This window comes from Bidens hawaiensis, unplaced genomic scaffold, assembly GCF_021521415.1.
Source record: "Bidens hawaiensis isolate Kalapana, Puna unplaced genomic scaffold, B.hawaiensis_p1.1 tig00018162_1, whole genome shotgun sequence".
In the NCBI taxonomy this organism is placed as follows: domain Eukaryota; kingdom Viridiplantae; phylum Streptophyta; class Magnoliopsida; order Asterales; family Asteraceae; genus Bidens; species Bidens hawaiensis.
Window position 1 is genome coordinate 265,395 of NW_027492750.1, and position 71,923 is coordinate 337,317.

General features: G+C 35.8%; 6 protein-coding genes and 1 pseudogene across 8 annotated transcripts; 4 read left to right on the forward strand and 3 right to left on the reverse strand.

Annotated features, from left to right (window-relative positions):
* The first annotated feature begins 2,638 nt into the window (after window positions 1–2,638).
* Window positions 2,639–9,701, forward strand: LOC143555582 (mitochondrial pyruvate carrier 1-like). 2 transcript variants are annotated; one of them, XM_077045106.1, is made up of 4 exons: window positions 2,641–2,796; window positions 2,875–2,929; window positions 3,497–3,632; window positions 9,502–9,701. In XM_077045106.1, the coding sequence occupies exons 1-4, from the start codon at window positions 2,704–2,706 to the stop codon at window positions 9,536–9,538; spliced, it is 321 nt and encodes a 106-aa protein (XP_076901221.1). In that variant the 5' UTR covers window positions 2,641–2,703; the 3' UTR covers window positions 9,539–9,701. The 2 variants fall into 2 exon arrangements, with proteins under 2 accessions (XP_076901222.1, XP_076901221.1); XM_077045107.1 differs by lacking the exon at window positions 9,502–9,701 and having other exon boundaries at window positions 2,639–2,796; window positions 3,497–3,636.
* Window positions 9,702–15,803: 6,102 nt separating this feature from the next.
* Window positions 15,804–16,532, forward strand: LOC143555595 (uncharacterized). Its single transcript, XM_077045117.1, has one exon. The coding sequence runs from the start codon at window positions 15,804–15,806 to the stop codon at window positions 16,530–16,532; it is 729 nt and encodes a 242-aa protein (XP_076901232.1).
* A 4,195-nt stretch (window positions 16,533–20,727) lies between these two features.
* On the reverse strand, window positions 20,728–23,071 carry LOC143555596 (zinc finger BED domain-containing protein RICESLEEPER 2-like; annotated as a pseudogene).
* A 1,565-nt stretch (window positions 23,072–24,636) lies between these two features.
* LOC143555583 (transcription factor GTE10-like) lies at window positions 24,637–30,720 on the forward strand. 2 transcript variants are annotated; one of them, XM_077045108.1, is made up of 10 exons: window positions 24,637–26,077; window positions 26,164–26,212; window positions 26,284–26,445; window positions 26,547–26,596; window positions 27,208–27,268; window positions 28,385–28,465; window positions 28,540–28,655; window positions 29,471–29,537; window positions 29,632–29,762; window positions 30,377–30,720. In XM_077045108.1, exons 1-10 carry the CDS (start codon window positions 24,944–24,946, stop codon window positions 30,647–30,649), a joined length of 2,124 nt encoding a protein of 707 aa, XP_076901223.1. In that variant the 5' UTR covers window positions 24,637–24,943; the 3' UTR covers window positions 30,650–30,720. The 2 variants fall into 2 exon arrangements, with proteins under 2 accessions (XP_076901223.1, XP_076901224.1); XM_077045109.1 differs by having other exon boundaries at window positions 26,284–26,439.
* A 1,152-nt stretch (window positions 30,721–31,872) lies between these two features.
* On the reverse strand, window positions 31,873–37,475 carry LOC143555597 (uncharacterized). The gene is made up of 8 exons (XM_077045118.1): window positions 36,978–37,475; window positions 35,589–35,756; window positions 34,617–34,715; window positions 33,790–33,891; window positions 33,601–33,702; window positions 33,409–33,510; window positions 32,833–33,156; window positions 31,873–32,124 (listed from the first exon to the last, which is right to left on the reverse strand). The coding sequence occupies exons 1-8, from the start codon at window positions 37,473–37,475 to the stop codon at window positions 31,873–31,875; spliced, it is 1,647 nt and encodes a 548-aa protein (XP_076901233.1).
* A 3,410-nt stretch (window positions 37,476–40,885) lies between these two features.
* Window positions 40,886–42,445, forward strand: LOC143555584 (vignain-like). The gene is made up of 4 exons (XM_077045110.1): window positions 40,886–41,342; window positions 41,648–41,886; window positions 41,987–42,127; window positions 42,209–42,445. Exons 1-4 carry the CDS (start codon window positions 40,886–40,888, stop codon window positions 42,443–42,445), a joined length of 1,074 nt encoding a protein of 357 aa, XP_076901225.1.
* An 8,427-nt stretch (window positions 42,446–50,872) lies between these two features.
* On the reverse strand, window positions 50,873–52,309 carry LOC143555586 (BTB/POZ and TAZ domain-containing protein 1-like). The gene is made up of 4 exons (XM_077045111.1): window positions 52,121–52,309; window positions 51,898–52,022; window positions 51,491–51,794; window positions 50,873–51,385 (listed from the first exon to the last, which is right to left on the reverse strand). Exons 1-4 carry the CDS (start codon window positions 52,247–52,249, stop codon window positions 50,873–50,875), a joined length of 1,071 nt encoding a protein of 356 aa, XP_076901226.1. The 5' UTR covers window positions 52,250–52,309.
* Between the last annotated feature and the right edge of the window lie 19,614 nt (window positions 52,310–71,923).

The following is a 71,923-nucleotide window of genomic DNA, read 5'->3' on the forward strand; positions in this document are numbered from 1 at the left end:
GGCCTAAAATCGACGTTTTAGGGGTCCGATTTGGGCAGTAAGGTTTCGGGTCCGGTTAACCCGTCAAATCCTAACCATTTTCAGTAATATTAGCTTTGCGGGATTAGTTCTTACCTTACCAACTCAGATCTATCAACAAATCTCGGGTCTCGGCTTCGAATCTTGATCGGTTAGAATGTGTGTGTTTTGAGTGTGTATGGAGTGTGTGTTGGGGAGTTGGTGAGAAATGAGATATTTTGGGATTTTGGGGGTATTTATATCCCTAAAATCCCATTCTCATTTAACCCATCTCAATAAACCCAAGTCCACAACCCACATCCATTACCCAACACTAGCCCGACCCATACCAACTCCTATTATATTATTTATTTCCTGATAACCCGAGTAAACTTTCCATCTATAATAAGTAATATAACTAATATTACCTTAGAAATTTCGGGATGTTACAATGCACTTCGGATAATGTTTAGTTATTTTATTTATTTTCATAACATTATATATATTAATTAATAATTGTTAAATATATATTCTAAAAAATTATATAAATGACAGGATCGTTAAGGCCCGCGAGTCGGCTTGAGCTCGATAAATGAAGCTTGGGCTTGTTTATTAAACGAGCTTTTTTTAGGCTTGAGCTTGGGCTCTGGCTTGACTAAGCTAGGCTCGAACAAATTTTTTAACGAGCCGATCTCGAATGACTCGCCTTAGGCCTGTAAACGAACCGAACGTTCGGTGAACTATTCGTGAACTGTTCGGCGGGAAGTCGTTTATTTTCGTTTATTTAATAAACGAACGAACATGAACACATGTTCCGTTCATTCATTTATGTTCATGAACGTTCGTTTATGTTCGTTTATTTATGTTTATGTTTATTTATGTTCGTTTATGTATTAATAGAAAATAACTAAATATTATCTAGGTTTTCTGCTTAAAGGTTTTCTATTTGTTAATTTGTGTTCATTTAAGTGTTTTCATTTAAATTCTTTTATGTCTGTTTGTGTTCATTTACATTTGTTCAAGTATGCTCGTTTATCTTTGTTTAGTTATGTTTGTTTAGATTTTAAACAAACGAACACAAATGTTCTTTTTTAAATAAACAAACATGAACATAAATATTTGTTCAATTAAGTGTCTGTGTTCTTTTAAAGTTAAATGAACGAACAAGAACATGCCATTTTTCGCGTTCATTCGATTCGTTTACAGGTTTTCATTATTTACATTGATGAATACATCGGTCTCAATATCTAAGCTCTGCTGATTTTATTTGTGTTCGTGAACACATTAATTTCCTTAATAAACGAACACAAACACAAAATCTCGTTCGGTAAGTGTTCATGAACCGTTTATGAACACATTATTTTCTTAACGAATGAACATGAAAAAGGCCTTATTCGTGTTCGTTCGGTTCGTTTAGAGCCCTAACTCACCTAGTTGGGTATACCCACACCACTGGACCAATGATAAATCTCCATGACTCGTATACACAGAGTCAATGCTATTCTGGACCATATGTATTTGACTTGTCTAGGTACTGTATTTGTAGAAACAAAATTTATTACATATATTTAGCCGGATGAAAAATTGTGAATCCCAGTCAGTGGTCTTCCAGCTTTCCTGCCCTGCCATTACTTTAGTCGGCAGCCGACGGTAAGCATTTATTTATAATTATTATTCTCCGGTCATATTTCACCTGTATTATTGTAATTATTCGATGATCAATTGATTTGGAAGTTAGGGCACGTTATCATCAATCCTTTTTGTTATTTTACTCCGACTGTAACTTGTTCCTATACGATTCATTGACTAGGGCTGTGTTCATGTTTTTACTCTTGAAATTGTTTTACAGGGTGATGATCTGCTGCTGTAGTATTTTGCTAGGGTTTAATCTGCATCCAATTAATTAATTGCACTATTTTAGGATTGTATTAACTTTAATTTTTTTTTTTTTACAATTGGAGATGCTAGTCAAGAGTTCAAAAGGATATGTAAGCTGTGAATGATTTAATTCAATATATGAAACTAGGAAGGAAGTATATATGTTGTTTTTATTTTGAATGCTTTAACTAGTTTATTATATGGTGATTAGTATCACATATGTGGCTCATGGTAAGAATCTCATTGTATGTCAAGTATTTAACATGGCACCTTATATTCTTTAACAACTACTTTCATATTCAATCATAAGTGATTGGAACTCAGTGTTTCTATAATATAATGTAGGGTTAAATTGCGCGCTGCTACTTGAATAATAAAATAGAATAGAAGTCACAAAAGATCATTTACTTAAGTTGTACTCTATGTGTCTTTTATGCTCTTTTTTAATGGCAAATGATGTGTATATTTAAGTATACATTTTTGTTTTTTTATATCAGCGACTTTTTGGTCATATTCAAATGCATTTTATTTAATTTTCCTGCCTGTTTTTTATGTAGACTTCTTGAAAAAGTTTAAACTTTTAACCTTTCATAATTTCATATCATCTTATTTCAGCAACTGCTGCATTATGTTGCATATAGCTGTAGACTTTTAGTCATGTTAGTGGCCATTTTTTTTTCTATTTTTGCAATTTTCGATATCTTTTTGATGTTACCGTATGCTCGTATCTAAAGCTTTGTCACATGCATTAGAACTAATGAACTATTTATAATTTGTTTTAAATTGATTGTTTCAGAGTTGCTTTAAGTTTTAAAAGCAAGACAGTATATGGCTTCTTTTCGAGCATTCTTGAACAGTCCTGTCGGGCCTAAAACTACTCATTTCTGGGGTCCTGTAGCCAACTGGGGATTTGTTGTTGCAGTACGTTCATTACTACATCATTAATAGTATTATCACAGAATTTTCTATTATTATTTTTTGATTGGTTAAATATGACAGGGGCTAGTGGACATGCAGAAACCTCCGGAGATGATATCTGGCAACATGACTGCAGGTTCAGTTGACTTATATTATATTTTTATTTGGTCAAACGTGTAAAACAAAAGAATTTTAAAAGAAAACAAGTCAAAGGGTCAAACAGGTTGAAGTTGTTGGTCAAATTGACTGAATGAACCGAAACCAGACCAGCGTGTATTATTTCTAATGCATCAAACATTCTAAATCATTTGATTGAAAATTATGGGTTACTATTGAAAAGTTTTCTTAATCATTTTTGACAACACTTATCAGCCATTAACAAAATTAATTGGCCAAAAAGTCCAGGCATGTAAAGATTAAATGAATGTGGTTTTAAAGATTAGGATTTTTTATTTATCTACAAGGGTATAAAGTTGTTAAAATAAGGTGAAAACAAAAAGGGTCAACTTGGTCAAACGAGTTGAAAGTAAGTTAGGTTACTATGAAACAATATAAGTTTCTTAATCTTATTTGACACACAACTTACCCATAAAATAATATTTTTCGAAAAAAGTGACATGTTTTAACCTGTTATTCAGCGTGCACGACAAGCCTATTTAGTAAGATAACTAATTACCAAACCACCCTCAAATTTTTGGTGCAGCAATGTGTGTGTATTCTGGATTATTCATGAGGTTTGCATGGATGGTGCAGCCTCGTAATTATCTACTTTTAGGATGCCATGCTTCAAACGAAACGGTTCAGTTGTATCAACTTTCACGTTGGGCAAAACATCAAGGGTAAGCTACTTAAGATGAAAAACAACTTATTGTATTTTTTAAAATATTTTTGTGTATAGTGAAATTAAAATGCTTGAGCACTCTTTAAAATGCCTTTCCAGTGTAGGGATGAGATAGGTACCGATCCTGAAAATTGCAAATTTTTGGTATCTATTGGTACCGAACATTTCGGTTCGGTACCGGTATTTAAGGTAAACTTCGGAAAATACTGGTACCGAAAACTTAAAACTTTGGTACCGATTCGGTATCGACGGTACCAAATCAGTACCGATTTCGGTACCGGTACCAATCGGTACCAATACCGAATTTGCTCATCCCTATTTTAGTGTATTAAAAACAGTTTGGTTTTGGTTTTGATTCGAACTGACTCAGTTTGAACCGAACTAAACCAAAGGGAGTAAACAAGCTGAGCTGGAGCTTCCCTTTTGCTTGAGGCTGGCTCCTTTAATTTAAAAAAGCTCAAGTTAGAGCATTCACATTGGAATCCCTATATTATCTCCAACCATATAATTTAAGAATTAGTTTAGGTTTTTTTAATCAAATTTTGCACTCCATCCGATCCCCTAAAATATGGAATAGATATATGGATCGCATAGTGATTCCATATATCTATGGATTATTATTCACTTCATATAGTCATTCCATATATTTTCTGTTAGTGGAAGAAATAGGAAGCATAATATAAAAAGAATAAATTAGTATTATTTAATTGAATAGAGATCGGATGTAAGGGGTTTTTTTTTTTTTAAATATGAACATATTGTATGGATTAAGATGTTTTTTAGTTAAATTATATGGATGAAAATAAGGATTCCAATGTTAAATATTTAGTTTTTATCTATATACATATATAATTGTTTTCTATATATTTATAATTATAATTTGGTATACAACAACAACAACCGTACCCAGTAAATCCCACAACTAGCAAAAGCTATTGGTAGGGTCTGGGGAGGGTGTGATGTAGGCAGACCTTACCTCTATCCATGAGGATAGAGAGGCTGCTTCCAAAAAGACCCTCGGCTCCAAAGCATGCAACATATAAACACACAAGTACCAATAACAAAACTTATAGTGATAAAGTGGCACAATCAAATACCAACACATATGAAATCATAGTGTCCAAATAGACATACCAACGCAAGAACAAATATAAGTCAAATCTGCCTAAAATGTAGAAGAGTCTAAGCCCATAGGCTAGAACTAAGATACAAAAAAGACTTTCTCTAAAAGTCCTTAACCTTAATTCTACGTCTCCATGAACACCTATCATGGACCATGTCCTCAGAGAGGTGTAACTCTAGCAAATCCTGCCTAATCCGCTCCTCCCACGTCAATTTGGGTCTGCCTCTACTTCTCCTTCCTTCTACATTGAGGGTTTCCACTACTCTAACTGGCGCTGTTTCTTGTCTTCTCTTCACATGCCCATACCATCTTAATCTACCCTCCTTTATTTTTTCACCTATACTAACAATTCCTAGTCGTTCCCTAAAAACCTCATTTCTTATTCGGTCCAACCTTGTGTGCCCACACATCCACCTCAGCATCCTCATCTCCGCAACCTCCATCTTACGTGCTTGTGTTTTCTTGATGGCCCAACAATCTGTTCCATATAACAAAGCAGGCCTAATAGCAATCCTATAAAATTTCCCTTTTAATTTAGTTGGGAACCTCCTATCACACAAAACCCCGGTAGCTGCTCTCCACCTACACCAACCCGCCTGAATGCGGTGTGTTACGTCACTATCTATCTCCCCATTTCTTTGTACATAGGATCCTAGATATTTGAACTTAGTAGCTTGTGGAACCACTTGACCTCCGATGGTGATCTGAGAGTCCCTGTCGTCTCCAGCCCCACTGAAATCACAATGTAGATACTCGGTCTTCGAGCGACTAATTCTTAGTCCTTTGTCCTCTAGAGCTGCACGTCATTCTTCTAACCTCACATTGAGGCTATGTTTAGTTTCAGCAACTAACACAATATCATCTGCAAAAAGCATACACCACGGGACCGTCCCTTGAATCGACTTTGACAACTCATCCATGACGATTGCAAAAAGAAAAGGGCTCAAGGCTGACCCTTGGTGGAGTCCTACTTCCACGGGGAAGAAATCAGTATCCCCTACTGGCGCCCTAACAGTAGTCTTTGTCTGATCATACATATCTCTAATTATGTCTATGTACCTCCCAGGAACCCCTCTGCTCTCTAGACTATCCCAGATCAGTCTACGTGGTACATTATCATATGCCTTTTCAAGATCAATGAAGACCATATGTAGATCCCGCTTCTTCTCCCTATACTTTTCCATCAATCTCCTTAAGATGTGAATTGCTTCCGTGGTTGATCTCCCTGGCATGAAACCAAATTGGTTTACCGTAACTTGGGTTTCTCTTCTAATTCTTGTCTCGATTACTCTTTCCCATAATTTCATAGTATGACTTAGTAACTTAATCCCTTTATAATTCCCACAACATTGGGCGTCTCCTTTGTTCTTGTATACTGGCACTATGAAACTACTTCACTGATCTGGCATTTCTCCCGATTTGAAGATAAGGTTGAACAGAGTAGTTAGCCATTGAACTCCTTCATCTCCCAAACATTTCCACACCTCAATTGGTACATTGTCTATACCCACTGTCTCAGCCCTTCCCATCTTCCTACCTAAGAGCTGTCCTCACTTAACCATGTGTGATATTTCGGCAGTAACAATTATTTCGTTGTCTCCTTTGAGTAGTGTTATTGATGTTTTGTTGTTGGTAAGTTCTCTCCCCATTGAACAGATTGTGGAAATATGTTTGCCATCTCAACTTAATGTCAACATCCTTGTATAAAATTCGTCCATTCTCTCCTTTTATAAACTTCACTGTTCCTAGGTCATGTCGCCTCCGCTCCCTGGCTTTGGCAATCTTAAACATAGCATGTTCCCCCTCCTTTGTTTCTAAACTTTCATACATTCGCTTATAGGCCGTGTTCTTTGCTTCCGTCACCGCCTTCTTTGCCTCCCTCTTGGCCTTTTCGTATCCCTCCCTCAACCGTAGTCTCTCTTCCTCGTCCGTGCCCTTTAGGAGATCCCTAAAACTCTCTTGCTTATCCCTTATTTTGGTCTGCACCTCATCACTCCACCACCAGGACTCCTTATGCCCGCTTGACCTGCCAGTCGTAACCCCTAGGGTCTCTTTCGCCACTTGAGTAATAGTAGTCGCCATAGCTTCCCACATCTGGTTTGCGTCATCCCCTAGTTGAGTTGACGTTACTGAAACGATCTTATCTTTGAACTCTCCAATTTTTACGCCCTTTAAATTCCCCCATCGGATCCTAGGTAGACATTTCCTCCCCCCTATAATTAGTTTTTGTCTGAAAGTTATATCTGCCACCAGTAAATGGTGTTGAGCCGCTGCCGTCTCCCGTGGTATAACCTTGCAGTCCTGCTACCATCTTCGACCTTCTCGTCTTGTTAAGAGGTAGTCGATTTGCGTGTGATGTCCCCCGCTACTGAAAGTTATCATATGAGAGTCTCTCTTCCTAAAGAACGAGTTTAAAATGCTCAGGTCATGGGCCACCGAAAATTCTAAGAGATCCCTACCAGGGTCATTTCTAACCCCAAAGCCAAAACCTCCATGAACCGACTGAAAGCCATCACTCTCTTCACCAATGTGGCCATTAAAATCACCTCCTATAAAAATCTTATCTTCTCTAGGTATCGCCCTCACTACTATGTCTAGACGATCCCAAAACTCAGTCTTCTCCCGGTCCCCCAATCCAACATGTGGTGTGTACGCGCAGACCACTGCCACTACTTCCTCACCTAAAACTAGTTTCAACACCATAACTCTATCGTTGTATCTAATCACCTCCACCCAAAGCCACTAGAAATCCTACTCCATTTTTTGCTCCATCTGACCCCGAATACAATAACTTATACCCATTGCGCTCATCTCCTCTTTGCCTCTTCCACGTAGTCTCTTGAAGGCACGCTATCTGTACTCTACGCCTTTTAAGTGCATCTACTACCTCTAACAATTTACCATTAAGAGTACCTACATTCCAAGAGGCTATTCGCAAACTATACCCCCTTTCTTTTACCTTGGCTGTACCTCTAAGGTCTATGGTTGCAACTAGTCACAAGATAACTTAAGATCACACAAGTAGTCAATAATTTGATAAGGCAACTAATGTAAAACACACATTGAACAACACAATATACACGATGGTTACTAATCAACAATTGTTGAATAACGAGATCACACAACAATCATACACTAACTAGCGATATGTGATGAGCAACACCTGCCCACAATGACAATGACCAACAAGATGTAATCCGTGATGGTGCTAAAAAACACCCAATGGTCAACGCAAATATATGTATCACTGTAGCAACAACAATAATAATAATAATAATAGCAATAGGGTAATTGTTATTATTATTGGTAAAATATATTATTATAATAATAATTATTATTAGAGCATTAGTGAAACCAGAGAGAAAGCACGCACCTGGTTGGTCGGAAACAGCGTGCTGCCGTAGTTGTCGGAAAACGGTGGTTGCCGGGAAAGGTCATATTTGTTTCCACTTGAAAGTACTCCCGCAACACAGCCCCTTGACCAGCTGCTAGGGAGGGGGGGGGGGGGAAGGTTGTGGTTCGTGTGTTTCAGCTGAGCCGGAAAGAAAGTGGTTCCGGCGATTGTACTTTTTATGAAATGTTTCCTTTAGCGGGACCGGCGGAACTGAAAAGCTTTCGTAGGGGAAAGCGGATTGAGGGGGGTTTGGTAGTTTCCGCCGGCCGGCGATTGGGGGTGGCAAGTAGGATTTTTGTAGAGAGGGAAGTAGGAGGATGCGGTGAGATAGAGATGGAGAGGTGGTTATGAAAGAAGCTTACCAGTTTTAATGGTGTGGTGGAGTTGCCGGCCGGCAGTGGTGGGAACGGCGATGGTGGAGGGGTGCTCCGGCCGGTGATGGCGGGGTTACCGTTGAACAATCCGTACCAAATCAGTAGAGAGAGAGAAAGTCACGTGGAACAATTGTTACTTATAATTTGGTATATTTCCAAATATGTTATTTAGTTATTTTTATCATAGTGTTATGCATGTTAGTATTTACTATTTAATTATGTATTTTATATATATAATAAAAAATAGTCATATTTGTAGTATAAGTTATATTTCTGGTATAAAAATTAGTTTGTTGACTCATGTACCTAGTCAGATTTGATATGTGAAGCTCGGGGGCAGGCCATACTCAAACACAACACTAACCTAAAAAACGTGTCACACACATGAGCTTGAACACGGAACATTTATTCGCGGGTTGACACAAATACGTCTTTTTCAACCTGAAAAAATGTTATTTGATTTTTTTTCACATATTAGTATTTTAAAATTCTAAGTTCACATGTGATGTTTATTTTTCTGAAGCATTTATCTTTAAACTATGTCAATTGCTTTAAACGTTTAAATTTTGGTATAAGAAATAGCCAAATAGTTTAAGTTATTACATAAGAAACATTTTTTAAAAAATTTAAAAAATAAATAATGGGTCAACCTGTACGCAGGGCTAACACGAACACGACGCGTTTGGCTAAACATATTTGCTGGTTATACTCGAAACTGGCCTGAACCTGTTTAGACTATATCAAAACTCTCGAATTCATGTTAGGTTCATGTCGTATCAGAAATGCGCACCTCTTGGCTCGAGCTGGAGCTCGTTTATTAAACGAGCTCCAATCTAGGCTCATGATTTCGAGAATCTCATGGATGGCTCAGCTTGTTTACACCTCTAATAGCAGGCCTATTTTTTTGGTTTTAGTGGATCTAACGGGCCAACTCACTTCTACTTACATCTTTCTTTTTGGTTTGTTTTTACTAAAGGTATTTGCAGAATGAAGACAAGTCTGCATCAACTTGAACAGAAGCTTTCATTTTTGTGTGATAATTTTTACTTTTGTTCTGTTTACTTGTTTGAAGTTCAATGTAATTGTTGGTTTGAAAAAACTAAGCTGGTTTGGCAGCTGCATTATTGCCATTCAGTGTTTTATTTAATAAAAAGCAATATTTTCTGAATCAAAATCAGAACTAATAAAAAACAAACATGTTAAATGAACCATTTTCTTAATCTGCTTTTTCTTTAACCCCTTTATTTGGGAGTTAAATACATGTCACAATAGCTTATCTCAATTGTAAATTATATTAAGTGACTTGACAAAGTCAAAGATGACCTGAAACCTAACTTAGTTGATTAAAGATCTCAAGATCTAGGTTGAATAGCACAACTAATTCATATATCCTAAGGGTGGTTAGCGTGGGGACATAGCTAATGCATATGTTAATATGTAAGCTAGTATATAGTTAGTATATATACCCTTACCATAAAGGGTGTTTAAATATCGTCCTAGTCAATTTCTATGACATCCGATGACAAAAGTGAGATAAAGCTTAACATATGGTTAATGATTTGTGTAAATCATGGCGATAATACTTTAAATGATTGAGGACATAATCACATGCGTGAAAGAGAAGTGAGATCGCTTCGAATGCAATTATGGGTCGCACAACTGCTAGAGCTTTTACAGAACCAAGTTAGTGTTCCGTGACCTTATTGGACACAGGGCCGTCTTTGAAACCATGAAAACCTTGACCATCGCCTAGGGCCCGATGTCGGAAGGGTGCGGAATATTAAAATAAAGCTCACAATCAGCTTGTAAACCCACTTTTTATAAAAAAAAATTCCAATAATAACATGTTAGAGCATTCTCATTCAACCCCTCATATTATGTGAGAGGTGTTTTTATAATTTAGAGAGTGATTTAGGGTGTTGTGAGTGAAAAAATTTTATATTTTAGAAAAAGTGGTGATTTTGCTGTATATTTGAAAAGTTACTGTTCATCCCTTATAATTTTTTTAATATATTTTGAAAGTGGTTGTGAGTGAAGGAAAAAGAAAAGGTAATGATAAAAGATATAAAAAGTATTATTTAATTGAAATGAAGAGAGAAAATAAAGTGAGTTTTAGTGTAATTTTTGGTTTGAAGATAGGGGTGGGATGAGAATGCTCTTAGTCTAGCTGTCCAAATAACAAGCTAATCGGTCTAAACTAATAACAAGATTCCAAAAAGTTACATGTTTATTTTAAAATAAAGGCTCATTTTTTATACTCGTTTTGGGCATTCGAAATCTCAGAGACAGCTCCATGGGCACGATAGTGAGGGGATGGCTCGACTAGAAAGAAGTTTTGTGTAAACATGTATATATTGTCGTCTATGTTACAGCTTTCAATTAAAGAAATCAAGTTTACTCATTGTTGGAGACTAAGTTTATTTTACAAAGGAATAGGGCTGTTACTTTTACCCGAAACCGGCCCAAGAATACTCGAACCCATACCCAAACTAACCAACCCGAACTCAAACCGAAATAATTCGGGTTGGTTCTTGGGTTAGATTTCTAGGTTTTGAGTCAACTCGAAAACCAAATAAACTATTTGTTTAAAAAATATGATATTATTATTAGGTATGCACACCGTATACGAACACTCTATGCATTCCACATGTTTTCATCCCACATATTATGGTTGATCAACTATTTATTGTTTATATTTTTTTCTATTTATGGTTAATAACAACGGTAATCGAAGAATATGTTACTTTATCGGGTTATGTTAATTTATTATTTGGTTATTTACATAACGCGTATAATATGTTTTTTAGTTTTAACGTTATAGTTTTTTTTTAATTCTTTATTCTTTTTGTTTTTTTAGATACTCGAAACCCGATTAACCCAATCATAAGAAACCCAAACGCAAATAACCTAAACTTGAAAAAACCGAGAGAGATTTGGGTTGGGTTTCAGGTCTAAATTTAAAATTTTGAAATCGAAAAACCCGAAGAACACCCATACAACAGACCATTAAAAAAAAGTGAATAAACTACCCATCCTATGCAAGATTTATATTGTAGAGGTTTTATCGGGAATTTTGTGTGCGTAAATTCATTTCCATTCATATGGGGATTACTGAAACCTCATTTGGATCTTTTTAGGGTTTTGATTTGCGAGAAGACTGAGGTCGAACTAACTGATTGTGGTTCATAGTCAGAGATCGAGGATTGTGACGGAACCACAAGATGGAGATTTTCCTCACAACAAAGTCATTTCTCCTGCGGGTAAGCCAGCGGCGGTGTTACGGTCGTTAGACACCGGAGAACAGAAGATTCGCGAGAAACTTTGTTCAATGTTATCTTTCGCAGGGCTGCAGTGGGTACCTATGTTAACTGCCAAAAAGCATTCTCCTTTATCAACTATTGATTCTCCCCTGCAATAGGTATGTAAATCTTTTGTTTAATTTATTTGATTTTGGTTTTCGTTGGTTTATGCATTCGAGTTTGTTGATTTTGTAAGACATTTTTGTTTATTATTCGGGCTTTTGTTAAATTTCTTCAAGGAGTTGGTGTATTGAATTAGTTTATGATAACTGAACCTCATTTACATCATATAAAAAAAGTAACCCGACATATATGACATTATAGAATTTTTTTTAGAAATAGGGTTTATATGAGATTCCTAATCACTTGGAGGGTTGGCTTTGATTTTTAATCACAAATGGGGTAGTAGTTTTTAATAGTGGCGAATAAGAAAGTTGGTATAGGTGTGTAAGAGAATGTAAGAGAGTTGTCAGGTGAGAGAAACTTATTTGTATTTGATAGTGGCGAATAAGGTTAATTTCTTTTGATAATGGCGAATAAGGTTAATTTCGTTTGATAATGGCGAGTAAGAGTGAGGTCATGTGACCAGGTACCATTAGCACCTAGTATTGGCGAATAACCTTAACATCTCTTGATATTGGCGAGTAAGAGGCTAGTTGTATTCTACAGATTATTTATATTTCATAAAATACTTTAAAATTTTATTTTTTAATATTGTTATACAAAAATAGAACCTAAGTGTGAGACCACAAAATGGTTTTAGTTAGTGGAGAATTTTAAAGTTCGTATGGTACATTGGATATAGTATTCTTAATTATATATTTCTTTCATCTTAAAGACGCTAGTGTGGTTAGTAACTTGGTATACATTTATACTTGTGAGCAAAACTCTTAGGGACAAGGAACTGAGGAAGAGTTTTGTCCTGTGTTTTTAGGCTAAGAACTTCTAAATATATCACATATAAATATAAATTTGGTTAATATAACACATATATCCAATAATATTTTTTAACCCAGAAATGGTTATATGTGATTTTTAAAGTATTTTATGAAATATTAACAATCTGTAGAATACAACCAGCCTCTTACTCGCCAATACCAAGAGATATTAAGGTTATTCGCCAATACTAAGTGCTAATGGTACCTGGTCATATGACCTCACTCTTACTCGCCACTATCAAACGAAATTAACCTATTCGCCACTATCAAATACAAATAAAATTCTCTCACCTGACAACCCTCTTACACACCTATACCAAATTTCTTATTCGCCACTATTAAAAACTACTACCCTATTTGTGATTAAAAATCAAAGTCAGCCGCCCCCCAAGTGATTAGGAATCTCATATATACCCCATTTCTAAAAAAAATTCGACATTATATTGCAGATTATCCATAGCTCGGCTTGACCCCTGTAACTATCAAAGAAACACAAGTCTTCCGGAAAGGTAAACCTTAATGCATATCATGTTCGACAAATTAGATTGGTATCAAAATTTATAACAAATTCATAACATTTTTAGCATACTAAAATAGTCAGATTATAATATCGATCGGGACAGAGAGAGTGGCGGAGGAGGAGGAGGAGAAGCGAACACGACTTTGGTGTTTCTTGCTGCCGCAGTGCGACCCCCAATCAGAGGTTCCAACTTCTTTCTCCATTAACTTCAGATTTTGATCTTTATCACTTCGATTTATTTCATGTTCGATTCTAATGATGAGACCTAAACCAACAGTTGATTCCGAAGGCTATATAAAAATTCATGCTAGAGCTGCAAGTTGATCGAAAAAACAATATATTAGGGTTTTGTTGAGGTGTTAATCAGGTAACCCTAAACCCTAAAATATATTAAATTGCATGTTAATTCATGGTATTTGTTTGTTGTATCTGCTACTCTGACACGAGTGGTGTTCTTGGAAGCTGGTGCAGACAGCTTCACTCCCTCATTGTTCAATCCTATTCAATGGAGCGTAAGATGGCGAATGCTTGCTTCATCTGATGAATACAGACTCATTTGGTAGGATTTTCTAAATCACTATCCAGGACAAAATATAATGATGTAATCGACCACTATTTGTAAATGACTAAAGATGGTCGCTCTTAGGACAACATCATGCAGACGAAATATTAGCTTATCCATCATTTGTCAAAAAAGTATGGCACACATTGTACTAAAGTAAACTCCAACGGAGCAAAACGCTACATCCTAGCGGCGGGTCTGAATACTAGTTATATTTATATGTGAGTTACATTAATAATTATTATTGTGTTTGTGTTCTATTTAGTGAGAGCATCCTAATGAATTAAACTACGTCCAAAATATAGCTATAGCTATGATGAATGATTATCGATGTTTGAAGATGGATTGTTGACACAACTAAATATGAGAAATTTTGGAAGAAATGGATTAAGGTTTGTCTCACGTTGGTGGGATGACAAAACTTTCTCCATGTATATTATTTTCTTGGTTGAAGACATAGGTGAACAACTTAAAGCTAACTCGCCTTTGTATATTTAATCTGTGCACGTGGTCTAATATATGAGTGGCGTGGGTTCATGTGTAACACAACTAAGGTGCAAGCTACTTGAAACATATTTCTCGATACTTGCGCGGTACGCATGACGGACTTGGCTAGCACAGGGCATTGATGGATGACGCTAACCATTGTTAAAAAAATTTAATTCTAGTTATTGCTAGATTAGTTATCCTAATAAATGAAATGTTTGGGCTCTCTTTTGATGATTATAAGAGCTTCATAACTCATTTGACATATACCAAAAAGTCATACAGTGTCTGCATTCTTTTATCTTCCACAGCTTAAGAGAGGAATACTCTCAAATATCATCTTCTTCTTATTTGGTTTTTCATGAATCAAAAACACCATCAAGCCTAGTGTTGGGTGCGAGAGCTATCTCTGACAATGCATCTACTGTTCCGATTGTTGAACCCTAAGAGAATAGACATGTTCGTCTAAAAAGAGGCGCGGAATCTATTTAAAGGGGTCCATGTTGAGCATGATTCCGCAGACTACGCTAACGGATTTAGTTTGTTCGGGTGTTGCAGTCAAGAACAAACTCAAAAGACTCCATTCGTTTATGCACATCACATTATACCATTATCTATTTAAAGAGAAGTTTGTTCGGGTGTTGACTCATCTTACGTTTATGTAACTTTTATTTTCTTATATTCATTCGTTTATGCACATCGCATTATACCATTATCTTTTCCCTTTATTTAAAGAGTATTTTTATTTTATTGACTCATGGCATCTTGTGTTATGAACTTTTAAATATAGGCACACCACTACACCAGTATATAAGTGAAAAGCCGTACCTAGTTAACTAGTTTAGTGTTTTACATTCCAATATACTAGAAGCAACCTAAACCGCCCTCTTTTAATTACCGGTTTATTTATGACACTTGTTAGACTCTGTACTGGATCGTTTTGGGAGAGGAACAACCCCGGGCATTTGAGGGGAGAGTTAGTCAAAATAATGAGAACTAGACATTTTATTTCCACACCATTTTTTATAAAATGTCTCATTGCTAACTGGAATATCAAGTATCGCAAAACGTTTAGATGAAGTGTTATGAATACTATATTACTATCTACATGAGAAATATAGTCAAATTTTGTCGACTGACTGCATATATAGTTTTCTGCAACAACTAGAACCCCACTTTCCAATATGCTTTCATCAGAAACCCTAACTCTCATTATTCACTGACCAGGCCACATGTCCCACCCGACCGTTCCAAAACTCGACACTTACCTCGGACTCATTGGTTTACTTCCAATAACTGGACCCACATAGTGACTTATGGCCACTAGTCACCTCTGTCTCTGTGTGCTGTACTTTCCAACCAGTGTCCTCACTCTTCACACGTGTTGCTTCTCTTTCCCACAATCCAAAATGCCTATATTATATATATATATATATATATAACCTAACTGCAACACTTACAAATTAATCCAAAATGAATACTAGATACACTGGCGTAAGAGGTTATGGCTCGAGATACGGTGGTGGTTGTGGGTCTTATGATATTTCGATGGTCAACAGGATGATGCTTAAGTTCAGACCCATTGCACCCAAACCGGTGGCTTCCGGGTCGGGTTTCAGTGACCCGAGAGTGGAGAACATTGGTAGAAGTTGCAGTAATAAGAGAAGGTATGTTAGAGTTAAAAGAAATAATAATAAAAGAAAAGCACGGCCGTCGACTTCATCGGAGAAAGTTATTTCCAGCGGCGGAGATGCGGTGGTGACGCTGTCGTTGATGCCAGAGACACCAGAAGAGAAGGTATTATCACGTGATGGTCACGTGACACTACCAGACACGGTGTCATTTGTGACGGTGGAGAGGGTTATGGAGACGACGGCGGTGGACGGTGGGGTGGTGGTGGAGTGGGCGGAGATGGGTAGGGACACGTGTCCGAGGTTTGTATCGGACGGTGGAGATAGGGTGGTGTGGACGAATAGAGCGTATAAGGAGATGGTGGCCGGTGGGGATGAGGTGGTGGTGGTGGTTGGGAAATTAGAGGGTGGGTGGCCGCCGGTGTTCACGTGCAATGTGAAGGTGGTCACGTGCCGGATGGGCATGAGGACTTTAGGTACCCTAACGGTGCCGTGTGACGCGTGGAGGATGGGTGGTGGCGGGTATACATGGAGATTGGATGTTAAAGCGGCCCTTTGTTTGGGTCGTTAAATGAAACCCTTTCGGGCAAGGTTTACGGGCGTTGGGTTTAGGTGAGGGTTTTCGTTATAGAATGACGAGTGTAGCTTGATGTGGTAAATTTAATCAGTAGCTTATTTGAAGGGTTCGTTGATCGTTAAAAAAAATGAAACCGTTTACTCTTTGTAAAATATGAAATGGGTTGCATGTATAAATGTTTGCAATCAAAGTAAAGCCTAGTAGTATGAAGCTATGTTAGAAGAATGTAAGCCATATGATAAAAAACAATGTAGATTTAGAATTAAATTTATAGGGTGTGTTAATGGGGTAGGAAAAATAAATGTTTGCTATATATAATTTCATGTTCCAAATTAAGTTTGAAACTTATATTATCCTGTCGTTGATCGTTGATTTTGATAAACCGTGACTTTGGTCGTTTAAACCATTTATCGTGTCTTATGATATAATGTTTGGATTTGCGTATGGAATGATGTACATATGGCCATGAGATATGGTTTCAGAAATTTAAGGTTTGCATGTTGTATGATGTAATTAGGAGACTTTTGATGAATTAATTAGTGTTACAAGTTGTTCGTGTAGTTAAGACTTGAAATTTACCTCTTATCGAAGGATATTAATTAATATACCAATGATGCACGTTAGAATGGTAGGGTGCATGTTTATTAAGTACTAAAAGGCATTTAGCCTCATGGTATTATGTGTTAAATGGTGTTCTCTCTTTAAGAGGTCTGAGTGTTATTGTCCTCCTGTAGACCATAGAGTAAATTTAGGAGTAGTTTATATAGATGTACGAGTTGTTATGAAAAAGAAAGCATAAAAATGTTTGTTAGGTCCATTTAGTTTCGATCCTAACCAAAGTTGTAGCAATCATTAATCAGACGATAGGGTGGGGACTAGCGATTAGTCGGGACTAGCGATTAGTCGGGACTAATTAGATCGAACTTATAATGTATAATTTTCAGTTTTATATATATTAACACACATTTTTATATGTAATTTTTAGTTTTATATATACACATACATATTTTGGCCGAAAATTGGTTGGAATCTTGTTGGAAACCGTCGGTTTGTTTGGAACATTGCCACTTACTAAGTTCGATTAATCCTGATTTTGGCCGGATTTGACTATTGACCGGTTAGCCCAAAATTAATAAGTGGAGTGGGGGCTAGCGATTAATCAATAATTAGTCGACGCCTAGCCAAGATTTTTACAACCATTAATTCCTAACACACGACATGGGTTAAGATGTCTATAGGAAATGCCCTTGTGGTATATCTATCATATTTACATTGTTAACAGTTTTTCTCATACTTCTAAACGGTACTATTAGGTCTGGTTCTATTTTTTCAATGTTTTTTTATCAACTACCAGTCTACCACTACGTTATCATCTATTTAACAAAAATATTCGACTTAATAAGGTATGAAGACATTTAACATTTTCAATATGTTTATATTATCATCTATATAACAAAGATACCCGGTCTTAAAAAGATATAAAGACATGTAACATTTTATATATCTCAATTCCTGTTAATTTCTATATAAAATCATGGTGCTTTATTGCATTCTCCTACTATGGGTTTTATGTAATGTTACTACACAACTACATATTCCCGACGAAAATTCATCAATGAGCCGTGTAATCATCAAAATAATTCAATAAACCAAAAAAGTAAACATAAAAAAATAAAAAAGACAAGGGAAAATGTTGCTTTTATCGCATCCCACAAAGGACAAAAGATACTATCCTATCAAGATGATTCTTCTTCTTCTTCTTATCATTAATGGGTGTTCTCGCGATGTAGCAGGAAATACGGACCTTGGTAATCACGTAACAAACTTACGTGTGTTCATTGTTTATTTTAAAACCGTTCAAACTGGTCATTGATTTGATTTCATGGTTGATTTTTTCTTTAACTTTTGGCCAGCCAATTTCAAATTTTCAACGGGTTGATTTCGGTTTTCAACAACAAAAAAACATTACTAACAGTTTGGCTCACGGTTTAATTTAAAAACTATCAAAACCAAACTGCAAACACCTCTACGTAAAGTGCTGGTTTTTTAACTGAAAAACCTATAGAAATATCATACTCAAATTAAAGAAAATAAAACGCTCGTGTTTATGGTGCAATGTTTTTTAAAAAATTTTAATGTATGAAAAAGTTATGACCGTTTAAAATTCGTGGGGGAAGTTGGGTTAAAAATGAAATTAAAAAGAGTAAATATGTAAAAGATATAGGTTAATTTGGAACTATTCTTTAAATTTACAAAAAATAATTAAAGTAGAGAGACTAATATTGTAACTATTTTGAAGAAATATGAAAGACATGTGATATTTAAGTGCTACAATGACCATTTTGCTCCTCTTTAAAGTTGTACTGTGTGCTTAAAATGTTGTAAAACTCTGAAATCTCATCGTATTATTTTGTCCATAACTCTCGTATTATATATAGTATAGATATAAATTATTTATCATAATAAGAAAAAAAAACTATATACATAAATACAACTAGCAATGCGATAGGAACCGAGCAACAGAAAACAAAAATTATAATAAGAAATTACACAAATCCTTCTATGAAATACAATCCCCATATTATTTATTTTTAGTTCATAAATAACCTAAAAGTTTAATGTATTCGGCAATCTTGGAAATACAAGCCGGTTTTTATCAAATACAAGCTCGTTCCTAGTATATTCCAAATACACCAACACATTGTGAGAATGATGCCGTGTATCACTCTTTTTTTGATCGATCAAGATTACTAGATACATGAATCTTAAGTAGGCACCGAATGTGTAAATGGGAGCGATATGACACCAATTGATAATAAATTGCCAAACCAATGAGGCAAAGTAGCACGAGGAAAGAAGATGGTCACTAGTTTCAGTATACTCGCTACATAGCCTACAAACCCTAGACCCGACATCAATGTTTCTAAAGCTAAGAGTCGACAATGTTGCAATCATGTTCATTTCCACCATCAATACAAAAGTGTTAAAACTTTCTTAGGTATTCCATTTCATGACGAAAGGAACCAGAATATCTGAGGCTTCATTCAAGACGGTCTTCATGGATGCCGTCGAGAAAGCGTCCCAGTGGGGTTTTCAGTTGTTAAGTGAAAGAGACTTGACTCAACAGAACCAAACAACTAGCAAGTTCCCTGGATTCTAACGGAGTTAATGCAATCCTTTTCCATCTCCGTTTCCGGAACTTTTTTCCCATCTACACTCGACACGCTATTGTACCATATAAAATTTATCCCTTTTCATTAAAAAATGGATTTAGAAAGGGCATTCTTAACAGTTTTTTTGTGTTAACTAGGGGTTAATCAAAAAGCGGTTTTATCACCTAAGTCCACCTCTCAGTTAAAGAGGTTGATTAAATTAAGATTGAATTAATTAACTAAATGATTAGACGAGTGCATCGAATAAATTACCTTCCTCCAAAACATCTCCGGTTTATATTCTTATACCTTCCACCAACATTTGATAAAAAGCGTCACATTAGCATCTCTTAACGAGTAAAAGATTTAATAAAACATTTTCTTACAATCATTCACGTATAGAAAACATCATCCACGTTATAGAAAACATCATCAACGTCTAGAAGGTAATATATTATCAGACCATTATATGTCATAGAAATACCCTTAAAGAACCCTCCCTTGTCTGCTTTCTTTAGCATGCATGAAAACGTCTACTTCCCTATGATAAACAGAAACGACGAAACCAGTTACCTTGTCTCCCATTCTCTTTCTATCTTTACATGCTTATATCTCACACAAACAACAATTGTTGAATAGCATTGCCTGAAAATAGGGCTGTCATAACATGTCGGACACGACACGATAAGACACGACACGATAAAACACGAACACCTGTAGTGCTATACACAAACACGACACGATAACTAATCGTGTCATTTTTTCCAAACACGAACCTGTTTAGAAACAGGTTAACACGTTAAGACCTGTTTAGAGACATGCTTAAGGATACGATACATAATACATGTGAAGTTAAACAAAAATTGCCAAAACGTGCATAAAAGTCTTGAATGATACATAATCCATAACGCATTTGAAACAAAAATCCAAATCCAAAAGCAAATCATAACATCTATTAAAAAACAATTACGAGTTCAAACAGGTCTTTCTAACCATATCTTCAATTTTAAATCTTCACACAAAAAATTCCCAAAATTTCAAACCTAAAAACAAAAATTGCCAACTACTTTAAGTACAATAATATATAGGAAACTAAAATTGTATAAACATTTAGAAACAATGGATTTGGTACCTTAGAATTGTTGGTTGGGTTTGAAGCACCTGACTCACCATTAATATCAAGGGTCATTATATTTTCAGTGAGCTCATTTACCTTAACTTCATTAGAACCTACAAACAGACATACAATATTAAAAATAAAAACTAAGTAAAAAACTTAATAAAAAGCAGGGAAATGGACATTACGATAATCTGCATATAACCAATCTTTTGTGCTAACAAGAGCTTCAACGGTATCTTTACCAAGTGAACTTCGGTGTTGATCAAGTATTCTTCCGCTAGCACTAAAGGTAGACTCGGATGCGACTGTAGATACCGGAATGGTCAAAAAGTCTCTAGCCATCCTTGCTAGTGTGGGATATCTAAACTCATTGGCTTTCCAAAAGACTAACACATCTAGTTCTGTATTCCTGCCATTCTAGACTCGTCCAAATACAATTGCATTTCTGACTTCTTGTTAGTTGCAAAATCTTTACTCTGAAACTGATCAAAACCCTAAAAATGAATAATTGAATTACTAAATTAGTACGTCAATCGTTCAATAACAATATAAAACAAAAATTAGTACAAACAAACATATAAAATATCATAAGTATTGTTCTAACTCCATGCGGACAATTGTCGCTTGTATCGTCAACAGCATTGCTAGCATTTGAACAACTTGCATTATCCAAAGTTGGAGATGAACCATTACCAGCATTTAACATGGCATATTCATTAAAAGTAGAATGCACAAACTGATCAACAATTTCATATTCAGCACTTTCGGCTCCATAAATTACTCCATAACTCCAATCAATAAAATGTAATTTGTATCTAGGATCCAACACCACAGCCATAGCTAAAGTAAGACTAAAATCCGACCAATATTTCTGAAATTTTGCCATCATGAACGCTGCCATTTTTTTCATATACTCATCCTTTGAACTCAAATTTTTATGCAATGTAAAATAAGCCACATAAATGTGTGGATAGTATAAGTTCGCTGTAGGATACTTAGTACCTGAAAAAACATTAGTCACCTCATGAAAAACTTCAAGAAAACTACATATCTTTTGAATCGTGTCCTACTCTAATCTACTTGGACAACTCTTATAATTAGAATCACTAATTTCCAAATGGCAAAAAGCACGTCGGTAATAAATGGCACTATCAAGCATTAAAAAGGTAGAATTCCATCTAGTAGGAACGTCTTGCCTTAACCCCTTTTTCGAACTTAAAGAAAGCAACTTAACACACTCCAAAAACTTTTCTTTCCTTCCTTGTGATCCTTTCACATACTTGATGCTCTCTCTAACTTTGTAATCGCATTCATCAATTTCCTTAATCCCATCTTGCACAATCAAGTTCAGAATATGTGCACAACACCTCAAATGAAAAATCTACCATTTGAAACAAGTGGCGACTTTGTATTCAATTGTTCTCTTAAAAGCCCAACAAATGTGTCATTACTAGATGCATTATCTAAAGTCACACAAAGTATTTTTTTTTCTATGCCCCATTCTACTAGAATTGAAAACACCTTTTCACATAACGCAACACCGGTATGAGGCGGTGGCATGTAAGAAAATGATAGGACTCTCTTTTGCAAAATCCATTGTTTATCAATAAAATGCACTGTAATTGCTAAATACCCATCAGTTGCAATAGAAGTCCATAAATCTGAAGTTAGACATAACATTCCAGGTGCTTCCAAAAGCATTTTTCTAACCTTTGCCTTTTCTCTAGTAAAAGAGTTCAATAAATCAGATCTAGCAGTATTCCTAGAAGGGACATTCACTTTGGGTTGCAAGTATGCAAACAAATCTCTAAAGCCTTTATACTCTACAAATGATAAAGGCAGTTCATGCATAACAATAGCAGCTATAAGCATGTCACGAAACTTATTATCATCATAACTAGAAGACATTAATTTCATGTCACTATTAAAAAGCATTTGACCAACATCTTGATAATTACTACCAATGCAACTAGTTAGGTATCGTTTTAGATTACCTGTACCTTGGGTGCTAACATATAACAAAACATGTCTACACTTCATGCACTTGCATTGAATCTTTCCACCTATTGGTTTCTTATGAAGTTTAACAAAAATACTTCCACACTATAGATCTATCCTTTCGTTGTCTTTTTGTCCTTGTTTTTTTTATCATCAACATCGTTATCATCTTCTAAGTCCACAAACTCAACCTAATCATCTTTCATATGCATATTCTTTGAGTTATCACTTTCTAACTCAACTTTTTTACCATTGGAATCCATCTACAATAAAGAAAAAATACATAACAATACAATTTTAATACAATTATAAAGTTTAAACCATCACAAAAAATACACTAAATGCTACATGAATGATATATAGCACTAATACATAAGTTATGATTATGCATAATAACTAGAAATAATTAAACTATGTCGACACGGTAGATTCAGAAACTCACTGATTATAATGATAAAGCGTATGAAGTCTAACAACCGATATGCCTTGTGTAAGTCGATGTCGCCGACTCGCCGTCGTACGGTGGCGGTCCGGTTATCTCTGATTAGGTTTTGAGAATGAATTATCAAGAGATGAAGTATGAGAAGTTCAATTTTGTTACTTTGTAAATGGCAATATATTAACTCTAAAAATAGATATTGATATTAATTTGGTAAAACAGATATTGATATTAGTTAGCTCTGGGGCACTGAACCGTCTTATCGCTACGTGGAATTGGAAAATTGAAACCGAATATCTTAACTATATATATATATATATATATATATATATTAAATTAAATTTAAAATATTAACGTGTTATTAACGTGTACTAACAGGTTAACAGGTGTTTTACCTGTTAAGACACGAATTTAAACATGTCTTAAACAGGTTGACATGTTAAAGACACGAAACCTGTTAAGGTTAAACCCAAACCTGTTAAAACCCGTGTCGTGTCGTGTTAATAGGTTCGTCTCAGAAATTAACAGCCCTGCCTGAAAATATTTGATTGCTTAGTCCTAATAAATTCAATAATACAAAAAGAATGCATCAAATCCTTCCACTTATGCTCGTTACCACTTTAAAACTTGCATAAAAATAAGCACCAACCAACCACTACACAATTTAAAAAAAGTAAAATTTCTCTTTATTTTCTCAACATCATCACTATATTTAACTCGATTTCAAACAAAAACCAAATTCAAAACAGAATTTAGACCACAAGATTAAGAACCAGCTGGGCTAGCCCAGTAGGCCAGACAAAGGATGGGAAGACACGGGGAGACCCGGGTTCGATCCCTGATGCCGACCGGATTTTTCCTGATGCATAAAACCTGTCGTGTCTTCGGACGGGGTGAGCGGGGGTTTTACCGGGAATGCCAAATGATCCTTAGGTTCCAGCGTGGGTCCCGATAATGTCAACATAATCTGGACCGAGGGTGATGGGGCCGTGAATGCGATCACGTTATCACTTAACTGAGAAAGTCGCCGGTCAAAAAAGAACACAAGATTAAGAATGGATCCAAATGATAAACGGCCAGGATTTGCTAAAAGAGATCCGCATTAAGTGCCACTCTCTCTTATATTAATTAATACTTAATAATAAAAGTAATAATAACTGCCCAATATATTATTATATATATTATTATTAAACACTACTTTCATTCATCTCTCTCTCTCTCATCCACCATTTTACCCTAACTCTCTCTCTCTAGAAATTAACCGATGGGGCTTTTCTAGGGTTTCTTACACACAACCTTTATCCAATTCAATCCAACCCGACCCGGATTCCGTCTGATTCACCCCGTTTATGCTACTTCTTTACCCTTCAATTTTCCAATTTTGTTACTTCTAGGGTTTATTTATTATTAATTCATTCATTCGTCTTCGATCAAGTTCGGTTTATTGGTTTTCAATCGCCATTGGATTTGAACGGTTTTGGTCTCGATCGATTGGTGAATCAAGCTTACCGCTAATTAAGGAATTAGGGCTAATTGGGGAATTAGGGCTGGAGTTTGACGATCTTGAATCAGTGAATGGGTTTTCAAATTGGATGCATAAATTGCTGATTGCGGATATAAATTCACGATTTTGACAGGTTTGAATTGAATTTGTAAGGTTTGTGGTTATGGATGTTTATGGCACTTGATTCAATTGATGGGGAAGAGTAGGAAAGTTTCCAAGGGTTATTCGTATGGGTTTGTGCCGGACTACCGACACGCGGTCGAGACGATGGCTGACTCGGAAGGGTACGGCAGCTCGGGACGGGTGGATACCGAAAACACTGCTTCGGAAGTTTCGTGTGCACCGAGAAATAAATCTGTTAACTTGGTGAGTGATGCTTATCAGCAGTTTGGGGTTCCTATACAGGTTATATCTTTGTCGAAGTTATCGAGTTTTGAGAGGAAAGAGTTGGAGTCGAGATTTAAACGTGAGCTTGAACAAGTTAGAACATTTCAGAAGAATATTGATGAGGGTTTGTCGCCATCGAGTGATCTTCGTAGTTGTAGCGCTGGACAAAGAAAACCGATGCCTGAGTTTTCACGGAATATGAAGAAACGGGGCCCGCCGAATGGGAATGGTGGATCCCAGTTAAAGAAGGCGGTTTTGCCTCCGGCTACTGGGAATGCGATGCTGATGAAGCAATGTGAGACACTTTTGAACCGTTTAATGGCGCATAATTTTGGTTGGGTGTTTAATACGCCGGTTGATGTAGTAGTGTTAAAGATTCCGGATTATTATACGGTTATTAAACATCCGATGGATTTGGGGACGGTGAAAACGAAGCTGAATTCAGGGAAGTATGTTGACCCGTGGGGATTTGCGGCTGATGTTAGGTTGACTTTTTCGAACGCGATGACTTATAATCCACGTGGGAACGACGTGCATATTATGGCTGAAACGCTGAGTAAGTTTTTTGAAGTTAGATGGAAAGCAATCGAGAAGAAAATATCAGTTAGACAGAATGTTATGGAAACCGATATTGAAACTGCTAATTTAATGCCTCCTTTAAAGAAGAAAAAGACTGCATCTTTTGGCAATGAATTAAAGCAAGAACCTGTTAAAAAGGTCATGTCTGCTGCTGAAAGGCATAAATTGAGCTCTGAGTTGGAAGCCTCACTAGCAGATTTACCTGAAAACATTATTGATTTTCTTAAAGAAAATAGCTCAAATGGGAATGCAACAATGGATGATGAAATAGAGATTGATATAGATATTCTTAGCGATGAAACGTTGTTCAAATTGAGGAAGCTTCTAGACGATTTTTTGGTGGATAAACAAAAAAACATGGTAAAACTTTAGGTTATAAAAACATGATTTTTTTAGCGTACAAGCGGTTTTTGGTGATCGTTTGATTATTATATGTGCTATTGTAGGTTCATAATGAGTCAGGATTCATTAACTCATCTGAGCAGGCAGCCAAAGGTTGTATTTTGGTCAAAGCTCGTTTTTTGAACCTGTTTGGTGAATGGTTTCTAATTTATTGTTGGTTTCAGTTAATGATGTGAATGAAGAGAATATAGATATTGGTGGGAATGATCTGCCCGTAACAAGCTTTCCGCCAGTAGAGATTGAGAAAGATACAGCTGGCAGAAACACTAAATGCAGTAGTTCAAGTAGCTCCAGTAGCGATTCTGGATCATCATCTAGTGGTTTGTGTTACTTTGAGCCTTTTAGTGTTTATAATCTGAATCTTTATGACATAATTAAACTCTTGCTTGATTTTCATGTTAATGTATGTTGGCTGAATCAAATTCAGACAGTGAATCCAATGGTGCTAAGCTTACTGCCCTTGTAAACAATATCAAGGTAGTGTTCCGTACGCGGTGATTTTTTAAGATTCAGAACTAGATGCTACAATGTATGCGCATTATACTATTATATCTTATTTGAGATGTTGTTATTAATATTTTTGTCGTTTCTTTTTTTTTAATACAAATTTGATAACTTTCTTAAAGTTACGTAGTAATTGAGACCGGAAGTTATACATTTCCATTTACATATAACATGACATACTTAAAAAGCTACCATATGTTGGTTAATATGTAAAAGTAGAAGCTTTATTTAATAGTATTTGAGATTTTGCTATTATTCTTTTAAAATTCTTTTATTTGAAATTAAGCATTTATTGAAAGTGGAATTTATACATTTTCATTTGCATATAACGTGGCATTTTAACATAAAAAGTTACCATATATCTGTTGATAATGTATTTAGACATAGAAGCACTAATGTACCCTTCTAGTATTTTATGATTAATGTTACTGGATAGGGGAGATGATATGAATATAAATATAACTGATTATTACATATGAGGATGTATACATAGAAGCACTAATGTACCCTATCACTTCCAAAACACACATCCAAACAACTTTGTGTGTTTGAAATTTAGAGGTTGTTTTTCTACTGCTTTCTAGGCTTCATTGGGTCCTGAAGCTAATATGGAGCAAATGTTGGATGTTCCCCGTGATGCAGAAGGTGAACCTTTCATATTTATGTAAAAACAATTAATCCGTCATATATTAGCCATTGCATGTGCAATTTTGACCCATTTACTTGTGTATGGGTCGATTTTGGCTATCTTGTGTCTAAATCCTTAAAACTAGTTGAAAGACAAGTGGGTTGAAAAGCAATCCATAATGTACTTTTGATACATGCATCCTCTCCCATGTCATAATTTGACAATTGCTTTATATTTTATAAAAATAAATGGACAAAACTTGTCGGCAGTAGACAATGGGGACAAGGATGCGGTAACATTTTTTGTTCTTTTTTTATTTTTACAAAATACAAAGCAAGTGTTAGTTATGACTTGAAGAAAGCCAATATTATTAAATTGAAGTTTTTGAATAAAACTTCTATGAGGATGTATACATCAAAACTAAATCACGGACGGATTTTCAAGCCACTTATTTTTAACCTATTTTATTTTATCTAACTAGGGTGTGAGATACAATACCGAATAAACCAAATGGATGAACACCTCTAGGCCAACCTAACCTAGTTACCTAGGGCTTGTTCAAAAAGCTGGTTTGTAAACTAGCCGACACAGCCAAGGTTGGCTCGGCTCATGTCTTGCCCGTTGGCTCGCTTGATAACTCGCGTGTTTTAAATTGAATCCCAAATTTTAGTGTGTGTGTGTGTGGGTATATATAAATATTGAAAATAAAATAATACATATAATAATTTGAATCTACCTGTCCATCTTTAAAAAATGTAAAAAAAAAAACAAAAATAATACATATGCGCATATTAAAAAGTTATTATTTTTTGTCTTTTATATGTCAACATGTAAAAAGATTTAAAGAAAAACACTATCGAGAAAACTTGATCTTTTATGAACTGAGCTTGAGCTCGACCTTTTAGCTTGATAAAATTAGCTAGCCGAGCTGAGCTGGCTTGCTTAAGTTTGATGTCAAGCCCGAGCTCAACCTGGCTCGGGTTGTTTAATTTGACTTGACCATACCCTTTTCTCCCAGAATAAAAATGACGGTTTTAATGTGAACCTGATTTGACCCGTCATTCCAACTATGTTAGCAATTGTATGAGATGATAATGCCATTGGATATCTCTAAGATTATTTTTATTTTACAGATTCTGTGAATAGGGTGGACCCAGTTGAGCAGAAACCTCAATCTATTCCTGTTTCTGCTGAAAATGATGGGAATCAAGAGGGTAAGCAAATGAGTTAATAAGCAGGACATGTACGGATTGATCTCAACTTCTCACCTGTAATAATGATATTTTAGGGGAGTGTGCTCCAAACGAGAGGCAAGTCTCTCCCGAAAAGCTTTATCGTGCAGCACTTTTGAGAACCCGTTTTGCTGACACCATTATCAAAGCTCAAGAGAAAACTGTTGGAAAGGTATAAGTAGGCCCTGTGCTTTATGTTATGGTACATGTGTGTGTGCATATTTATATATGTTGTGCGTGTCAGTGTGTGCATGTATATGTATGTGTGTGTGTATTATCTGTGTATATGTGTGTCTGTTCGTGTATGTGTGTGCATGCATGTGTATGTAAATGTATGTATGCATGTCTAGATGGGCGGTTCGGGTCATGGATCAAAAAGCGTTCATGTTCAAAAGGGCCCTTTTACACGTGCTAAAACATTCTTTTGTTAAATTTGTTTATATAAAGGGGCAATTACATACGTATACTTCTACATTTTATATTATTGTATTTACTTTTTCAATACACTAGAAGAAGAATATTTACGTTATACTTTTATTTACTGGAGCATTACTTGTTCAATTTCATTTACCGTGTGATGGACTAGTATGATCCTTTTAGGTTTTGAAAGGATAAGTTTGATATATTGAAATATAGAAGGATATATATGAAATTCCTAATTTCTATATAAAGTTATGATTGAAAAGTAACAGTAGTAAATGGTGATCCAAATAATTAATTAAAGCAGTTGAATCATATCCATATAAAACAACCGACTTTAAATCCACTTGAGCCATATATTGACCCATTATTTTATTTTTTTTATTCGACATGTTAAAATCACAACTGCCATTAATATGTTTAACATGTTTGGGTATTAAGCAAAAAAATGTAACAAGTTTGGGCTTTGTCCTTTAATTCTGTTAAGTTTTCCGTTAAGTTCAGGTGAAATTACTAAAGTACCCTTGCAGTTACTGAGCATAATAGTCTTACTATAATGAGTTTCAGGTTGAGAAGCAGGATATAGAGAGGTTGAGGCTTGATAAGGAGGAGATAGAAAAGCGAAGAAAAGAAGGTGTTTATAGAATTGCGTTTATCTAAAATTAAGTATATTTTGTGTGTTATTGTCACATGGTATTAACTGTTTTGTGATGATCTTGATGCTATAGAAAAAGCCCGACTGCAATCGGAAGCAAGGGCTGCAGAAGAGGCTAAACAGAAAGCAGAATTAGAAGCAGCTGCTGAAGCCCAAAGAAAACGGGATATTGAAAGGGAAGCCGCACGCCAAGCTCTACAAAAGGTATCGTCCGTGCGTGTATATATTGTATAAGACTAATTGCATAACGAGGCAGGCTTGTAAACGAGCCTAACGAAGCATGTTTGTGTTCTTTTGCTTAACTTTAACCAATCAAACGATCGAACATGAACGATTTCACGAATGAGTTTTCTTGTTCGTGTTTGTTCGTTAAGAAAACGAGCATGTTTTTGTTCGTTTATGTTTCTTCGTTAACAATACAGTATAAATGAATGGTTCACGAACGTAAATGAACGGACATAACTGAACATAGAAGAACAAATGTAACTGGGCTAAGGCAGTTAACAGTAATGTGAAGAACAATAAGCAAGTTGTATTGGTTGAAAATTTTTTAAGTGAATATATCAACACACGCTAATGAATAAACATATTAAAATTCTATATAATTATATATTAATGAATGCAAACTAATGAAAACATGAACGGATTTAAATAAATGAACATTCACTAGCATTGATAAACGAACGTGATATGTGTTCATGTTCGCTTGTTTAGGTAAATAAACAAAATTTTTATTGTTCATCTTTGTTCGTTTACAGTATCAGAAGTTTTAAGGGTTTAGTATTTGTAACGTATACTTTTGCTATTATTAATGTCAGATGGAAAAGATGGTTGATATAAATGACAACTCACGGTTTCTTGAAGATCTCGAAATGCTTAGTGTGGGACCCGCCGAGCCTTTACAAAGCTTAATAGACGAAAACAGTACAGATTGTTATCAGGATCCTTTAGGGAGCTTTAACTTAAATGGAAAAGGGAATCCATTAGAGCAACTTGGTTTATACATGAAAGACGATGACGAAGAAGATGATGATGAGCCAGGAACTGGTCCAGCCATGGGAGATGATCATGATGAAGTAGAGATAGATTGAATGTTTGTTTTTTTGTTATTGTTTTCAATTCAAAGGGTAGTTTGGGCATTTTACAGAAGTGTGGTAGTTAAGGTAGGTCAAAAAAGGGTGCACATTTGAGATGAAATGAGGTGGATTTCTGTTTCTTTTTTTCAGTTTACATTTTTTATTTATTGTATACAAATTTGAAAGGAAAGAAAATTTTTAGCTTTTATTTTAAGAAGTTTTGTTTTCATCTCAGCAGTTTGATTACTGTTGGCCCGTTAACTAATTCCCGACCCGCTGCAAGTTCGGTAACCGGGTTGGGTTATTTCCTTGATTTACAAGTTTGGTGAATTAAGGGTATTTTAGGGATTACTAATTAATGTGTATTAGAATCCAGGTTTATCTCAAATTTAATGTTTAGATATAGATGAGTTTGTGTTTGTATCTAATAGGGAATTTGAGCCTAGCTAGGATTGGTTAGGTTATATAAACCCATGTAATCAAGTTTTTGAGTAAGTTTTCTTGCTCAATAGAATTTGGGAGTTATCCAAGTTGTTTGTTCTTGTTTTACCGATTCACACATGTGAATTACTTTTAACTAGTTTTATGTTAGATCCTTTTTGTTAGTTTTTATATAATGATCTAGAAACCTGATTCAGGAAATTAGTTTTTGAATAGTTAAAATGATTGAATCACAAGAACGAAAAGAAAACTTTATGATTAAAAACTACGTCGTTTTGATTAACCGGTTTTTGTTTTTGTAATTTAGCTATTTTAGTTAAGTCCAAATAAATATAATTATAAACTGGTCTTTTGGTCATTTTATGCAGCTATTATAAAACATATCAAACCAGGTTGGTGTTAAGGATGAAAAGAGTTAAATGCATGGTTGTGAAAATCCCAAGTAAACTAATCCCTGATTTATTGCTAGTCACTGCCTCTTTGACTAGCTGTCGTCTTGCCTATTAATCACTATTTAGTTAAAATCGGTTATGCATGAATATTTGGAAAATTATATATAAATTCCAATCCAATTAATCCCTATTAATAGCTAGTCCTTACACCACTGTCTGACTAGCGCCTAGCAATTTTTAGAATACTGGCACTACTTAAATTAATTTGTAGTTAAAGAGTGAAAGAGCTGAAGGTTTCAACTTTAGACTAAACTAGTTAAAATAGCTGACCAAAACCGACCTTAACTCTTTATTAAATATTGAGACATCCATATACAACCAAAGGCTAGATGTGAAAATCAAATTTCAAAAAGGGGTAACTGCACTACAAAGTAATAGACCACCAGACCTAATTACACTTCTTTCCCTCCAACTATCAAATAACGCCTCTTCTGTCCTCGCAAGCTCAATATATTTAACCCTGTCAAATCGATGGCTTTTATTTTCTTTAATTTTATATCCTTTTGCATTTGTTGAATTCGCGGTTGTATGTTCAGGGTTCCAGCTACCATGACTGCTGTTGGATCTGCTCCCATGTTCTTGAATCATTTTCAAATCCTAGAAAAAAATGAGTCGAAAACAAAAATGATAGAAATTGGGTAATGGGTCAAAACATGTAGTTTCTAGATGAACTCATGAACCAGGACGGGTCGAGTTGGGTTGGGTTGACAACAACGCTTTTTTAATGAGAATTATTCCATTTTATTTAATAGACCCGTTAAACCCTCTAATCAGTAAATGGTAAATGGATCAAAACTGACACTTCTACTTATCAAACATGTCGAATAGGATCACATATTCACATCAAATATGTGAATATTGATTTAAGTATGCGTATTCACATTAATGAAGAAATCAAAATTGGTTGGTATGAATATGAACTCAAAAGCACCAAGTGGTGGGAAAACAAGCCATTTGGGTAATGGGTCAAAATAAGTAATTTTTTAGAGCCGATCAAAACAGGTTCAGTCAGGCTGGCTTGATCCATCGGCACTCTCGTCCACATTTTAAACAAATTGCAGATATAATCAATATTTCTACCAAAACTATGTTCTAAAAATATTAAATTTCTTAGAAGAAAAACAATTTTGGAGGTTAAAAGAATTGAGCCAAAACTATTTAGAATTATAAAACCCTCCTAAACCATTTCATTAACACAATTATACTGTTATTGAGATAATATCAATTTTAATATGTGACACATCAGATTTTGGAAAACCTAAATTAAAGCTATCCAAAAGAATGATAAGTTAAAGTAACAAATACCTGAGCTGGGTCCCACAGTTTTGTTTTTGGCGTTGTTGGATGAACACCATCATTATCATCATCCCATTTCAACCAAGGTAGTTTAATCCCCTCCATTTCCATAGGAACAGAGACAATATTAAAATTTATATTATTACCATTTTGGGTTGGTAATGCACCACCTACTTGTTTAGCTATAGTCCCAACTAAACTTGAACTCGTGTCACTTCTTTCTTCATCAAATGAAGAAAAGTCTGTATCTTCAACATTTGATATAAAATCTTCAAAGTATTTTTCTGCTTCGTCGTTTAAACGTCTAGACACTCGGTTCCTATCATTGCTTCTCTACAAGTTCAAAAACCAATTTTTACAATTTATTCTAATCATTTTTTCGGACGTTAATTTAGGCTCTTATGACATTTCTGCTGAGTTTCAGCCCGTTTGACCATTCAACCAATTTCCCTTTTAGTTAAATCATTTTAAAACATAACCTTGTTTGACCCATTTGAGATCAAACATGACCCAAAATCGACCCATTTATATCCAAACGGGCCCGTATTGCCATCTGTACAAGATCAAAAGTGTATGAAGCTAAACCTTTCGGGAGTGTGAGACTTTTTGTGCATTAGCATTGCTTTTTGACTCGGGAATCACCTCCTTAACAATTTTGAATCCGTTTTGATCCTGTTGCTCTTCGAGCTTTAAATTAAAAAAAAAAATTCAGTCAACCAAGAATTTATCATAAAAGGGTAAATAATGCCTTCAGATTATTAAAGATTCAATGTTTACCTGTTTTAACTTTGTTGTGTATGATTTTTTTGTTGTGGCATCAGATTTTTTGGAATACAAACGATCATGAACAGATAACGCAGAAGACTTTCTTTCCATTTCCTAAATTAGATAAGTGACAGTTGAAAGTAGTTAGAAAAATATAGAAACATCATATTTATAAAAATGTTTATGAATATAAAATTATACCTGTTCAAATTCTATCATGATCTGATTAACAGCAGACTTAAGTTCTTTTTTCATTGTTTCACGTATCTCAAGGTTAGCATCATCTCCACTCGGGTGATCAATCTAAAAACAAGATTGGGCGGTTAAAATGCAGATATAAAACCACCTAGGCCTGTAAATGAACCGCAACATGCTTGTGTTGTTCATTTAACTTCAATGAATAAACAGTCGAACACAAACAATTAAACAAACAAGGTTTTGTTGTTCGTGCGCATTCATTAAGAAAATGAGTATGCCCGTGCTCATGAATAGTATAAACTATAAACAAAACGTAAACAAACAAACATAAATAAATATAGATGAGCAAACATTCTAAGCAAACACCAATTAAAAGTAAACATGAACATAAATTTGTTGAGCCCAATTTGAAAAGCAAAAGCGCTTTTGAAAAGCTCCAATTTGAAGCTTTCTGAGGAACTTTGCCAAATACATTTTTCTTTTCAAAAAGCAAATAAGCAAGTTTTAGAAGCTCACCCAAACAACTCCCCCCCTTTAAATTGTAATGTGCCAAAAAAGTTAGATGGTTGTGCAAATAAATGAACTTAAACAAACGTCACGAACATGATTGAAAGTAAACATACAAAGATAAGCGAACATAAATGAATGAACGAGATATGTGTTCATTTGTTACTTTAATTAATTGAACAAAAGAATTGGTTCATGTTCGTTGGTTTATTAAATAAACGAGCTTCCTGCCGAATGGTTCAAGAATAGTTCATTGAATGTTAGGTTCGTATACAGGCCTACTCCATATGGTAATTATATTTCCAGAAAAAAAAAAGAAAAACCTTTTTTTGAGCATAAACTGCTCGAATAGTCTTCTCAATCTCATTTCTTCCATAACAACCATATCTTAAATCATCATCTGTTGGTGCAGAAGACTGGCTCTGAAAGTGATTACGTAATAGTTTTTTGACAATAAGTTGTGAATTGTAAAAAAACGGGCTGTAAAAAATATTGTCAGATGTGCTTGTGGTGTTTAAAGTTGCAATCTTTAGATGTATAAGTGTTAGTTTCCAATCACTTAATAAATAGAATAAGTGAAGTTACAGAAAAAGAACACAATGTGAAATGGAAATTAAAGCCTTTCAAATTAGACGGATAACAGTATAAATACTAAATGCATATTTCAAATTTATCTTTAGACAAATCCATTTTATTGCAGCTGGTATGGAACTGTTTATCAAAGTTATTACCGTCGACTTTACCCAAACCCGAAAACTGATTTAACCTACTGTTTTAAGGTTTTGGTATCGGTTAGACCTTTAAACATCAAAAACCTGATTAACCCGAACTACAGCAGGTCAACTGTTGGCCTGTTATCAAGAATTCGTGAACACACACTTAACTTTCCAAATATTAATATGGTATGAGGGTTATGTTCTTGTCTTGAATTATATTAACTTTCCAAACAATATGGTTGAACCAAAAGTGTAGTATCTTAACCAAAATTTTAAAAATTAACAATTATGTCCAAACCTGAACTAACCGAATAATAGACCTGATCAGCACCCCTAACTTGGCCCACAAATAATTATATAATCAAAAGCATAATTTGTTTATCCAAACACAAAAAAAACGAGTGATAATCAAATACTAAGTTCCAAAACACAAATCCAAACACAACATATGCCATGATTTTGAAAAAAAAATATCCCAGTTTAACTCACACTTGTTTAAGATTTGTTTTAACCTATAATTTAAAATAGAATCTTAGAAACCACCAATTAAAACTTGAGGAAATGTCGTTTAACACTTACCATGTAGTCATCGTGTGACCTTAATTGAGGAGCTTGGCTCATAGATCGGGTGAGCCTCCGATGACTTGAAGCAGTGGGTCTTTGAAAAGAAGCAACCCGACTATTGTCATTATTCATACTCCTAGATTTAGTTTGACTTGCAGAACTCCGGGAAAGATCTATATCACTCTGTCAATCATATAAACAACTTAATCACCTATAAAAAGTAACAGCGTGTCAAACAGGTTGTATGACAAGAAAATGGCCATCTCAGCAGTGAGTCGTATGAGTGGCAAATCATATGGCCGTATAATGTTTTTTTCTGACAAATAATTGAACAAATGACTGATGTGACACTGCGTTGGTTTGACACCATACAACCCAGATGGCGTGACAAACAAGCGGGCTGGGGTGCAAACAATCCGGGCCACTCGTGTTGAATTTTTGAGCTCAAGCCTCAAAAAGCTCGTTTAGTTATTGAGCCCGAGCTCGAGCCTTGCATGGGAAGCTCGTTTCGGCTCGTCAAGCCTAACAAGCCTTGCATATTTTTTAGTTTTACCTATTTTGGACTTCTATGCCTTCACAGTGCACAGCTGAGCTCAAGCTCATTTAAGATCTTTCTCAAAATATATAAAAACAATTAAAAACGTATATAAATTAACTAATGAATAATAAACAAGCCGAGCCTGACCTTGAAAATGCCTCACGAGCTGAGCTTGAGCTCGAGTAAATCAAAACGAGACGAGCACAAGCCTAGTCGACCTTAGGCTAGGCTCATTTACACCCCTACTAGTTTTGGCGGTGGTGTTTGTGTTTGTATAGTAACACCACATACATAAACATATCTAATTAAAAACCTCACCTTCTTGATTAATCCTTGCATAACGTCTTGTTTCAAAGAATTCATTTAAATATAACATTTTCCTCGTCAATGCCTAGCGGTGCAAATGAACCGAGCTGCTCGTGAGCTACTAGAGACGCGAACTGAGTGTTTTCAAGCTCGACTCGAGCCCGAGTCTTAAATAAAGCTCGCTTAGTTATCGAGCTTGATTCTTGTATGTGAAGCTCGTTTAGGCTTGTAGAGCCTTGTGTGTTTTAAGTTTTCTTATTTTGGACCTTGATGTATTAAATCCACACTATGCAGCCAAGCTTTGGCTTGTTTAAGGTACTATGCGAGCTCGAGCAGAGCTTAGTCTCGTTTAAGGTATATCTCAAATCATATAAAAACAATTAAAAAAATATAAATAAATTAATAAATAACAAACAAGCCGAGACCGAGCTTGATAAGTCAAAATGAGCCTAGTCGAGCGCTAGCTTGGCTCAGCAAATAGATATCATTGCTGATATTATTCTACTTTCTTTTCAGTAACATTTCATTAATGATAATAATAACATTAAACCACAATTTACCTCAGTGTCACTAATCCGATTACGGGCAACCGAAACAGACCGCCTAACCATACCATTACCATCGTTACGTCTCGAAACAGACCGTCCACGCCTCTGATTATAACCAGTGGCACTACCGGTTCCAGTACCAACCGAATTAGCACCGTTAGGGTTTCTGGAAACAGACCTTGACCGCCGGTGAGACGACGGCGGACTAACCTCCGACTTCACACGAGCAAACTGACTGCTTCTACTGCTCACACTCTCGTCATCTAACTCAGAAGTGTTGGAAAAAAACTCAATTGCGAGATCATCGAGACTAATGTCTGGAAAATCGGAGCCTCTGACGGTGTTAACGAACTTCCGACGTGGAGTAGGAGCAACAACACGTGGTGAGAATCTGCTTAAGCTTCTCGAACGACGGTGAGGCTTGGAGGATGATGACGACGCCGGCGAGTTTTCCGGCGAATCGGCAACCGGAGTTCTTCTGGTCGTGGATTTGAACGCCGATGTAGCCATCGGATTATAAATTTTACGAACAGAGAGTGAAAATGTATTTTTTGAATATATTAATCGAATTAAAGAGATCACATGAAAATGATGATGATTTGGAAGATTTTTGAAGATTTGAAATTGGGGGGGTTTATTACGTGAGGGGGATTATTATTATTATTATTATTATTATTATTATTATTATTATTATTATTATTATTATAAATATTAATTTGCATTTGAATATTATTATTTGTAACTCTTGACGCTCTTAAAGAGGAAATATTGCGTTTTTTTATTTCAAATATTTTGACTTATTTAAGACATATCTTTGATTAGGGATGAGCAAACCGATTTGGTAACGTCGGTATTGAATCAGTACCAAAATTTTGAGTTTTGGGATTAGTATAGTACCGATACGGTATAGGTATTTCCCGAGCTTTACCTTCAATACCAATACCAAGAATTTGTGATTTTTGGTATCAGTATTTTCGGTACCAGTCGGTACCGGTATAGTGCCGAGCTCATCCCTATCTTTAATGGTTACACTTACACTACACTAAAGGGGTGTTTATGATTCCTTATTTTACCTCCTTATAACTTATCAAGAAGTTAATAAGCTACAAAAGTGTAACTTATGAAACTTTTCCTTTCACAATATAAGCAATTCCAAACACATTATATTTTTCAAAAAAGTTTATAAATTATAAGTTGGTGAAAATAAGCAATCCCAAACACCCTCTTAGACGATCAGCTGTGGGTACCATTTTGTCGATGGAAGGTTGATGCGGCTATTGGCAAATGGCAAACACCGCAATGCCCTTGTTGGTCCCGCCAAGCAGCAATAATAACGGGGGATTTCCCCGATTAATTCACCGCCCAAAATCTAATTTTTTTCGTAATAAAATTCAGTTTTTACAAAAGTAAAAATTTACTTTTTTAGGAAAGTAAATAGAGTGAAGTGGGTTATGATGCGTCATGCGTCGCTTACGTGACACAGTAAGAAAAGAAGCAAATTGATGCTCACACTCCATAATCTTATGGTGTTTTCCGATGTTAAAGTCCGATACTTGAGATAGCAGACTACGTGATTAGTTTTCCGGTGCCCTAGAACTTGAACCTACTTTTAAAAAAAATCACTAGTAGAACATCATGCAATATTACCTTATCAATTAAGCTTCCTTCTTCCTTTTCTGTTTTTCTTGAGTTCCATTTCGATGTCCTACTCTGAAGTTAAATAATGAAACATCAACGCAATTAAACACATTTTCTCATATAAAAACATATGCTCATTAGCTTCTGAATCTTTTATCGGCCCTTGCTTAAGACTAGATTCAGATTTAAAATTAGAAGTGAACAAAACCAACTTTGATGAGTTTGATCAATACATTCACATGCTCGCATTAATAGTCTCACCAGAAGATCTATCATTGGCATGTTTGTAGAACTTGATAGGCGCTAGTCTAGTGGTGGGGTAAATTAATCAGATTGAAAATTTATATTACGTTTTTAAATATAACAATTTCTTTTAAGGTTTGCGCGGTTTATACTTTTAATCACATATCACGCAAGTGTTTGTTTGTATGAATGTCTAGTTTTTCATTTCATGTAATTTAATTATATTTTTATAGTTTCTTGATTAGTTCCAAAAAAAAAGAAAAAAATATTGTGCTAAATGCTTGCTTAGTTAAATAATTTACAAGCGTTTCTTGTTTTCTTGTCATTTGGTTTTCAATGGTTCTTTTTTCTTTCTTAGGCTGTGTGTTGTCAATTACGTCGACCACCGCTATAACCTTCCACGTCGAAAAGCAACAGCAAGCTCACCATAACACTGCCCCCTTTTACCCTTATGTCGCCATCCCATGACGCCGGGCCGGATAACGAAGCATAGCGCCTCTCCGGAGTGCTGTTTGGCGCTGGATAACACCGAAGATCTAGAAAATTGCCACCACGTCAGTCAACCAGGCGACCACGTCCCCATAACACCAGGGTACTTCCCTTCGACAAAAAACAGTCTTATGGTTTATCATACATTTGCATATAAAATAAATTTATTGTATTAATTGAACTAAATAGGTAATGAATAGTTTTACAATATGAATTGGTTTTACCTAGCCCAGTTTGACTCGTCTCGTTTTAAGCCCACCAATATTACTCAATTTGTTAGTTTTCTTATTATTAATTTCAATATAACTCAACTAGCTTTTGAATCCATATATTACACGGGTTTTGTCAAATGATAAAGATAAATAAGGTCAGTTATTTCAGTTGTAATTCTCAAAATACTTGTGAATTAATTTAATGTAGATTTAATGGAAAAAACAAACAGGGTTAACGAAAAGTACTAAAATAGCATGATTTTGGAAACACCAGGTGTTGATTTGCAAAAAATTTTAAAAAATGTACTAAAGTTGTGTAGTTGGTCAAACCTTAGGTATGAAAATGACACTAAATTCAATAATGAATATAATTCCTACTATGTTATAACACATTTGACAAAATGGTTTTGACCCATGATCCATGAATATCTAGAATGAATGAGATGTGATATTAGAAATTATGTGAAATATGGGCTTAACACCTAGGCTTCAGTATTTTTTTTTATTCGTATTGTAAGATTTGTTAGTTTACTTATTATATTTATTTCATTTATTTATAGCAGTGCGGATTGCTCATAAGTGATTCATGAATTTGTTTTTGAAACTTGTTCTTTGAATGGAAGCTTTTGATTAATGATCAAGTCGCCCATTTAAGCTTTCGCGTGCACAAAGTGGTAACATAGTTTAGGTCGATAATATTTTTTAAGTATTTTAACGTTAGTCAAAACTCGATTGTACAATTTTGAGATGGTTACAAAATTTGATGGTTAACACTATCAAATAATGACGTTCACAGCAAAAAAAAAATCGTCGGTAAAGGTGGTTACCCTCGGTGATTCATCATGATCCATCAACAAATTACTGATGGATGATATCACGAGTTGATGATACTCTTTTTCTAGTACTATATATACCTGGTTTTGTAGTAATGTGTTAGCTAAATCTTGTTCTAGTATCAAAATACATATATAATTGCTCATATAAACGGGAGTACACTAACATTCAAAATATGTCCATGCCATAAAGTGACCATTTAAAAGCGTAAAAATTAAAAATTAAAATTTGAAAAAGAAAGTATATAAAAAAATCCCCCCTAAAATATGCATGGCCACTCGTATATTCACATCACAGTAACCATCCATGCATACACTTGACTCGATCTCAAATTCCTCATTCAGACCCTAAAAAAAGTAATAAGAAGCACTATATAAATGTGTAGTTGCGATCATAATCAATGTCCCTTCACGACCTCAATCTACATAGTTGATTGAGTGTCTCCAATTACATATATTTTACACTCCAAATTAATACTCTCATTTTAATATATAGGGCAAAAGAATGGAAATCAGTAAGTCTATTTTACTTTTACTTTCTTTGGTTTTGATTCTAGGAGTTGTAGATAGCTTCGATTACCATGAGAAAGAACTCGAATCAGAGGAGGGCTTGCAAGGCATGTACGAGAGGTGGAGACACCACCACAAAGTGACTGAGAAAAGCCCCGAGCGGTTCAATGTATTCAAGTACAACGTACATAATATTCACAGAATAAACAAACAGAACCTGCCATATAAGTTGGGGATAAACCACTTTGCAGCCATGACTACACATGAGTGGAGGAACACCTATGCCAACACGAAGTCTAACCACATCAAGGCGCTTCTCGGAATTCACAACAACAACAACAACAACAACTTGACCACGACCTATGGTAATGTTGATTTTAACAGCCTTCCACCGAGAATAGACTGGAGGGAACATAACGCTGTCACCCCTGTCAAGAGTCAAGGGCAATGTGGTAACATATTATTTACTTATTAATCGTTTTGAGGTTATAATTTATCTTTGTAATTGACATACGTTTATTTAGAAGTTTTAACTAAAAAAGTTAGTATCATATAATTCTAGGAGGTTCAACAACTTGATCACTAAAAGTACATTGAAATATACTAGACCTACAATATATATTAAAATAATAGTAACTTTAGATTATACTTGTAATGATATGATCTTGTAACGCAAATAGTTGTCTACATTTAATACATTAGCATTATGTCTTTTGTAATGGTATCTCAAAAAGAATTTTGGTGTTGTGTTTTACAGCGAGTTGTTTTGCATTTGCTTCGGTGGGTGCAATTGAAGGATTGAACTCCATAAGAACCGGGCAACTCATAGCCTTATCAGAGCAACAAATTTTAGACTGTGATTCGAGTATGAGAACCCAAGCTTGCAGCGGAGGGTTGACATGCGGTGTATGTGACTGGGTCGTAGAGAATGGAGGTTTAGCCACCGAAGAGTTCTACCCTTACACGGGCAAAAAGGAATTCTGTGATAGAGCCAAGGTACAAACAAACTTATATATAACTCCAACAATATATGCTTATAACTTGTTATACATATAAATAAACGTTTGATATTTATTATTATTATTTTCGAATCCAGTTTGGTCATCACGCGGTAACTCTTGATGGACGTGAGTATACAGTGAGAGATGATGAACAAGACCTAATGAAAACAGTTGCCGGTCAACCGTGTGCTTTTATGATGGATCCTGGCGGTGACAATTTCATGTTCTACAAAGAGGTAACAATTAAAACAACCCTAAATCGAATCGCCCTCATCTATGATCACTCGATCATTTAATCATTCATGGTGCATGTGCAGGGAATATATAACGGGCCATGTGGATATACTCTAACACATGCTATGTTGTTAGTGGGATACGATCAGGATCCTGACGGAACCAAGTATTGGATTGTTAAGAACTCGTGGGGAGAAGGATGGGGAGAGAAGGGGTACATTCGTATGGCACGCTTGGGAGATCCACAAGGAATGTGCGGGATGAACGCCGAGGGCACCTTCCCACTAAAATCGCCTGAAACACGCAATATTGAACTCTAGATCTCCTCCATGCATGCATGCATTCAAAAATCTGGAATAATTAAGGATGACCAATAGTTGTTCATTGATAAATTAATGATGGACCCTAGAATAAACTATTGAGTTGTATTATCTTTTATTCTTTGTTCCAACCACCAGAAAGAGGAAAATGAATAGATTTTTGTATAAGGAGACTTTCTTGTTATTAATCTCATGTTTTTTTCTTTCATTTGTTTTTTTTTTTTTTCACGACGTATTGTAAACATCACCAAATAACTCAATCTTATGTTTATTGTAAAACTTAGAATTAAAATTTGAGTTGAGAGGGAGACAAATTTAATTCCAATCTTTATGTCGAGAAACAAATTAATACTTCTTCGTTTGGCTTGAATTGATTCAATAAGATTTATGTACTTTATTTGGACACTCAGATCGTCAATAACCAATTATATGGAGTATTGGACATTGCCATATGTTATTGGTTGACTTTCCTTGTTATTTTTCATTGTTACCGTGATTTTCCTGCCATTGTGATGTTTTTGGCTGACAAACAAATTACCAAGGTCACCATTTTCGCCTATATGCTAGTAGAAAAACACCCTTTTAGAAGTGGTTTTCTAGACCTTTGAAACAGTTTCTAACCGATCCTAATGATATTGCTACTAAAGATCACTTTCTCTTTCGGAGTGGTTTTGTAGACCACTCGTAAAGACAACCGCTCCTAATGTCATCCTAAATAATATCTACGCTTACTATATATAAAGCAGAAGATAAGGATCTTTTAATTTTTAAGATGCACCAAACTTATTGCTTTAGTACAACACAAATTGAATCTAAAATATAAAATTTAGGGGTCTTTTAGTCACAATTTTACGTAAGCTTTCATTATATCAAAATATAGTCACAACCTTAGTCCCTCAACTTCACTTAATTTTTGTTAAGTTAAATAAGGGATTACTCTGTAAAATAGTAACCAAGTTTCATAATTGTTCCAATCAGGTCACTGGTTTAAACTTTTGTTCTAATTAGGTCATTTAATTTTTAAAATTGTTCCAGTCCTATGTATTTTACCTGAATAGCAGGTTATTTAGATTTTTTTCAAAATATTTTAACCGAATACAGGTTATTTAAGTTTTATTCTAATTAATTAAATAAATAAGTTAAATCCCAAGAGACAGTTCATGTTAAGATATTAACTTTTAACTTTTATCATTAAACCGAGTAAACGTCGGCGACTTGTAACTCCCGCCACCTATAACTGCCACCACCACCATCGTCCGCCACATCCACTTCTTTATGCAAATCGGCTATCCTCTTCCTCGTCGTTTTTTTTTTTTGCCGATTACCTTCATCATCTTCAACAACCGGCCATCATCCTAGCCACCGGGGCCTCTCGATTTATTTAGTGGCTTAGTGCTAAATCACACTGTGAAGCTCTACCTGGAACTCTGGAAGCATAAGTGTAATATTTGTATCTTTCTGTATGAATCAATATCATGACATGCATAAATAATCATTATAATAATTCATTATATTTAATTTGACTTTATCCGGTATCTTCCTTGCTTCTTTCATAAACAAATGTCGACTATTGACAACCAGTTGTTACTCTTGTCCGAAATTATATATATCACACCCAAGTCTTTAGCAGATGGAAGAAAGCTCTGGGAGATGACGGCGGAAAGCATGGTTTGTTAAAATTTGTATTATTAAAGGGTATTTTGGTATCTTAAAGTAACTTAACAATAAAAAAAACTAACGGTGTTACTTAATTGGATTACTTGCTATTTAGGTCAAATATCTAGGATTAAAACAATAAAGTAACTTCAGTGATCTGATTGAAACAAATTATTTTATTAGTGACCTGCTTAAAACAATTATGAAACTTGGTTACTATTTTATAGAGTAATCCCTTTAAATGATAGTTACACATATACCCCTAAATCAAAACCAACTACACCTACGACTTTTTAACAGCGATAACTTCTTCACACGTTAATAATTTTTTTAAAATAATTACACCATAAAAATGACAATTTATTCTCCTTAACTTGATTATAATATTGCTATAATTTTTAGTTTTAAAAGGTTAGCATGTTACGTGATTAATAGTTAGAACCAGCAACATGTCGAGTCGGACGAGCTTGAGTCATATGTAAAATTGGATAAGGCTCAAAACGAGTCGATAAAAAAAGGTTAATTTGGTTCGGATCAGTATATTAAACATATACATTACATATTTTCTCACGACAAAAAATCAATTATATATATCTAAAAACCTATATATTACATATTTATTCATTCTATTTAAAACTAACAACATATATTATTACATATTTATTCATTCTATTTAAAACTAACTTATTGAATGACTATTTTACTTTTACTAAAGGACTTTTATATATTTCATCTTCCAAAAATGCATATACAGTGGCGGATCTTGAGCATTTAGTATGGATGAACCAAAAGTCACGTCAATCAAATATTTTTTTCCTACTTGTAAGTATCGTGTCGGCAATTCAGTTCGGTTCGAGTCAAACAATAATATCCCTAACATACCAACTTGAAAGAAATACAAAATGGTGAAATGCAAATTACCGAACCTGGTCTCTGCTTGCTTCTGTTGACTGTTTCGATTAATCGATTTCACTCCCATACGAGTCAGTTCTAATCCTTAGGCCTCAGCAGACAACGACGGTGCCCAATCAATCAATCTATTTCACATCCAAACGATTTCATTAATTCACTTTCTTGCTTCTCAGCTTCTGTTTAGACTTATGTGCCGAACTTCATAAGTCAGTAATTCACACAACGACTATCGCACAATGGAACCTCCATTTGTTGTTGTGTTCAAACATCAATCGTATGCTAGGGTTGGATTTTGGGCTTAATGTTTAGGTTTTTTTTTTTGGGTTTAGGGTTTGTCTTATGGTGTTTTATTTCTTATCCTTCCTTTCTTTATCTTTACGTTTATTTCGTAAACGATTTCTGATCTTCGGCATTAAACAAACTTTACATTTATAAAAATTCAAGCCTGGCCTGGACTCAAATAATATGGATGGGCCGGACACAAATAACTTGCTGGGCTGGACTCAATACACACACACACACACACACACATATATATATTATTGATTTTTTTTAAAAAAAGACACTACCGAGCGAAAAACATGATGGGACTGCGCCCGGTTCGGCCCGAATAAAGATCCGCCAGTGACTACATACTTACATGTCGATTACTCGTCCGATTATACGCCTGACACTAGTTGCACGTCCGGTTCTGGGAGGCTCGTGACGATGGTTAACGCGTTCAGCACTAGTAACACATTCAACGTGGATTTTTAATCAAATGCACACGTGTTACCGACTTCAAACGCATTAACCGACTCAGGGTGTGTTACTGGCGCCGGACGCGTAATTGTAACATCCTAAAATTTATAATGTTGAATAAAGAAAGTTACGTTTAGTGATTTCGCGTTATTAATTAATTAATATCGAGTAAAGAACGGATCATGGACTTAGATTAATTGAGATGGGTTAAATGAGAATGGGCCTTAGGTCCATGGGCTTTAAGGGATATAAATATCCCCTAAACCAAGCTAAAACCCTAAACCCTCATTTCATTTCCATCATAATCTCTACACACTCCAAACACACACACACACCATAAACGAGCAAGACCCGAGAGAGAGTAAACGTTAGTTGGTATTAGATCTTATTACACGAGATCTAGAGTGCATAAACAAGCTAACCAAGATCGAACGAGCGCTAAAGGTATGTTCTTGACCTTTAAAGTTTACGTAGTATTGAACGTTTTTACTTAAAGGTCCAAGCTTTATAGTATATACGGGATATATATACGACCGAAAACGGTTAGGGAACGTAGTGGGTGATGTCGAACCATAACAAGGGTATTAAAACCGCCAAAATGCTTGATAAAAACTAAACCCGTAGCTGAACTGGGCAACTTCGCCTGCAAAACCATAACTTCGCCTGCAAAGCCACAACTTCGCCTGCAAAAGCTTAACTTCGCTTTCAAAGCTTAACTTCGCCTAAGGCCAAGTTCGCCTAACTGGTAACTTCGCCTAAGGCCAAGTTCGCCTAACTGATAACTTCGCCTAAGGCCAAGTTCGCCTAATTGATAACTTCGCCTAAGGCCAAGTTCGCCTAACTGATAACTTCGCATAAAGCTAAGTTCGCTTAAGGTTTAACTTCACCTAAAGTTAAGTTCGCTTAGAAAATAAATTAAAACCCTAATGGAAAATGTGTTAAGACAGCTCGACCCCAGCCAGGGGCTCTGCCCCTTGGACCCTGCTAGGGGCTGCCGCCCCTAGACCCCGCTGCCAGGGGCTCTGCCCCCGGACCCCCGTTCGTTGTGGGTCATATAAAGATAGAAATACAACATGAGTAGTAGTAGTTAATTGATACGTGTAAATATTATACAGTTAGCCGTGCACAGCTCAAGAAGGGAATAACTATTAACGGAGAGCGTAACAGGATTCAGGTGAGTTTCTAGCCCCAATTATGTGTTATGTTTTCGGGGCTGTGTGCATACTCGATATGTTTGTTAATACGCTTATCCTAAGAGATAAGTGTATGCCTTATGTGAATGATGTGATATGTATGAATGATGGCTTGACGGTACGTGAACGATCTTCGGATATTGCACGTACTGTCAGGTTGTAACGCTAAGTATAAGGTAAGTATGATATGTATGCTTATGTGTATGAATGTGATAAAGTTAATAAAAGAAGGAAAGGATGGTTGTATGGTTACGAAGAGGGTACCGGGCCCTAATAATACTCGAGGTATGATGTATGGTTGTATGGTAACGAAGAGGGAATCGAACCCTACTAATATTCGAGAACTAGGGAACCGAACCCTACTAATATTCGAGGAAAGAGGGTACCGAGCCCTAATAATACTCGAGGAAAGAGGGTACCGAGCCCTAATAATACTCGAGGAAGGAGGGTACCGAGCCCTAATAATACTCGAGGAAGGAGGGTACCGAGCCCTAATAATACTCGAGGAATGTAGGGCGTAATGCTCTTTATAACGTAAGATATGAAAGTAAGTTAATACAAAATAAAGTATGAAAGTATGAAAGTATGAATGAAAGAATATAAGTTTATGTGTATTGTATAGTGTATGATTAACTAGAACTCACTCAGCGTAGCTGACTTTTAGTATGCACGCATGTGAGTAGGATGAGGCAGCTCGCTTGAGGAGACACGTGGCACTGAATAAGAGGCTGGCATCGGAAGACTCAAGACGTTTAAGTTTAATGTTTCATTTATTTTGAAAGACAAAATGATGTTTTAAGACAAGACGTGTTTTGTTATGAAAAGTTTTATGAAATCTTTTATATTCCGCGAATGTTTTAATTAAATATGATATTTAGAACTGCGTTTATGAGTAAATCCAACACGAAAGTAGGGCTACCGGTAACGGGGCCTTACAGTAATCAACGACATGTGCCGGACGCATAACCAACGTTATACACATTGTCGGTTTAAACATTTTTGCTCTGTTCTAATTCTACTTTGCTCTGGATCCCAACGATCACAACTATTTAAACATTTTTGCAACAACTCATCTGTGAATCTGGCGAGCTCGCGTATAGATGGTGATTGACATTGAGGCTCATACGGTTGCGAGTAAGGTCAATGATCATCATACTCATATGTGCGACCCCCTTGTGAATAATAGCAATCATTTGACCAATGGGGTCTACCACATATCTCACACAAAACTTCTCTAAAACGATCCCGATGACTATAATTGTATCCATGCTGACGGTTCCTGTAGTAATGCTCCATAATAATCACTGCAATGGGAAATAGCGCCAAAAACTTGATATGCTGAAAGCGATCTATAAAATATTAACCTAACCTAGGTACTCTAGTTTTAAATTTACAAATCTAAACTATCCTAATACTAGACCACTAGACAGGCAAGTGTACCTATCGACTGTATTAAAGCCTAATGAAGTCCGGATATCGAACCCAAAGGACACTAGCGACACCTAAAACTAGACTCTGGCCTAAAACTTAATTAAATAGATTTAGTTGATTTTTGTGTTTTTTTATTTATTAGCTATAAACTAAAGAATACTTAAACAAACTGACACTGACACTAATTATTTTTGAATTTTTATTTATTTGATTTTAAAACTTATAATTAATTTAACTAAATTAAACTAGGAAAAACAAATTAAATTTAAAGCTTAAAAACCTAGACGAAAACAATAATGAGAAATGCGTTACCTAAGTTTGAAATCCTATTTGTGAATCTTGGATGCTTATCGGCTACGGAGACTGTGATGGAACCGGGATCTAAAGATACGACACCCTAGACATCCTAGTGGACCCCTGATTATTCTCGGGGTGTGACCTAAAAGGATTACCTAAAGGGCGTATGACACAAACCGGTTGGTTGGATTACCTCTCAGTCTCTCCAACAATATTAAAGTACTCTAATGATTAGATCACCTCTCAATATCACTAATCACAATACATCCGGGAGTGTAAGGGACGTAAGAAGTAACCTAAAGATGCTCAAAAAGACTTAGGATAGCAAAAATCAAAAGACAATAAAGGGAAAATCCGCTCTCGTGTAATCTATACCCAAACCGCCTAATGAATAAGACAACCCCAGCTATCTATTACTTTTTGGTCGCAAAATAGGAAGAACACTTAGAATCTTTAAACCCTCAAAAAATAGTTCCTATGGATTATGTTGACTATAAACCATAAACTAGTTACGAACACACAGTAGGTAACCTAATATGCGTCTACACATGAAAGACTTCCACAAAGACACATATGGAACTATTAAATAAAAGTAAATTAAAAATAAGCATGATATTCATCTTTTCAAATACCAATAAGTTGGTTACAATAATATTAGTCCAACACCAATCACCCAATACCAACAAGCAAATCAAAACTCAATAAATATTCATTCAAAACCTAGACAACTAATAAGGTTTTAGCCAACAATTATACTCAAAAACATAAAATATATAAGTTCAATACTCTTCATAATAAAAATAATAAAGTTAAAACAAAAAAATCCGTGAACAGATATAAACCCTTCGAATAATCTTTCACCGCTGTTGACTTGTGGCTCCAAGAAGAAATATACTAATGATAGTGGCCACCCAATTGTTGCCTCTTATCTCACTGCTTCTGTAATCTCCTATGTCCAGCTATTCTTGTTTTTTTTATATCGTGGTAATTATATATATTTCGTAGGGTTTTTAAGACTCCTCGATCTCGTAGGCTTTTTAGTCTTTTCCTTGTTGAGCAATCCATACTTTGTGGCCCTGCTAAATTCAAAAAAAAAAAAAGAAACAAAATATATTATTATTATTATTATTATTATTAGACACGTTTCTTTTGGTTTACCTTTTTTTTTCTTTTTAAGATATTACATATGCTAATTATAAATAATAAAAATTAGTAATATAAAATATATGCTCAACCCTTCATTCGTCGGTCTCAAGTTTAGTAAAAACGTTTCATTTTAGCTCGTAGTCTCTATAAACCATTAAACTCACGTATAAACCAAATATTAATAATATTCAATAAAAGTTAGCTCAAAAGCATTTAAAAATAGGAAATATTCATATAATAATATTTATAATTTAGACTACATCACACACGCGTAACCAACATCATACGAATGAACACATAATAAGCGTCGGACGCATAACCAACATCATACACGTTGCCGGTTCGCACCCATAGAACCGGCCGGCCCGACCCCAAAAACCGGACGGTCGGACCGGTTTTATTATAAAAGTATTATTTTCAGCCCCAACGTCATTTTTAGACAAAAATTGTTTAGCCAGTCGGACCGGTTCAACTAATTACCCACTTGGTTTATTGTCTGATCTGGTTATGAAAACATTGCTAGTTTCACTCCATTCTAGTAGTTTAGTTTATTTAAGCTAGCAATCAAAACTGAACTTTTATAACTAGTCTGCTTTGTACGGGCCATATTTATGCGATATCAAAAACGTACCACCAGGTAATTAGTTTGGTCACTCACAATTTTGTACAAAGACCATTGTCTAATCCAAGAATAGCATATTCAATTCATGATTAATCAAACAGTGACTTCCTCCAAGATTGACCCGCTATATATAACTTATCAACCTAAAAAATCATACTTATTTGGGACCGAAACATTAAAAAGATTTCTTTTTCTCTTTCGTGTGTCATCCTACAATAAATAAACCATGTAAAGCCCAACCTTTTTCTCATTAACAAATACTACTTTTTTTACAGCATCATTATCACCAACCCAACAAACAAACAAACAAACGAGAGCAAAAATACCTATCAAAAACACATTTTTTACCCTTTCTATTAAACTAAACAAACCAAAAGAAAAAAAAAAAGAACCAACTAATTAAATGGATCAAAAACCTTTCTTCAAGTTTTAGCATGCTACACTTACATAAGAACTAATAATGGATTCTCTCAATAATCTTGCAGGCTGGTGTTGTTCTAATAATTTCTTCTTTGGTAGCAATGACAAGGAAGATATGGCCTTAGCTGCCGCTACTTTTCTAACTAACAATTCCCACCTTGCTTCTTCCTTCTTGTTCTTCACTTGCACCCCTCTTGTTTTAAACTGCCTGCATAGGGGAACTCTGCAAGATTCAAGCTGCTGGCAAATGGAAGAGTGGAGTCTGAAGAGCTGCCACGTGCGTTTACACCTGACACAGCCTCCACCACCAACCGATCTCTTGCTGCAGTTTGCAAAGTGGTAGATGGAGTGTTGGAGGCCTTCGCATTTGGTGCAGGGTGCTCTCTTGTTGCTTGGCTCTCTGTCATGTGGCCCCACAGTGGTGCAGCCCTGGGTGCAAATGTGGTGTAAGCAATCCATGGCCTCACTCAGCTGGAAATACAGACTCTGTGCTTGCATATGCTTCCTGGTACTCTTTCTCCTCTGTTACCAAATTCACATCAAAATCAAATTCAGTAATTATATATTAGCAAATATTATAAGTTAATGTTACTAGATATTAATTAATTTGAGTACTACTCTACTCACTGATTCAACTTCGTCTATGAATCTGAGGATTTCGAGCTCGAGAAACGGATCGTGGTCCTGAAGGAATCTCCATGCTTCTGTTTCTTCAACGGACTTGAATCTGTTGGATATAAGTTTCATGCATTTCAGGTAAACATCAGGTGCGTCGCAGAGGCGAGCCAGCTGGAGGACGTCCACCACGTTGTCTGTAGTCAGCCGTCGGATTAAGGCCTTGGAGCACCGCGTCTTCAGCTGTGGCACCGAGTAAACGTGAGCCAGTGCCAGCAGATGAATCGCATATTTCTCAACCCGTGCTTCATTGCATCTGTTGGCAATGGAAAACAAGTTAATTCAAAACTTACAAATAATATTAATTTAATAATTAAAAAAAAAAAAGAATAAACGTTGGCGTGTGTAGACTGACTAACCTATTGTAATAGAGGAAGCTAACGAAGACTTCTACAGCGTCACACGGAACGCCGAGGATCCGAATAGTCTTCTCGGAGCTCCGGCAGCTATTAATTAGGTTTTCCAACACCGGCGAAGCTGATGCCTGAAAATTAAATTATTAACACTCGATATTCAATAATCTGATTATAAGATACCGTTTGATTCAACTTAAGTTATCACTTGATCGTAATGATTAAGTACCAGAATTTTAGCGTTTGCCGGAATCCTACGACCACCGGATGTCAAAATACAGATACTAGTCTCAACAGATACGGCGGAAACGTGATCAGAGGAGTTACGAGCGGGAGGTGACACAGGGACTCTACACATACTGCCGAAAAGGAAAATATGAACGCCGGTGATAATCGCAATAGTAAACTGTAGGCCAGTATTCGTTGTTAGAGAGCGTTTTGGTATATCCTACCTTACCTACACGCTCTTTCCTAATTTATAGGCAACGTATTCCAAAAGGTAGGCTGCATATACTTTTCTACCTCACTCGCCTTGTCACTGCGCGTGTGGCCGTAGATTAACAACGTGCCAGGTTAAATGTGAAAATACCAGATATGCCCCTGGGGTTCAATGTTGAGGTGTCTAAGATGGATAAACCAGCTCATCATGTATCGGAGGGGCGTGTTTGATAACCGACCCTTGGTGAACATATTCAGTTCTGACATGGCAGCTTTGAGGTTATCCAGTATCCAGGTGTTGGTGTAAATCTCTTTTCACGTGGAAGGCTGGTGACGTGACACGTTGTCAAGTTGGACATTTATAACTCGACCGTATATACATATGGACTGTTGTGGATATTTTTATTTCAGATATTTTCGGTGTTGATTATATAATTATTCACACCAACGTATTATTGTGCTTTTGTAGTTTAAGTTGAACCAAAAAATGAAATTTCATTGGAGGTATTTTATTCCATCAAATCTATTTTTGAGGATATTGATGGCTGATTAATAAGTCATGATCCTAGGTAACCTGTAACTATTTTTGATAACGATGTGAATTTTCTGTGATCAATATGCAATTTCGTACTTCTGGTTTTTGTTCTTTAGTATGTTGGAGTTTATCTATATGGAATTTCGGATATTAAATATGGTGGTCCCAGCCGGTGTTAAACTCAAACTAAAGCTAAACTTACCTATTAAGAGCCGCATTCAATTTATGTTAGATATTTCTAGAACCTGATAATCATTTGTTCTCTTATATCTGTTACTCGATCGATTAATCGATTTGCGTGAACTTCCTAGGTCTTTTGATAAATGATTATAACAATTTTCTGTTGCTCGTGTTGGGTAAACTTGTTTGTCTATTAAGTGCTTATCAAGGTACCATACATACTATACGATTTTCTCGATTAGGTAGAGGTCGATTAACTTATATAAAAGAAAATTGTAAAAGCTAGTAGTGATTTAATGTTATAAACTTAATTTTACTTATCGCACTGGGCCTCCGAAATATCAAAGAAGACCCATCACTTTTTAAGTTGCATGCGATCGATATCTGTATCACCCAAACCAAATATATGTGAACTAAAGTTGCATGCGATGATAAAAGATCTACTTAACATGAATATACCAATCAAAGCATGATGTATTTGCTTACGTCCTCATCTTTCCACCAACTCTATCCCTTTTTTTCTTCCCAATCACAACATGATGCAAATCAGCTCAATTTTTTATTTATTTTTTTTTTGCCTAAAACAATATATAAAAAGAAGGGCTTTATTGTAAAAAGATTATCTTGTCTTCACCTCAAATAATCAAAATGTTATCATTTTTAGTAAATACATAAATAATGCAGTTCTTCACACATTTCAAGATCTAATTAAGTTTATACACCGCTCAAATCATACACATTAATTCAAATATCAAATTATGAATGTATAATTATTAGTTTTGTTTTGAAAACTGAAGGTTTTAAGAAGTGGGAGCCTAAAGCCATAATTTTATTTCGCTGTCCTTAAAGTTGATGACACTGATGTATTTGCTTACGTCCTGATCTTTCCACCAACTCTATATACCCTTCTATTTTGGAACATGGAACATTCTTTTCATCGTCTCTCCTATTTTAGTTTATGACATTCTTGCTTTATATGAAACACACCCTAAAAGGACTTTAACATGTAGTGCCCATGTCACCATTTGTAATATGATTTCATCTACTATTTACGCGGCGGCTTAAACGTAACAAGTTATTCAGTTATCTTTTCTAGTCGAATTATGGAGAGAAATATCATAAGAAACATATTTTATGCATCTTCCCACGACATATTCATTATACCTCCTTTGCTCCTTTCTCTAATCAAGAGGGTTCTCCTTTTCTCTTATCATATGGAACAGGAGCCCTTTTTTTTAATTATTATTTTTGTAATATAATCATTATCAAACATATTTAGCTTATAATAACAACATTTAAACAATATATGTTTTGTAACTAATAGATGAATTGTGTTTGAGCTTAAGAAAATATTTATGAGTTAAGTTCAAGCTTTAGAAGCATAGCTAGAAACGAGTTGAGCTTGAGCTTGGACAAGCTAAGTCTTGGCTTCACTCGTCGGCACCAGTGAAATATCTTGCCTAGAAGTAGAGTGCATATGTCTTAATTAGTTCGTTTGTAGTAGATGACTTTTGGCCTTTAATTTCAAGTAGACGCTAACACTTATTTCTTAACTATGAGCATCCACATGCTCAAAGAAAATCAGTATATAATACTCTAGCGTGAATCATCGTTGCCCGTCTTATTAAGGATATTGGATACGGTTACCTTTTATCCTATGATTCTTTTTATCTCTTTTAAATTCTTGTGACACTTTAGCGTGTTTTTTATTTTTTTTCTTTTTTTTTTATAAAAGTAACGTGGAAAGTTGTGGCGAAACAGGAAAAGAATGGTGAAAACTGAAAAGGGTCGATAATGTTGGCGTCATGCGGTACGTAGTGTGGTAGTGGTGTACGAGTTCGATGATGTCAAGCATCTTCATGGAATCCGAGAGGAAGGTACAATTATTGCATGTGTTCCCCTGTTAGTGTTTTTTATTTATTTTTTCTGAAAGGTGTTCTATTGTAACTTGCGTCAACACCACATAAGACTTTTGAGCCTACACTTTGACCAACCCGAACTTTATAAACCACTTAGAAAGACCTAAAAATGTATATTGAGAATTTGAGATTGCATAATCAAGGAACTTATAATAATATTAAATAATAATAATAATAATCAGCTGGCGTTTAAAACGAACGAAAATGAGCTAAGCTTAAAAGACTTTTTTAACCATTAAGGTTTAACTGCGTTTAATTTTAAGATTTCGATGATAAAAGCAAAGAATTAATATACTGTGAAATGATTTTCTTTTGTTATAACTCACTTGAATTCTAATATATGTGTATTACTTTAAGAAATAACGTGTGTTATCATATTCTTATGTATTAACATCTTAAGAAATTATAAAGTATTTTCTTTTATGATAGAAAAAAATCGTTTTAAACCCCTAAAAAGTATGTCACGCTCGTAATAATGATAATGATGTATAGCCATGCCTTTCAGTCGGGTCAAGTGACATTTTGAAATAATCCAAGATTCCAAGATGACCCACCGTTTGTTGACTATCTTTTCGTGTAGTTTCAAATAATTCACACACTTCCATATAGTCCTACCAACTATCCGAAAGTGGCTATAAAAAAAGAAATAACAGAAAAATATTTTGTCTATTTATTTTGGTCGTATTTTACATATTTTTTATAGATAAAAAGTTACGCAGTAAAGTTTTATTACAGTATTCTACTGATTACTGAATACACCACAAAAGTGTGTTTGTTTTTTTGTTTTTTTTTTCAAGTGAAACTATAACATATATGGGATAGATTAAATAAAATATTGATTTTTCCTAACTACGCTTTCGACATTTGGTTTTTCATTTTTATAATCGATTGTTGATCGTGATAAGAATGTATAAAAAAGAGGGAATAAAATATATTTTGGGATATCATTTTTGCTGATTCTTTTTAAATACTCTTATTTTTTAAACAGACATAATTTTTTCATACAACATTTAAAAAGAAAAAAAAGATGTACAACTAAATTAAGTATTTTTTTTCCTTAAAATTGAGTACCATGTTATTATACAAATAAAAACAACTAAAAAATACAAACAAAGTTGGTTTTATTTTTATGTTTTACAACATTTTTGTACTGAATGTTTTTTGCTATTTATTTTGTACATATTTTTCTGAGACAAAATTTTGTACAATTTTTTTGCTATTTTTTTTTGTATTTTTTTATGTTGCTGATTTTTTGTGTTGTCTTAAGAAAACAAAAGGATGATCTCCTACTTATGACCTAGTATCTAGTGATAGGAGGCTTGTGTTTTTCAATGAAGACTCAAGTTCAATCTTCACTTGTGACACTTTGACACTGAAAAATTTGAGCTAGACATTCCGAGCCCATCCGAGTTTTCATCCCGCCGTATGTTATACTAGAGAGTTTTCTCTTGTTGTAGTACAATGACTGTCAAGTGACAGCCGACTGTGTGGTTTCCTTCGGGAACACCCAAGTTGAAACTAGTGTGAGCCCGTTTAAGACAACATAGTCTGATCAGAGTGGGACAACTATGTTCTCCAAATCAAAGAGTACGATAGCCTAACACAAAAAATCTTTGTTCTAAAAAAAACAAAAGAATAAGAGCTTGTGTTTAAATGCTTCTTAGTCCTAAGGGGAGTATCATATTCCATCTCCATAATTCTTATAATGATTTAGAAAAAAAAACTATTTTTAGGAAATCCTCCTTATATATATATATATATATATATATATATATATATATATATATCTACCTATTCTAATAAAGTAAAATAAATGTGGACACTTGTTGTTTTGGTTAAAAATCAGATTAAGGATCAATGAACCAAATTCGTATATGAGGATTGGTGCTTGTATGAACAAAATAATCAAAGTAACAATTGTAAACGATGAACACAGAGATTTATACGAGGAAAAGCCCTTGGTAACTAGTATTCTGCTGGCACAAAAACCTCGGGTAGTGAAAACTATCACTACCAAGTATATTAAACTCAAAAGAATTACAAGTGATGGAATCGAGGCTGATCGTGATTACAGTGAGTTTTTGCTAAGAGTTCTAAGTGTGTTCGTGTGTTCTACGTGATCAGCCAAGGTTCAATATATAAATACGAAAATAATAACGTAAACTAACTAATTCCTACAAATCCGGCCACGTTTATTTACTTTTTCTTCATGACCGTTCACGAACATGGACGAGCTGGATGGACCTGGTAAAATATGCTCTCCGTAAAAGTAGGAATTCCAGTAAGCACGTGTTTTATCTGCAAAAAATAGATTAGAATATAACTCAAATAGACCATTGAGGATCCTTGAACCACAGAGGATCCTTAGTCCTGCTAACAATTGCCAATGATACTTGATTTTCAAGGATCAAAGATCTTGGTCCCAACAATTGCCCCCAAACATGATAGGTGTGAATGGGGTACAACTGTCATGTTTATCCCATGCACATTTGAATCGGACCGTTAACGATAATATGACGCGACCGTCGCCTGTAAACGCATCATTATCTTTTAATAAATAGGTTTCCAACCCTTATAACTTCTCCTTTATCATATCCAACCTCCTATTATGGCGATAATTATCCTCAGGTATTCCTCTTTCTTTCTCTATTCTTTCTCTTGCTTTCCTTATCCTTTCATCACAATGCCCAAAAGGAATCAGAAAGCTTCCTTTAGTTCGAATCCTAAGGACATAGATTCCGTACTTCAAAGCCAACAGCTTCTTAAAGATCTGGTTTCCGAGATTTGCAAATTCACCAATGAAGAAATCTAGGGAATCTCCAAATGTTTCCCCGAAGGAACAGTGTTCAGAGCGTACGAATCTCGATTAAAGAGCGACTGAGTGTCTTTTGACTGGGTCTGCTTTCCTGCACTCCCATTCCTTCTTGGATTCTCATATCCGGTTCCCGACCTTACATCTACTCTCTTCTCTTTCACCGGCCTCAGCTATATCTAAGCCATGCCGATGTGGAGGACTTTGCATACGCTTGAGAGATTGATTGCAGAACAGGATTTAGACTTTAATCTTCTAGCCGTTTCTCACCTTTACAGCCTCGTCACCCATAGTTCCAGCAGGTTTCTCTTCAAAAGCAAACCCTTTCAGCCTTTACCAATCAACAAGACCTCCACAACGATCAAAGCTGGAAGAACCAGTTCTTTTTCATTTTAAGAGATAGTATTCCAAACTGGAATTTATTACCAACTCGCTAGATCCTTAAGGGTAGGGTAGTAGATCCTAAGGATAGAGGATCCTGATATTATCGGTTAACTAACTGTGGGTTTGTTGTTTCTTGCGCAGTGTCCAATTTCTCAGATCTTGCCACAGACCCGGACGGTATTGACAAGGCAAAGGTGTTCCTGTCGCTGGATCCTTTTGACAGGACCTTCAAGACAGTTATCGAAGAGGTAAGTGATTCGGACGAGAAGACCGCCAGTTCCTCAGAGACGATGTCAAGTAAGTTAGAATCCATCCCTCAATTGTAAGTTTAGTAAATAAGAAAAAATAATAGATAATAAATGACTTATCTTTTCTCGGGCAGGTGCACAGAAGTCCTCATCCAAGCCTTCTAGGAGTTTGTTAGGTCAGTTCCAGCTGGAAGATGTCGACAGTCTCATTTCCTCCCGTTCCTCCAAGAAGAAACCCATGAAAAGTTCCAGCCTCGCACCGCCGAAGACCATGACTACCCGTTCCAAGGCCAGTATGAAAAGAAAAAGAGATCCTGACGTGGAGATCCACAATTCCCAGCATGTCTTTGATTAGCTCTCAGAGGTAAAGATCCTTTATCCTTAGTCATAAACTTTTCAGTTGTATTTCTTAACTTGTAACTTTCTCGCAGGCGGTAGCCAGTTTCAAGACTTTGTATGACGAAAACATAGCCAGCACAGAGAAGGAAATCGCCAAGTATCGTGCCGGGATATCCTTAAAGGACAAGCTGATCATGGAGTTGCAGACTGAAAAGAGCACCTTGGACGATAAGCTGGCCCTTGCTGACATCCGGGCTCAGGAGCAAGTGGTCGAAGTCACCGAACAAGCCAAAGTGTGGGCTAGCAAAGCAGTGTTAACGGCCAGGATCAAGATCGCTGAGGAGGCCGAGGATACTGCTTTTGACAGGTCTAACTGGAATGTAGCTTTGTGGATGAAGACACTGGCTGGGTTTGGTGATGAAGGTGAGGATGCTGGAGGCGATAAGGGAGATGAGGATGCTGGGACTAGTGGGACAAAAGAGAATGCTCCGGAGGACAAGGGTGGTGGTGACGGTGATGGTGACATGGTTAAGAAGTGAAGGTGCAAATGAGCGATGAAGGATATAAAGACAAGGCCGGAGCCCATTTTTTATGAAGTTTAAATGGGTTTTTTTTTTGTTGGTGTTTTTATGTGGACAATAGTAGTTGTAATCCTCAGGATCAATGATCCTTAAGACAATTCTGAAAGGTGGTTAAGGTGGAGGGATCCTCTGTTTTGGGGATGAAACCTTAATCGCCTTTCTTTTCTTTTGTTTTCGTATGGACATATGTTAAGTTTCATGTAACCTGATCTGGGTGGATGGTCCACATTTTGCTGGCAAAGCCCGGATCACCTTTTTATGTCGCCTATGATAATATAACTCTTTTGATTCATGCCTTATAACTCGTGTCACTAGGATAAAGGATTCTCAATCCTTAGAACTTTTTTCTTTAAGATATTTTCTAGTAAAAACAAATCATCAAAAGAGGATATAATAGTTAGAAAAGCTGGATCAAATTCCAACTATCTTGGGGACAAGCCCAACAAATCGTGGGGAAAAGCCCAATAAAACGTGGGGACAAGCCCAATAATTCGTGGGGACAAGCTCAATAAATACGAGCGACGAGCCGATCTTTGACGTTGGCCCAATTGTACGCGGTGACGAGCCTAACCCGGCGTTGACCTTAACTTGTGTATATGGAACGTCTACCATTTAATTCGTAGGATCCAAAATATAATTTTTAGCCATGAAATTGTCAGCCACGTATAGTGCACTGGTCCCACAGCCTCCAATTATACCCGGATAATCATGCGCTCCAAGCGAGGGTGTAGAAACCCTAATTCGGGAGATAAGGTGAAGACCTTATAAACCTGGCGATAAGGCTGATTAAACTTAGGAGAGAGTTGGCCAACCCGTTTTTTTCCACTTGAGGGCCCACTTGCTCAGCATCTTTGCAACTTGACATATTTGACAAAACAAGAGTATAATGTGAAAATTTAAACATAAAGTAAAATTTTATCAAGTATCGGACTGAAGCAATCGAATAGGATCCAGGCTCCTGTTCAACAAAAATACTTTTTTAGATGGATTTCATTCCAAGCCCTTGGGAGCATGTCAGCTTCCATATTCATTAAACGATATGCCCCCTTTCCTGCTTCGGCTTCAATTAGATAAGGACCCTCCCATTTGGGTGCCAGCTTTCCGTCGGCAGGATTAGTTGTGTTTTGGAACGCCTTTCGAAGGACTAAGTCTCCAACTTCAAATCTTCTAATTCTGATATTCTTGTTGTATGCGCCAGCCATCTTTTGTTGGTAGGCTGCCATCCTGAATCTTGCTTGATCTCTGAGTTCTTCCACAGTATCTAAATCTTGGACAAGATTCTCGTCATTTGTCTGAGGGTCACGGATGCTTGTTCTGGCTGTTGGGTACACCATTTCAGTGGGGATCACTGCCTCAGCTCCAAAAACTAATGAGAACGGTGTCTGCCCTGTGGCATTCTTTGGAGTTGTCCTATCTGCCCAGAGCACATAAGGTAGTTCCTCAACCCATTTGCCTTTCTTTGCTCCAAGCTTTTTCTTCAGGTTGTTGATGATGACTTTGTTGCTTGATTCTGCTTGGTTGTTTGCTTGTGGATGGACTAGTATTGAAGTGATCATTTTGATTTCCCAGCTGTCACAAAAGTTAGTAGTTCTTTTCCCAATAAATTGGGAACCGTTATCACAAATAATTTCAGAAGGAATTCCAAATCTAGTTATAATGTTACGTTTGATAAAGGATATAACTTTATTTTCCCTGACTTGAGGGAAGGCCTCAGCTTCAATCCATTTAGAGAAATAGTCTGTCATTGCTAACATGAAGACTTTTCCTCCTGGAGCTGTGGGGAGTTTACCCACTATGTCCATTCCCCATTTCACGAATGGCCATAAAGAGACAATAGGATATAAGGGTTCTGCTGGTTGATGCAGAATGTTGCCGTGCCTCTGACAAGCATCACACTTCCTAGAATATTCCATAGCATCCTTCTTCATTGTAGGCCAGAAGTATCCGGTTCTTAGAATCCTTGAGAATAATGCTCTGCCCCATGTATGGTTGCCACGATCTCCTTCATGGAAATCCTTCGGTACTTCTTGGATCTTGGATCCTTCGATGCACCTCAAATATGGACCTGCAAGGGATTTCGTATTTAGCATATTATGTACAATAGTGTATTGTGATACCTTGGCCCTAAAAACTTTGGGGTTCTCTTCTTTTGGGATTTCTCCATCTTGAATATACTTCATTATCGGAAGGAACCAGGATGAATGATCAAGTAAACGATCCTTAGGATCCGTGTCCTGGCTCCTATCTATTTCCATTGCTTGGCATTCCTCAATTGCAGGGGATAGGACGTGGATGATAGGAATTTTTATGTTTTCTGGGAGCTTCAAAACTAAAGCCAGGTTTGCTAAGGCGTCGGCCCCAGCATTTTCTTCTCTTGGTACCTGCGTAATTGTACAATAGTCGAAGGATCCTGCAAGATCCTTTACTATATCTAAATATTTAATTAATTTCTCACCTTTGACTGCATATGAGCCATTAAAGTGATTAGCAATTAATAAAGAGTCTACAAAAATTTGAAGATACCTAATTTTCATACATTTGGCTAGTTGTATACCTGCGATAAGTGCCTCATATTCTGCTTCGTTGTTAGTGGCTTGGAATTCTCAAGCTATCGAATGAGGTAGCATGTCCCCCTGTGGCGATTTCAGTAGTATTCCCAATCGTATTCCTTTGACATTTGAGGCTCCATCAGTGAAGAATGACCAAGGATCCTTGGTTTCTTCAAGCTTTTGAACTTCAAGATTGGCTTGCTCTTCTAAATCGCTACTGAAATCAGCCACAAAGTCCGCTAGTGCCTATGACTTAACTGCATTCCTAGGCTCATATTTAATATCATATGCACTCAATTTTACAGCCCATTTGGCCATTCTATCCGACATTTCCGGTTTTCTAAGGACATTTTTTATGGGATAATTAGTTTTTACAACGATGGTATGAGTTTCAAAATAATGTCTTAACTTAATTGAAGCCATAATTAGAGCAAGAATAAGTTTTTCTAGGTGAGAGTACCTGGATTCGGCATCGAGGAGACTTTTACTTACATAGTAGATTGGATGTTGATTACCTTCGTGATCTTTTACCAAGACCGCGCTCAAGGCAATGAGGGAGACGGCTAGATAGAAGGTCAATGATTCTCCATCTACAAGTTTCATCAAAGCGGGGGCTGAGGATAAATAATCCTTCAGAGCGGTGAGAGCAGCTTCATGTTTCTCCGTCTACTCAATTTTTTTGTTTTTCCTCAGGATGTCATAGAAATCTTTACATCTTTCCGAGGATTTCGATATGAACCTGTTAAGTGCTGCCACCCTTCCTGTTAATCTTTGTACCTCTTTGACGTTTGTTGGAGATTTGAGGTTTAAGATGGCTTTGATTTGCTCTGGACTCGCCTCTATCCCCCTTTTGGTTACCAAATATCCTAAGAATTTTCCGGCTTTGACACCAAATACACATTTAGCAGGGTTTAGCTTCATGTTGTAATTGTCGAGGATGTTAAATGCTACTTCCAGATCCTTGAGGTAATCCTCTGCCTTCTTTGATTTCACCACCATGTCATCGATGTAGACTTCCATGGTATCTCCCAATTGTTCCTTGAACATCATATTGACTAGTATTTGATATGTAGCACCTGCATTTCTACGACCAAATGGCATAGCAATATAACAATATATGCCCGTAGGGGTTATAAACGCTGTATCCTCTTGATCAGATGGTTCCATCTGGATTTGTTGAAATCCTGAGGAAACATCCATAAAGGTCAACATTTCATGCCCTGCGGTAGCATCCACCATGGAGTCAATGTGGGGAAAAGGGAAAGGATCCTTGGGACATGCCTTATTTAAGTCAGTAAAATCGACACATACCCTCCACTTTTCGTTTTTCTTTTGAACTACAACCACATTGGCTAACCATTTTGGATATTTTACTTCTCTAATCATACCTGCCTTTAGTAGTTTTTGTACCTCCTCTTGGATGATCACATTTCTTTCTGGGGAAAATTTCCTTCTTATTTGGTGAATAGGCCTGAAAGAAGGATCAATTCCAAATTTATGAGTTATAATATCTTTAGAAATACCTGTCATATCTTCGTGCTTCCATGCAAAGGTTGACTTTCTTCGTTGTAAGAAGGATATTAGATCCTTCTCAATGGACTCTTGTATTTCAACACCTATTAGGACTTTGCCGTCAGGATCCTCAGGGTGCAAGACCACTTCCTTAGAGTTTTGTTCCTTAGTCTCCATGACATTCCTCCTTGTTTTCTGTAATTGCTATGCTTCCCTCAACTTTTTTGTAGACTTCATTGAGGAAGTGTAGCAATCCTTAGCGTCTTGCTGATCACTTTCGATCTTCGCTATTCCCCATGGGGTAGGTAGCTTCACGCATTGATGGTAAGTGGAGAGGACCGCTTTCATCTCGTGTATCCATGGCCTGCCAATAATAACATTGCAATAAGACAAAGAATCGATAACACAAAATTTTTGAATAGAATTTACTCCCTCTATATATGCGGGTAGTTTGATCTCCCCCAATGTATTCTTCGTTTCCCCACTGAATCCTACAAGGACTGAGGATCGTGGGACAATTTCCGCCTCAGGGATATTCATCCTTCGAAGGACTTCTAGTTGGATGATGTTAACTAAACTTCCTCCATCAATAAGTATCCACTCTCCAGTTTGCATTCTTTGGCGTACTTCTTTGCAGCTGAGTAGGAAGTTCCGCATATATCGGATCCTCCAGAGATCATGTTGATAACTTGAGCGTCTAGAGGAGGTGGTGCAGCCTTTTTCGGAACTGGTTCAGGATCCTGATTCCTGGGCTTTTTTTTCCAAACAGTTCCTTAAGGTGACCCTTGCTGATGAGGTAACTTATCTCCTTTCTCAAGGCTATGCAATCTTCTGTTATATAGCCGAAGTCTTCGTGAAAGGCACACCATTTCGATTTGTCTTTGGGGAGCGGTGCCTTCTCATTTTTTCTTGGCCATCTTGCTTTGTCGCCCAAGTTCCTAACAGCAAGCATCACTCCTCCCATATCTACGGAGAAGCAATAATCAGATATTCTTGGACAATCTTCATATTCCTCCTCCTCTTCTACAGTATTGATCTTCTGGCCATTTGGTATACGGCTTAGAGTTGCTGTTCCTGAAGTAGGGTCCTTGCTTCTTGTCTTGAGACTCCTTTTTCACCGAAGTGCTTAGTTGATCTTGTATTCTTTGATCCTCCTCCAACCTGATGAATCTTAAAGCTCTGTTTCGCACTTCATCTAAATTCCTGCAAGGGGTCATCACAAGATCTTGATAAAATGGAGAGTCCTTTTGTAACCCCATTTTGAATGCCCCAACAGCAGTCGGGACATCAAAATTTGGAATTTCCAAAGCCTCTCTTCCAAACCTTGTAAGGAACTGCCTAAGAGGTTCCTCACGAGGTTGGACAACTCTATATAAATCACTAGTTAATTTTTCGAAAGATCTACTGCATGAAAATTGACTATTAAATAGATTGATTAAATGAGAGAACGAAGTAATAGAATAAGGAAGAAGACTTAGCAGCCATTTAAGGGCGGATCCAGTGAGGGTCGAGCCAAAGCCTTTACACAAGCAGGCTTCCTTCAATCTATCTAGGATTGGATTAATTTCCATCATTTCGCGATATAAGGCTACATGTTCCTCAGGAACCGTGGATCCGTCATATAGTTTCATACTGGGAGCAGTGAAGCGTTTTGGTATCTCGGCATCGCAAATTGGTGGAGCAAACCTGGATATGTTGTGGCTTCCTGCAGGTACTTCGGGAATAGGTTTTCCAAGCACACTCGAAATCATATCCTTGAGCTTCTGTAGCTCACGGGCTATGGTTTAGTTGATCCCAGTATCCTGCATACTAGCATGGTTAGTGCCAAAAGACGGATTATCATAAAGGTTACCTTTTACGTGATCAAAAGATCTAGCTCCATAGCTGCGTCCGGGATATATTGTTTTGGCATCAGCAGTTGATCCAGCAGGAGCAGTAGTTTGCATGGGTATGAAATCGCCTTCATGGACCTCCAATGCCCTGGATCGGGGTTCCTTAAGGGGCTCTTTTCCATAAGGATAGTAGGATCCTTTGGAAACCCAAGGATCCTGGTTGAAAGACTGAGGATCCTTGAAGTTGTTGGTTGGAGGATCCTTGACATAATCCTAAGGGTTCGGGTTGGCATGCTGAGGATCCTTGCAAATGGTGATTGAAGGGTCTTAAAGGTTGACCCAAAGATCCTTGTTGAAGGATGGAGGATCCTTGCGAATATTGATCAGAGAATTTTCTTTGGGAGAGGTCCGAGGATCCTTGTTGAGGATACATGGATGCTGGGCACCTTTGGTCTGGGAAATCCGGAGTGCTGAAATCAAGCATCCTCGGCATAATGGGGCTTGTGTTTTCAGCGGCCTTCTTTGTCCTCATGATTTCCTCGATCTCGCAGAGGATCCTCTAATTAGTCTTGTTCTGCTGCTCCATATAGCTCCTCATCTGTGAACACAAAACAGAGACGTCATTGTTAGCAGTTACCGTTTGGGAAACAGTAGTGGATTTTGACCCGGAGAAAACAGCAGTCTCCTTCTTCTGAGTAACAGCTACTGGCTTTTGTGGCTTCGTAGTGCCAGGTAGTGGTGGTAAAGTTAATTGAGCCGGGACACTTGAAGCAGTGGTTGTAAGAATAGCTTTTCCTTGAGAGGCCATTGAGTGAGTGATAACAAAGGATTGAATAAAGGTAAAGATTTTTTGTGATTAAAGCACCAAGTGCCCCACGGTGGGCGCCAAACTTTTTTGGTTAAAAATCAGATTAAGGATCAATGAACCAAATTCGTATGTGAGGATTGGTGCTTGTATGAACAAAATAATCAAAGTAACAATTGTAAACGATGAACACAGAGATTTATACGAGGAAAAGCCTTTGGTAACTAGTATCTCGCCGGCACAAAAACCTCGGGTAGTGAAAACTATCACTACCAAGTATATTAAACTCAAAAGAAGTACAAGTGATGGAATCAAGGCTGATTGTGATTACAGTGAGTTTTTGCTAAGAGTTCTAAGTGTGTTCCTGTGTTCTATGTGATCAGCCAAGGTTCAGTATATAAATACAAAAATAATAACGTAAACTAACTAATTCCTACAAATCCGGCCACGTTTATTTACTTTTTCTTCATGACCGTTCACGAACATGGACGAGCTGGATGGACCTGGTAAAGTATGCTCTCCGTAAAAGTAGGAATTCCAGTAAGCACGTGTTTTATCCGCAAAAAATAGATTAGAATATAACTCAAATAGACCGTTGAGGATCCTTGAACCACAGAGGATCCTTAGTCCTGCTAACAGTTGCCAATGATACTTGATTTTCGAGGATCAAAGATCCTGGTCCCAACACTTGTCATGTTTTGGTTAATTCTCATAATTTTTTCCCTCGAAAACTAATATACCCTGATATATGTAATAAATCAATAATTATTCACTTTCCTTTTATACTATATTTATATAATATCTATATATTTTTATAAATATAAATATTAACATATTATTTATATATTCAAAATACTTAGTGAATTCCAAAAATCAACAACAAATCATGTTTCTCAAATTAAAATTGTTTCGGGTTTTTTTAGTGGAACTTAAATTTGATTTTATGGGTCAAAAGTTGGAATAGATTGTTTGGTACAAGTTAACTACATTTTGGTCCAAATTTGTTAGGGTCAAAAATGAAAATTTTGAGTATTTTTAAAAGTTTGAAAATGCAAAATAGATTTATCGTTAAATTTGTTATGGGTTCAAAGTGTTGACTTTAAAATGTCAAAAGTATGAGAGTTAAAATTTTAAACATGATTCGGGTTTCAAATTTATTTTTAAGGGCATTTTTTGAAATAATCAAAAGGTTCGGGATTTGGCAAACTGACTATTTTCCCCTCAACTATTAAAATTTAAGAAAACATTGCGAACACTTTCGACATGCCACCTCCATGCCTATCAATGCTTAACTTTTATCAAATTTAAAATACTTATGTCAACATTAATTTTTCTTTCAATTGTGATCTAAACATTGTATGGGAAGCATGACATGCTAAACTATGCTCAAATGAAACAAAATATTCACAAAATTGAATGGGTTAACATGTTGTTTTTTATGTTGTCATTATGAAAAAGTCGAGAAGCGCTCTGAAACTTATCAAAATATTTTTCATGGTGTAGCTCAGAAAAACATAGTTCTTGAAGAGCATCCATTGTTACAATATAATGTTCTACTTTCCTTTTATGGGCGGTAAATTGATAAATATATCAATAAAGGTAATGTTCCTTTTGTATTTAGGCTGAGTGGTTAGAACTACTATCGTATGAGAAGTCGTATTTCCGAAATTAGTTCATAACCAAAGTTCTTTCAATTATACATATATGACACCGAGAATGAAATTTCAATAGAAAGAAGAATTATCGGGTACGTTTTTGCACGGACGTTTTTTTATTAAGTTCATTTAAAAAAATCATTTTGTAATATAAATAAAATCAATTTATGTACATATTGTATAAATACAAGCATATATGTAATATATTTTTTTTTCATATACACTATGTAACTATTTGTTTTACTTATAATTTGATAATTTGAATTATTCCGTGTGTGACACGGGCTCTAAAACTAGTGTGTGTGTGTGTGTGTATATATATATATATATATAAAAAATTGTGTGTACCACTAGTTTCTACTTAAAGTTCGATCAACTTGAAAAAGAAAAGAATAAAAAGAAGATGAAAATCACTTATGTTCAAATTAGGTGACTTAAATTTAAACAAAATTAACATCTATTACAAGTATCACAAGATTAGGAATGAAAATTCAGTGACATGCATTTGAACATTCAACTTGATTAGTCATTAGACCATTTCCAATAATGGATTTTTAGGCATTTTTACTATGTATGGGCAAATTCGGTACCGGTATCGAAATTGGTATCGAATCGGTACCAAAGTTTTAAGTTTCGGGACCGGTACGGTACGGTACAGTACCGGTATTTTCCGAATTTTTGCCTTCAATACCGGTACCGATACCGAACCGAATATTTCGGTACCGGTACCAAGAATTTATAAATTTTAGAACCGGGATTTTCGATACCGGTACCGGTCGGTACCAGTACGGTACCGATCTCATCCCTAATTTTTACATCCTGTATGGAGTGTCAAATTCTTTTGAAATTCTAGAAGGTGAAATTCTTTCTCAAGAATCATGTAAAAACTCATTTGTGAAGAAAAGGTGGGGCCATTGTTTGGGTTTTACACTTAAAATATAAAGATATTCTTTCTTTAAAGATTTATGAATTAAAAATAAAAAGTTGGTGATAATGTGGAAATGTTTAGGATGTTTTTGAGTTCCCTTATTATGAAGGTTTTTAGAGATTTTAAAGAATGAACGTGTTTCTGATGTGGCAGCTAATTAGGCGGGTTTTTGAATGTTTTTTAAGTTTCTTATTGGTGATTGTCTTAGTGTCACATAAATCATCATTATTATTTTTTTTATTAAATATCAAATAAACCAAAATGTGAATCTTCTCTATTTTTTAAGGGGAAAGGGGCACTCATGGGTACTATCCGTGCATCATCCAGTCCTGCACCGCCACCTAATTTTTGTCATCAGGTACTTATAAATCACAAAATCACTGGCAACACCTCTCCACAAATACCCTAGAACTTTTTGTTTATTTTTTAGTTCTACAAGCACAACAAATGTAGAAAATGAATCAATTTTATGTGACAAACCTTTGCCATGAAATGAAGTCATACACCCTACCCACATCGAATAACGAAGGTATTGCTATATGTTTTGGAAGCCATGCCATGCCTTGTCCTCTATTAGAATAAAGATCAAATGCGAGTCAACCAAGGAAGTAGGATGATATATATAACCAATCTAAAAAACATACACAAAAGAACGTGTCCACTGGTGAAGCTTGCTTAGGGTCCGGGGTGGCCTCGGCCCCCTGTGTTTTTACGCACAAGTGTAAATTTATCCGTTTTCGTCCGAAATTTTTTATACGGAGTGTAAATTTAGCCGTTTTCTTCCGAAAAATTTTATATGTAGTGTAAAATTTAGCCATTTTCGACCGAAATTTTTTATACGTAGTGTAAAAGTAGCCGTTTTTGACCGAAAATTTGAGCACGACCCCTTCGTTTGTGAAATTTTGTATGCATTTTAAGTCCGTCCCCCGGGTCTTAGTCCAAGCTTCGCCACTAAACGTGACCATAGTAAAGGAAAATAATATCAACTGAAAGGCATGGCTATACATCATTATCATTATTACGAGCGTGACATACTTTTTAGGGGTTTAAAACGATTTTTTTCTATCATAAAAGAAAATACTTTATAATTTCTTAAGATGTTAATACATAAGAATATGATAACACACGTTATTTCTTAAAGTAATACACATATATTAGAATTCAAGTGAGTTATAACAAAAGAAAATCATTTCACAGTATATTAATTCTTTGCTTTTATCATCGAAATCTTAAAATTAAACGCAGTTAAACCTTAATGGTTAAAAAAGTCTTTTAAGCTTAGCTCATTTTCGTTCGTTTTAAACGCCAGCTGATTATTATTATTATTATTTAATATTATTATAAGTTCCTTGATTATGCAATCTCAAATTCTCAATATACATTTTTAGGTCTTTCTAAGTGGTTTATAAAGTTCGGGTTGGTCAAAGTGTAGGCTCAAAAGTCTTATGTGGTGTTGACGCAAGTTACAATAGAACACCTTTCAGAAAAAATAAATAAAAAACACTAACAGGGGAACACATGCAATAATTGTACCTTCCTCTCGGATTCCATGAAGATGCTTGACATCATCGAACTCGTACACCACTACCACACTACGTACCGCATGACGCCAACATTATCGACCCTTTTCAGTTTTCACCATTCTTTTCCTGTTTCGCCACAACTTTCCACGTTACTTTTATAAAAAAAAAAGAAAAAAAATAAAAAACACGCTAAAGTGTCACAAGAATTTAAAAGAGATAAAAAGAATCATAGGATAAAAGGTAACCGTATCCAATATCCTTAATAAGACGGGCAACGATGATTCACGCTAGAGTATTATATACTGATTTTCTTTGAGCATGTGGATGCTCATAGTTAAGAAATAAGTGTTAGCGTCTACTTGAAATTAAAGGCCAAAAGTCATCTACTACAAACGAACTAATTAAGACATATGCACTCTACTTCTAGGCAAGATATTTCACTGGTGCCGACGAGTGAAGCCAAGACTTAGCTTGTCCAAGCTCAAGCTCAACTCGTTTCTAGCTATGCTTCTAAAGCTTGAACTTAACTCATAAATATTTTCTTAAGCTCAAACACAATTCATCTATTAGTTACAAAACATATATTGTTTAAATGTTGTTATTATAAGCTAAATATGTTTGATAATGATTATATTACAAAAATAATAATTAAAAAAAAGGGCTCCTGTTCCATATGATAAGAGAAAAGGAGAACCCTCTTGATTAGAGAAAGGAGCAAAGGAGGTATAATGAATATGTCGTGGGAAGATGCATAAAATATGTTTCTTATGATATTTCTCTCCATAATTCGACTAGAAAAGATAACTGAATAACTTGTTACGTTTAAGCCGCCGCGTAAATAGTAGATGAAATCATATTACAAATGGTGACATGGGCACTACATGTTAAAGTCCTTTTAGGGTGTGTTTCATATAAAGCAAGAATGTCATAAACTAAAATAGGAGAGACGATGAAAAGAATGTTCCATGTTCCAAAATAGAAGGGTATATAGAGTTGGTGGAAAGATCAGGACGTAAGCAAATACATCAGTGTCATCAACTTTAAGGACAGCGAAATAAAATTATGGCTTTAGGCTCCCACTTCTTAAAACCTTCAGTTTTCAAAACAAAACTAATAATTATACATTCATAATTTGATATTTGAATTAATGTGTATGATTTGAGCGGTGTATAAACTTAATTAGATCTTGAAATGTGTGAAGAACTGCATTATTTATGTATTTACTAAAAATGATAACATTTTGATTATTTGAGGTGAAGACAAGATAATCTTTTTACAATAAAGCCCTTCTTTTTATATATTGTTTTAGGCAAAAAAAAAATAAATAAAAAATTGAGCTGATTTGCATCATGTTGTGATTGGGAAGAAAAAAAGGGATAGAGTTGGTGGAAAGATGAGGACGTAAGCAAATACATCATGCTTTGATTGGTATATTCATGTTAAGTAGATCTTTTATCATCGCATGCAACTTTAGTTCACATATATTTGGTTTGGGTGATACAGATATCGATCGCATGCAACTTAAAAAGTGATGGGTCTTCTTTGATATTTCGGAGGCCCAGTGCGATAAGTAAAATTAAGTTTATAACATTAAATCACTACTAGCTTTTACAATTTTCTTTTATATAAGTTAATCGACCTCTACCTAATCGAGAAAATCGTATAGTATGTATGGTACCTTGATAAGCACTTAATAGACAAACAAGTTTACCCAACACGAGCAACAGAAAATTGTTATAATCATTTATCAAAAGACCTAGGAAGTTCACGCAAATCGATTAATCGATCGAGT

Bases quoted from the DNA above. Each gene is read 5' to 3' on its own strand.
- LOC143555582 (XM_077045106.1), top strand. From the start codon at position 2,704: ATGGCTTCTTTTCGAGCATTCTTGAACAGTCCTGTCGGGCCTAAAACT. The intron at 2,797-2,874 runs GTACGTTCATTA...TAAATATGACAG, and splicing joins ACTGGGGATTTGTTGTTGCA to GGGCTAGTGGACATGCAGAA. The intron at 3,633-9,501 runs GTAAGCTACTTA...TTTTTACTAAAG, and splicing joins CGTTGGGCAAAACATCAAGG to GTATTTGCAGAATGAAGACA.
- LOC143555595 (XM_077045117.1), top strand. From the start codon at position 15,804: ATGAATACTAGATACACTGGCGTAAGAGGTTATGGCTCGAGATACGGT.
- LOC143555583 (XM_077045108.1), top strand. From the start codon at position 24,944: ATGGGGAAGAGTAGGAAAGTTTCCAAGGGTTATTCGTATGGGTTTGTG. The intron at 26,078-26,163 runs GTAAAACTTTAG...GTGCTATTGTAG, and splicing joins TGGATAAACAAAAAAACATG to GTTCATAATGAGTCAGGATT. The intron at 28,656-29,470 runs GTATAAGTAGGC...AATGAGTTTCAG, and splicing joins AAGAGAAAACTGTTGGAAAG to GTTGAGAAGCAGGATATAGA.
- LOC143555597 (XM_077045118.1), bottom strand. From the start codon at position 37,475: ATGGCTACATCGGCGTTCAAATCCACGACCAGAAGAACTCCGGTTGCC. The intron at 34,716-35,588 runs GTAAGTGTTAAA...AATCACTTTCAG, and splicing joins GGTCACACGATGACTACATG to AGCCAGTCTTCTGCACCAAC. The intron at 33,892-34,616 runs GTTTTTCTTTTT...TCTTGTTTTTAG, and splicing joins CAGTTTATGCTCAAAAAAAG to ATTGATCACCCGAGTGGAGA.
- LOC143555584 (XM_077045110.1), top strand. From the start codon at position 40,886: ATGGAAATCAGTAAGTCTATTTTACTTTTACTTTCTTTGGTTTTGATT. The intron at 41,343-41,647 runs GTAACATATTAT...TGTGTTTTACAG, and splicing joins CAAGAGTCAAGGGCAATGTG to CGAGTTGTTTTGCATTTGCT. The intron at 41,887-41,986 runs GTACAAACAAAC...TTTCGAATCCAG, and splicing joins AATTCTGTGATAGAGCCAAG to TTTGGTCATCACGCGGTAAC.
- LOC143555586 (XM_077045111.1), bottom strand. From the start codon at position 52,249: ATGTGTAGAGTCCCTGTGTCACCTCCCGCTCGTAACTCCTCTGATCAC. The intron at 52,023-52,120 runs GTACTTAATCAT...TTTAATTTTCAG, and splicing joins CGGCAAACGCTAAAATTCTG to GCATCAGCTTCGCCGGTGTT. The intron at 51,386-51,490 runs GTGAGTAGAGTA...ATTTGGTAACAG, and splicing joins TCATAGACGAAGTTGAATCA to AGGAGAAAGAGTACCAGGAA.